Source organism: Erigeron canadensis, chromosome 5 (genome assembly GCF_010389155.1).
Source record: "Erigeron canadensis isolate Cc75 chromosome 5, C_canadensis_v1, whole genome shotgun sequence".
Taxonomy (NCBI): Eukaryota; Viridiplantae; Streptophyta; class Magnoliopsida; order Asterales; family Asteraceae; genus Erigeron; species Erigeron canadensis.
Genome location: NC_057765.1, coordinates 25,510,936 through 25,578,448, shown reverse-complemented (window position 1 = coordinate 25,578,448; position 67,513 = coordinate 25,510,936). Strand labels below are relative to the sequence as shown.

The following is a 67,513-nucleotide window of genomic DNA, read 5'->3' as shown; positions in this document are numbered from 1 at the left end:
AATCAAATCGTTCAATTTTATCAAATTGACATTCGCTTATGTCATCATTAAAAATCTCATATTAGTATTTATATTATTATATTAGTATAAATTAAAAATCATAATAGTCATTATCCAAATATATTATTATATTAGTATTTATATTAATTTGTAGAAAAAGTCTCATTAATTTACATTTTTTTGTTTTCTATCAATAATTTACACTTTAACCTCGAATACTTAACTTATATTTATTTTTAGCCATCAACTTGAGAGAATTTTTTAAAATTTAATTTAAAACAATTTCTACATATGTAATATAGCCTGCAAAAAATTATTTTAAAACATAATGATTCATTAATCAATCAAATCGCACAATTTCACCAATTGACTCCCGCTTATGTATTGTTTTCCATCAATAATTTACACTTTTTAGTTTCAATACTTAATTTATATTTTTTTTAGCCATTAAGAATTATCATAGGATAGGTGATTAAGAATAAACCTATTCGTGTTAAGGGCTCGCATCATTATCAATTACGTCTCAGCTAATAATGACAGTGACGAATCTGTGATTATTGTATTACAACTTGCAAAGTATAACACTTGGAACCATATATTTTCAAATTATAAGATTTTATAACTTAAATATATGAAGATCTAATATTGATAATATCATAAAACCCGTGTCAGTGTTGGATATGAGTCTAAAATCTAGTATTTATCTAAAGACGTAAATGAGCTGAGTCGAGCCTGATCTTGAAACTGCTCAAGCTCGAGATTGTTTTAGAAGCTCGAGATTTAGTTTGAGCTCGTTTGTTAGTGTTTAACTGAGCCCGGCTTGTGATGTAATAAGAAAACTCGAGCTCGACTCGAGATCGGCTCGTTCGTAGAAAAAAAAAACTAAATGAATTCGAGTTTGGCTCGAATTCAATAAGTGATCAAAATAAAGCTCGATTATTTGAAGCTTGTGAAAAAAGTTTGTTTAGGCTCGTCACGATTAGTATTTTAAAACTTGATTAATATAATATGCATGCACAATTATAAATAATTATATTATATATGAAAGTTCGTTTAAACTTGCGAGCTTAATCGAGTTATGTATTTGAAGTTCGAGCTCGAGCTTAATTACTAAACGAGTCAATAGCTAAGTCGAATTCGACTCGAGCTCATTTAGCCTTGGCTCGAAACGAGCTCTTTACGAGTCGAATTCGAATACTTCTCGAATAGGTTTGACTCATTTTCTTATCATTGTAAAAAAGCAATCTAAATAACTCTAGTCCTTTGCCGATCTCTCATATGTATGTCAGTCCAAATATCTCGGTTGGAGTCAGTCATTTCGCTCCTCTTGGTCACCTTGTCAGGTTGTGCCAACATTCAAAACCTCGACAACAACAAATTTACTTCGTCGCTCCATCTTCGTGTCGCTATGATATGAGAGTGAAATGTGTAAATGTTACGGTGAAATGTGTTGTTGTAGTGAAATGTGTATAGCTAAAAGTAAAAAACTAAAAAAAAAAAAAGAAAAAAAGAAAGAATAAGTATTCAATAATTTTGAAAAAAGCTTAAATTTTTGTGTGTGTTCTTTTAGTTCGTTACTCACAGTGAATGACCTGCATTTCTCGTAGACCGGCTTCTTCAATTCCTCGCGACAGGAATCGACGAGGGCGCTACCAATAAAGTCTTGGTCGATGAAGACGAGGAGGAACTTGATGGCAAAGGCCTAACAACAGTAGTTAATAAAATACAATAATCACCTAACATAACACTATATAAATTGAAATTGTGAATAACTTATTATAAAAAATACAACTTATACAACAAGTACATAATTTAAAGATAGAGAGGGTGAAATGTCATTCTATATGAGTTGAAGTGTTATCTAATACATATTTCAGATATTCAGTATACTTATGGTTTTTGGTTTCTAAAGTACTTGAATACTTAATTGCGTTTTTTAAACCTTGAATAAAGAGTTTATAATATTTCCAAGAAAAATTAAAAAAAAAAAAAAACTTTTTATATGTATTTTAACGTTTATAAAAGTCTTTAGTAGTTTCTTATTACACTATTATATATCATAGATAATGCTAAACAAATAATCCTAAATATCTATAAGAAACATTTAAAAGTTTGGTTAGGAAGCGACGATTAAGATAATTGAGATTGAAAATATAAAAAATAATTAGTGCGTGCCGAAGGATAGTTTGGGAGCAGGAAATGGTGGGAGCCATGGAGGAAAGGGACACCACCAGCAAATTAAACAGCCAATATCACTATTGCCAGGTGGAAATTTAGATCCAAAGACTTGGTCCAATAGTGATCCTAGAACTCCACATGGCTGCCTTTTAAATCATAAGTTTTCTAGCAACACTTTTATATATAGTTTGTAAATTTTGTATGTATATTACGAATGAATGTATCCGATTATCTCTTGTCACCTCCACAGCCTCCATCTATTGTTTTCAATTGTTTATTGTGTTGAAAGAGTTTGTTCCTTTCACACTCGATCATGAGAAAACCTTCCTTTTTAAAAAAATAAAGTAAAATTCAGAATTCTAGGTCTAAAAAAAATCATCTAAGTAGGTTTTATGAATGGAAAAAAATTGGAGTCATCGATAGATATGATCGAGTGATCGACTATAAATGTTAACAAATAACGAGCATAGTACCCGCGCAATGCGGCGGCGTTAGCGAGGATGACGGTTTTGTGTTGTCGGTGATGGTGACGGTGTCAAATGGTTTAGGATTGTAGGTTGATGTAAAGGTGATAGTGAAAATATTTTAGAAGATAAGGGTTGAAATGTAAATTAATTCATTAAAAACATAAAATGTCCAAGGGTACTTTCGGTATTTTAAAGGCAGAACTTTCTAAAAATAAAAATAGGCTTTTGCTTTATAAAGTAGTAAAGATAACATAACATCCGGATATTATGCTTATAGGTACTATGTAATTAATATTTAATACATATATTCTAATATCGATACCTTGAACAAGGGCTAAAATAAAAATTTACCAGATCATCAGTAAGATTTAAGATATTATTATGCCCGGAAAGGAGAGATGTCTATGAATAACATGTCTATGAGTAACATTTCGTGAAATTTTCAAAATTTCTAAAATTATACGATATTCATGAGAATAATGAATGTGGTCTAAATATTTTATAAACATGTTAGTATTCGATCATTGTTCAACGAACTCAAAGTCTCAAACTAAAAGTAGAACTGAAACAGTCAAATCATATATAATGTTTTTGACTTCAAATATTATATCTTAATGGGTTGTGTTTGTTGGGCTCTTTAGTTAATTTTATTAGTCAAAAAGTCGTTTAACTGTTTAAGTCGTTTCATAATCCCTACATTATATATATTTCACTTCAAAATTTGTTAGTTATTGCTTATGTGGCATGCTTAAAAATGCAAAAAAGCCCAAAAATCATTACAATATTGCTCCTTGGAAGGTTTACGGATTAGTTACTTTTATAAGAAGTTCAAATTTTCGAAAACAGATTAGTTATGCTTTCAAGAATTTCAAATTTTCGAAAATTTGAATGTGTAACCGTTCGTGTGTTGCTTGTGGCGGTTACTTCCTTGCATGTCTATGTCTATATAAGGCCACTTCCATTCAGTTTTAAGGCATTTCAAAACGTAAACACATAACAGATCAATTTTAGCATAGCTTCACTAAACCATGTTTCAATTAGAAATTTGCGTCCAAATAATAAGCCATGTATGATAACGGTTAGAATTTGCGGCTATGGAAACAACCTCTATATGGAGATGTTAATAACATATGTAGTATTGAGATGATCCTGATGGACGAACATGTAAGTATTCATTGTTTATGAATTTTTCTTTTTTGATTAGATTACTTTTTAACATAACTTTTCTTTCGAATTTATAACTAGCTTTTTAACATTCTAATGTATAAACATTTTCATTTTGACAGTTTGATAAAGTGGTTGTTGTTGCAACAATCAGTTTTATTCCAACCGACCAGTTATGGTATTCAATGGAATGTGTGAACTGTTCTCAAGAAGTTTAGTTGACTGATCTCTACATGGATGCAGTCGACATTATTGATGCTTTAAGGGACAAAAAAATGTGGATTTGTTGTTCATGTAACAAGGAAGGAGTTCTCATCAATCCTAGTTATATATTTATATTTCATATTAAAACTCTATAATCATTAAGTTGTGTGGTAAAATTGTATCTCTGTTTTTTTTCCCGGTAGGTTTAATGTGCAAGTTAGGATTGTAGATGCCACTAGTGCTATTAGAGTTAAAATGAATGATCAACAAATTTCAAATCTTATACAAAGAACAGCCTATCAAATTTGTGATGAAAATTATGAGGTATATTTGGTTTATTTTATTGCTAAATAAGACTTTTTTATGCATTTTAAGTCATTAATTTTTTTTAAAATGGTTATTAGTTGTAATAGGAGTACATTTACTTCGCTATATGACTGGTGTTAAAAAAATTATTTAAGGTTATAGCGCATCCATGTGGGTCTATATATCAAAGTGGGGGAAAATTCATAATTCCTATCACATCCAGGTAACCAACATAATCCTTCTTATATGCGCCTATTATGGGCAATCAATTTTATAATTTCTCTCCGGCGTGCAATGTACGCGTTTTAAGCCCTCGTGTATCATTAATAAATCCCAAGGTATATCTAGCATTCTTCTTCTTTAAATTAATCAACTTTTAAGAATATTTTTATTATGTCCAACTCAGTTATATTTATTCATTGATACAATCTTAAAATAAAGTTTAAGAAAAATTATTTAGAGTTGTCCGTGCATCGCACGGGGTCTAAACACTAGTAATCATCTAAACTACATCATCGCTCAGAATGTTTTTTTCAATGTTCCAATTAATATATCTCTATGCTTCTATTAAAATTAAACACTTTAAATGAGAAGACTTTTCCTAATTTTGCCTTAATATAACTTTAATTTCTGTGTTTCATCTAATAAAGATCCAAACATATTATTATATGTAAATCGAATAGTATAAAACTTGTATAATGACAGATTAAATTAAATTAAAATATGGAGCGAATCCAATAATTAAATTCGGAACTTGAGAGGAAAAGATCTCAGGAGTGTATTGAAAGATAAAATTTGGGGGGAAATAATGACTGACAATAACGTTGTGGGACAAGGATGTTGACAAATTGTCAATCATCGTGCTTTAAAAGTCAAATATCAAAGAGTTTTATAATCTTTAAAACTATATATTGCAATTTCCAAATGGCACTCTCTCCTTCTCATATGCCCATCTACTAAAATTGAATTTTATTCTTTTCTTTTTCTTTGCTTTTTTTTTTTAATATGAATATCGACTTCTTTGGATATTTATCTCCTAGGAGTGTAAATTACCCTACAAAAAATCGTTTATAAATTAAACGGATGATGTTTATAGGTGCTTCAATGAGATAGTTGATTGATTGTATACTTGTTTGTATGTATGAATGTGTGTTGATCGAAACATGTACAAGACACATGATATAAGATATCAAAATGTATAAAAAATGTGGTTGGAGATCTCGTATAACTTGAGGGGTTAAGTTCAAAGATCTCAACCCTTGAATGTAAGTCAAGGTCAAGAGTTAAATTTAATCTTTTAATTTTAACCCTTAATTTTAATTTAAAGGTTAAAATTTCACTAATCAAGTTAAGAAACTTGAGAAAATCCTCACCCGAAAAACGTCCATAAGATGAATTGTATGGATAAATATTTGATCATAGTATACAACGTCGGATGCTAAATTAAATAAAAAAAAAGGTCACATAATTAGTTGAGGTCGTTATAGTCATCCACGCCGTACACCGCTTTAATATGTGTTTGTGTGGAGAAAAACAAATATATCCAAAGGAAAATGATTAACATTATACTCCTATATCCAAATGAAACTCAAGTTTCGGATCCGCCGTTAATCATACCTATGTTCTTATATACATACTCCTACAACTATTTTAACATTATATCCAAATGATATTATTGATCAGTGTGATCAATATATGTTTTAATGTTTGCAAAAAATGAAATGGAAGTGACTATATAAAGATAACAATAAAGTACAATCCAAGACAATATATATGACTTGAAGTTTAATTGTGAAATGCAAACTATTTATTTATAAACAGCCTCTATAATTGAGTATGGACTATCCAAGTCCTTGTGTTCTGTTTGACCTCAGTTTGGTATTGGTCACTTCAGAATAATCATTCATTGTATGTAAGGTCGTTCAACTTGAAACATCCGGTTCGGCCAAAGAGTTCTTCCGGTTTTATTCATTTAAATATTCATTATTTTTTATGTTAACCTCATATTATTATGGATGGAAGGTGCAATTAGAATTATTGTATTCTCACAATGAACTTCACAACATAAGTGAATGAAATTAAAAAAAATATATATAAATAGTTAGCAACACTATACAGCTGTAACACTTATGTTATCGCTTTTTTTTTTTTTTTTAAGAAACAGAATATATTATATATAAGAAAATAAAAATAGCTCATAACAAGAAGCTAGAAACCAAAGTGTATACAGCTAGAAACCAAATCATAGAAGTATTATTTGGGAAAATTGCTGTAAATTTAACTTCATGTAAATATCTTGTATTGGTATATCGCCGGTGTTTTTTCCCGGGTTAAATATAAATATAATAGTTACTTTAAAAAAAACAAAAACAAGTGTAAACTTACAAAGCTAAATATAAATTAAAATGATACACAAAGGATATGTTACCGCTTTTATCATATCATTAATTATGACAACCGTGAACGAAAGTCATTAATGTGAAATACTTCACAAAATATATTTTATTTTCTTTAAAAAACCAATGAGTTGTTTTGATCGGATAGATACATAAAAACCAAACAAAACACCAAACCAATTCAGTCACATCTGCAACATTTTGATCATCATGTAAATAGCTTTCTAGTTGCTTAGTTGGAATTGTTTAAATTTTTGTAATATTTGTTGTGAGTTGTGACAAGTGACACGCACGGAAGTGAAACAAACCCGCAACTAAAATATGAGGAATGACACGGTGATTTAATGTCTAAAACGCCAAAGAGGGTAAAAACCGAGAATGCCGTTTGCTTCCCAAGGTTAAGACCACTAGTCATCTAACATGTTAACTCATGGTAGACGACTCGAAACTTGGAAAAACTGATAGTCCATACGATAAATTGTGAGCCTAGGGACGTATGAAGAACACAACGCATTATGGAAGAAAAGAATGGAATGGTTTAATGCTTCTGTTTTTATACAAATTGTGTAAAGATGTTAACTATATATATGAAGTAGAAGTTTTTTATAGAAAAATGGTGTTTTCAAGTTTTAACTATCAATTTTATTTATTGTGGATAGTGTATTTAATCTAAAATGAATCTTTTGACTTGCCTCTGAAACCCACTTACATCTACCCGTTTTTCAAACGTGCGCGAGGAAAATAATGAAGGAAAATGATTTAGTGGAAAATACCTAGTCAATAACTAAAATTCATTTTTTTTTTTTGGATTATGGTACTGGAGTGTAACCAACTATGACTCAATGGTTATGTAATGTAGTGACCTTTTAAATTGACTATTTGATGTAAGTACCTTATATTTTTGTTCTTTTAATGTACCGGTTGACCTGTAATACCGGTAGCCGGTAACAATGTTAATTTTACTTTCGGATTATGACACTGAAGTGTAACCAACTATGACTAAATGGTTATGTTATGTAGTGATCTTTAAAACTAGCTATCTGATGTAAGAACCTCTCGTTTTTGTTCTTTTCATGTACCTGTTGACCTGTTATACAGTCATGGTTACGGTTGTGGGTTGGGAACTCTGACGAGAGACGAGATGGAAGGTAGATGGTTTTAGATTCCGACGAGGTTGCAGTGGGTAGTCTCGTTATCATTTTTTTTCTTTCATCCTAGAGGTGCGACCATCTTTCCACCGTCTCTACATTCGGGTACGTGCCACCGCTGACTGCCACATATAAGATAAACAGATATCAGCCGCCACCCAGACAACCACCTTCGTTATCCTCTGTCAAATCCCCCCCCCCCCCCCCCTTTTTACCCCATTGTAAACCAACGTTGCTGGATCTTGATGGTGGTGGGGATCGGATGACCAGATCTTTATGGTTAACGATGATGAGGTGATCATATGCATCTATCTCTATCTAGTGTTGAATTGTGTTCGGGATTGAAATTAGCCGGATAAGATGGCCGGAGTATAAAGTCGTCAGAGTAACCCGGTAGCATACATCGAGTGAACAAAACAGAGAGGTTCTTACATCACTTTAACACTTTCGTAGGTCACTACATTATATAACCATTCGCTCATAGTTGGTTGCACTCCGGTGTCTTAATCCCTGTTCATCTTACGTCCAACGTGGCATCACCGGTTACAAATAGGATGTTACCCGATAGGATACATGAAAATAACAAAAATGGTAGGTACTTACATTAGATAACCACTTTGAAAGGTCACTATACATTACATAACCATTGAGTCATAGGTCGTTACACTCTGGTGCCATAATCCCCTTTTTTTTTTTAACATAGCTAAAACTCATTCAAACTTGAAATCGATTTGCCCTCAGTATTCAAAGGTGAAGTCCCAATCATCAAAGACAAGAAAATGATTTCAGATCGAAATGAAAAACATATAATTGATATATTTAGACATGCTTAAATTTAATTTACTTTGATAATTATCATATTTTTTAAAGATTCTTATATTCAATACATAACATTTTTATGCATATCTTAACAAATTAAACAAAACATTGGAGACTAACAGCCACATGTACTTTCAAATATTAACTACTAAATTAACCTCATGAATTGCATGGTAAAATAATTAGTTATGATAAAGTTATGTAAATACATTATATTGTCATACAAATAAAAAACGTATCTACCAAATTTGGCATAGGCGATAACTATATATTATAGCATCAACGACAATGTATACAAAGGTATAATTACTTAGAAAAATCATAATAATTTTATACAAAATGTAGTTACTAATAGATAAAAATAAAAGAGGTTCAATTTAAATGAATAAAGCTTACATAAATTAGTTATCATTATTATTATATCTAAAGGATTGAAAATATAAGATTATATCTTAGAAGTAGATCAGAGAATGCAAATCTATTTTGAATTTATATATTTCATACACCATGTATGCAAAATGATAACAAACCTCACAAATAGAACGTATGAGCCAAACATATTAAACTATAATTTCTATATCTCGATCTTTGGGAGTGAGATTATGTTGTAATCTTTCCTTTTTTCCTCTCTATTGTACGGACTATATCTTCCTTGCTGATCTTTGTTTGGTTGCCATTTTCCCTTTTTATACCTTGTGTTTTCCACATTGCTGGCTCCAATTTCTTTTGTGTCTAGAAATTTGTGGGCTTTTTTCTTTGCTTCATCAAATGTTTCTGCTAGGTCTGTGTTTAAGCATTCAACCAATTATCTGTTCCGACAGTCGTGTATGAGCCCTGAAACCCTTTGTGACTCCGGTAATCCTGTGATTTCTTGTGATTCTACAGTGAACCTTTCTATGAAATCCCTAGAGGTTTCGTTTTCTCTCTGTTTAATGTTATGGGCTGCCATATGTGTCTTCTTATGCTTCTTTTGTTGGCAGGAGTGCGATAAAAACTTTGTTTTGAGTTCATCGAAGCTATTTATCGATCCTTCCGTTAGGCTACCCAACCATTATTATGCATCATTCATTAATCCCATTTTGAATGCCTTGCACGCCACTGGTTCAATCCAATTTTGCATTTCTGCTGTTCCTTCAAACCTTTGCAAGAAATCATCTGGGTCGTCCTTGCCATTGTAAGTTCCTAGGTGGGTTGGGTATTTCATATTTGCTGGTAGTGGGTAATTCCTTATCCATTCTGCGAGAGGTGACTTTGTTGGCATCCCGCTGAGGCTGAATGGTCTGGGTATGTTTAGTTGATACACCGGCAAGGTTTGGTACATATCTGGTCCCCAGGCATTTATCCCTTAGGTGCTTAGATTTGGACCCCCAGCCTGATAATACTGCCCATATCCTTGGTTATTGACCCCTAGGTTATTTAAATAGTATTGGTTGTAACCTTGACCTGGTTGGGCTCCAGTATTCTGATAATGTTGTCTTGGGACTTGTCCCGACATTTGGAATCCTTGCTGGGGTTGGTTCTAAGTAGGTCATGCCTGCGCATGTGGCGTGGCTTGGTTTACTTATGGCACGTAGGCTTGACCACTATCATGCGTGTAGGAACCCTGGGTGTGACTTTGTGCTCCTGGCATATTGGAGGCTTGTGTATTGACTGAGAAACCTTGATTGAATTGTCTTTGAGGATTCTACTGGTATCCCGCCGTGTTCGACCTTTGGCCCCCATTCTGAGTGAATGTTCCCTGACTATGGTATCCTGGGTGCTTATTCCTTGTGCCTGGTACTGCGGTAGTGAACTTGTCGAGTATTGGGGAATATTGGTGTGCTGCGTATAGTGTAAATACCCTGGTGCATTGTATTGCTGTCCTGGATTTAGTATTTCCTGGGGGATGTTTTGGTTACCTTGGTTGTTCGAACCCTGTGTTGGGTTGTCCCTGGGTTGCTTTGTCCCCGGGTGTTTGACCCCTAGGTTGCTTTGTCCCTGGGTGTTTGACCCTAGGTTACCTTGTCCCAGGGTGTTTGACCCTAGGTTGCCTTGTCCCAGGGTGTTTGACCCTAGGTTGCCTTGTCCCTGGGTGTTTGGCCCTAGGTTGTCTGGATTCTAGGTATTTGACCCTGCGGCATTGTTTTGTTGATTGTTGGTTCTTTACACTCTTGATCGAGGATCCATTGGTTGCCTGCGCCTTCCACTTGGTGGTGTGTCACCATCATATTCATCGTATTCTTCATCGAAATTGATTGCCCTTCCTGATAGTGCTCCCGTATCTTGAAGGCGTCGTAGGGTACTCAAAATACTGGAGTAGTTATGCCGTATGTATGCTTCGTCGATCTGAGGTATAGCTGATGTAGAGACGTGTGTTGCCCCTACTGATGAAGGTGTTATTCTTGTGCCTCCCTGATTTCGGTTGAGATCTATGCTTTCTTCACCGAAACCAGGTGGCGGCCTATTTTCCTCGCTCATTTTTCTAGGTTTTTAGGGCTTGGGGAAACAAAATTTTTTGCAGGTTTTGTTGTTCGGAGAGTGTCCCACGGATGGCGCCAATTGTTTGTACAGCCAATCCGGTTACCTTGAAAGGAGGAATGGGGGTGGTTGTGGTTGTTGCTTGGTGATTCCCTTCCGGTAAGGCTGTGCCTTTTGTACGCCAAGAATGTGTGTGTGATTATGATTTGATCTAGCCATCCTTCCCCCTATTTATAGGGGGTTTGTGACTTACTCCACAACTAGGGTTTTATGCGTTATGTATATCACCTCCGGGAATAGGGGATTTGATATGATCTTCTTTTCTAAGATATAGGATTCTTGATAAATACAATTCTTTTCCTTGTTTACCGGAAGTGAAGCGTACCCTTCGAACGTATCCTGCGTGCCTATGGCTGGATGGGTACGTCATCACAAATATAAACTAAATCTTACATAGCATGAAATAAAATTAAAAATTGTTAAAAAATGACAGCTAAGCTAAAAGATTACGTGACAATTAACTAACATAAACAACTAAGCCTTAAATTATCCTCTGTTATCTATACAGAGAGATTAATTTTAGTTGATACAACTTAGGTAGTTAGGTAGCAATCAATTGATAATGAATAATATAAAATTTTTTCGAACAATCCCCACTAATGGCCAGCTACAAACATAAATAACAAACAAAAATGAAGGGACAAAAGAAGAGTTATCTAAAAGTACTGATATCTTTCGATTTTTTTTTTTTGAACATTGATTTCTTTCGATTTGAATTGTTACGTGATGGAAAAACTTGAAAGAATTCGGCTTAAATGAATTTTCCGAATAAAGGGCCCAAATCCAAATCAACCAAGCCTTCTGCCCTTTTCACATATACTTTTCCTTGTCCCTTTCTTATGAATAAGATTGCATTCCCTTTGAACTTTGAAATGTCCACAAAAACATAAATAAATTTATGTGCTTCCTCCGTCCCAATTGTTTGTGTTTATATGCTTCATCCGTCCCTATTTGTTTGTAATTAATGAAGTCTTTAATCCATATAATGTTCACTTATGATAAAAATATTTTTTTCCAAACATTCCTTAGAGATAGAACCTCACCATAAAATGGTGAATTCTTACACGCACCTTAGACAACGAAATATTGACCATTGACCGTTATAAGTATTTGAGGAAAAACCAAAAGTTTGTCATCCCTGAGGATCAGAGGATCAAACTCAAGACCTTAAATATAACTGAGAGTGCCTCATATCAGCTTAGATTGACCATCATTTAATTAAGGACTTTCTATAAGCAAAGAGATGCACAATTAATGTCTTTTGAATAATTTTGGGACAAACAAATATGACATTGTAGACAACTTCATTCATTTTGGGTCATGGCCATTTTTGCTTACTCGTTACATCTGGCTTCAAAAGAGTTGTACAATATTTGATTCATTTTTGAAGTCTGTTATTGTAGTTCTTACTATTTTTTTTCACGGGGCACAGTTAAATTTTATTACAGATTTGATACACATAAACTGGCAACCAAGTAACTTACCTCACCCCTGGGCGCACCAAGTAATCAATGATAGATGTCCAATTTTTTGAGGTAGATAACAATCAATTGAAAGATTTTAATGGACTAATATACAGCTTTTGCTATTGTATCAATTGGTATTATTACACTCTTCCAGCCTCATCAATTGCCTCTGAATTGGGTATCGCTAAGTAACACTCATAATAATCATCACCAAATATAGTGATGGATAAACGAATCAAATAACTTCCGGTTAAAACTGGTTTAGTTATTGTACCTGTGACTTCTCCATCTTGGACCGGATCTTCTCTTCCAATATGGAAATTTCCATCTCCAGTCCAAATATCCGGTTCAACGCATGCATATTTTCAATAATCTCATTCAATGACCGACCTTCGGTTTCATCACATCTCAGGTGCTGCATGGGACCATGAAGTAGCCTGTTTACTATACCCTTACTTAGCTCATGTATAGCTTTCTGGTTTTTCTTGGTTATATCACCACCCATTTTTGCTAAACACTTTTCCATTTCACTCTCTCTAATTCTTTCAGCGTATGCCCTGAGTTTCTTAATTGTTGGAACTGTCTCTAAAGAATCTTTCCAAGCTTCAAATTCTCTTACTTCATCTGATATGATTAATTGAGCTTCTTCTGCCTTGCGTAGCCGGTCTTTTTTGTTAGCTTCAACAACTTCCTTGAGATCATCCACATTATATACACGGGCTGTTGTCAAATCTGAGACACATGATTCCACATTTCTTGGAACCGATATATCTACAAATAACCTTGGTGTCGGAGTTTCAGGCAGTATCTGAACTTGCTCTTTCGTAAACAACAAGGTTTCAGAAGCCGTGCAGGTGAAAACCACATCAGAATCTGCAGCACACGTCATTAAATCTGAGAAAGGTTGATAGACTATTTCAACATCCTGAAACTCCCCACGTATGGCAGCGACTCTATCTTCAGTTCTATTTACAACGACCATCTTTTTACACCCTTTTGCAATTAAATGTTTGATCACAAGTTTCCCCATTTTGCCAGCTCCAACAACCAACACATTTACGGAGTCATAAGAATGGTCGGGGATCTTCATTTGGGCAAGTTCTACAGCAGCTGAACTGACTGAAACCGACCCTGAAGAGATATTAGTCTCCGTTCTGACCCGTTTACCTACTATGATTGCATGCTTGAAAAGCCCGCTGATCTTTCTATCAAACCCAGGAACCCCTTGTCCTACTTTTACAACATGCTTTACTTGAGAAAGGATTTGACCTTCCCCAAGAATTAGGGAATCAAGCCCTGCAGATACTTCAAACAGGTGCTTGGTGGCATCTTTTTCATACAACATGAATTGATGTTGTCGTATATCTGAAATGGAAACACCACTAACCTACATTTGGAAATGTATATAATTTAATTATTTCCAATATTATACATAGAAAGCCATATTTTTGTATAATACTAAACTTGACAGTACCTTTGACATCCATTCAGTGATTTCTTTAACGCCACGATGTTGGGAGAGTGCCACAGCATATATCTCCATCCTGTTACACGTGCTAAGAACAGCGGCTTCTTCTATGTGATTCAACGCACATAGTTCAGTTATTGCTTGAGGCAGTTCTGCCTCCGGAATAGAAAGCTTCTCACGGATTTCAACTGGCGCAGTGTGAAAACTTAGCCCAATCACCATAAGACCACTTTTTTCCTTTGTATATCCTACAGATTGCATACAAAAGACATTATTATGAGACCATAAGAGAATAAACAAGTCTTCTGGTAGCCTACACAATTTGACCAAACGATATAGTTCATTTTCAATAACTTCCGGTCCTTTGTTTTTTTAGAGGTATATGTATTTTTTGACCGAAAGATACTACTAATTCTGGTCATTTTACAACATTAGCATTAAATTGACTATATGCTAATAAATAATTGTATACAGTAGACTATTATTGCGATTAAAATGTTTAGGACAGAGTCGAACACACGCCACTTCCATCCTCAAAATGTTAGAATTCTTACAAAACAGCAAACCGGTCTACGTTTATTTACATTTCAAAAGGGAAAAGACGTTTAATTTTGGTAATTTTATCTTTGCTCAAGAGTTCCATAAATTCGATCCGAATGCACCACACAGTTTAACATTTACTTACTTTTTCTATGATTTACGAAAGCTTGACAAGTCCTATGTAGCAAAAATCGAACGAATTTACCGCAGTTTTAAGGAAATAATACCTAGAAGACTATACTCTATTTCATACAAATAGTAATAACATATTAATTCATGAAACAATAACCTACAATACAATTTAAAAGTTCAAAAAAAAAAGGAAAAACTACAAAACTTACTTTCAGCAGAAGAGGTTTTAAGAAGCTCAAGTGCAGAAATACTCGATGAATTCGACGAAATCGAATCGGGTTGAACCTGGCATCTGATGTTCCGAATTCTAGATCCTTGATGATGATCACAACCAATTCTCAATGATTTAATATTAACAGCTACAGACGGATTAATAATATTCACATGATTCCGTGATCCAACAAAAGATAAACAAGAATTAGAAGATGAATTGAGATTCATCATCATAATATTATTACAGCTGGATTTAGGAACAATAATACCAACCATTTAATTTCAATTAAAATTACACAAAATGAAGAAGACTTTGTAATGATTTAAGAAAATTTGTAAATAATAATGATAATAATAATAATAAGGGAGGAGTCAAAAGCCCTATAAAATGATTTATAAAAAAAAAATGTGCTAGTTGAGTAGTTGGACGGAAATGGCCACCGCGTTAGGGTTTGGTAGTATATATTTTGTTTAGTGATGCGGCATCTTTGACTAAAACAAAAAATTGGATCTTTTTTAGTTAAAAAAGATAGATAGATAGAAGAAGAATGAGAATGGGGAAGGAATGGGTCGTTTGGCCCACACACGCCTGTTTTGTAAGAAAAACATGAGTTTAGACTTTGACTTTTTCCATCGCTATTGGACCATTTTCATTCATTCATATGAACGAATCAACCCGTATCCTGTTACATTTTTGTTCGAATTAGTCACAAGGTATCTTGCTAAAATGCTAAGTAAAATTATTACTCGTATTTTTCTTTTATACTACAAGAGAAAATTGAGTATGATATTATCTTACATTCCATATTTTCTGTGTTAAAAATTAGTATGCGAAAGACTTTTTATTTAAGTTAAGGGTGTGATAACACCCATATTTTCTGTGTTAAAAATTAGTATGCGAAAGACTTTTTATTTAAGTTAAGGGTGTGATAACACCATATTCACTTTCCGATATTATTATAGTCACTTATATAATAAAAAAGTAAAGTAACATAATTATATGATATATTAGAGATGTCAAAAGCTCGGTTAGCTAGGTCTTATGTTAACCCAATCCATATTCTCGGTCTTGTGTTTTCTGGCAAGTGTTGAATTTGAAATTTTTTGGTTAGGATTCGTGCGAAAATTAATTTTGAGAAGTTTGGTGGTGGTTTCGTGGTCTAATTCGAAGAAATGAGTGAGATATCAAAATTTTAAGTTTTCCAGCTAATTTTCCGACGAAAGTTAGCCGGAGAAGATGAAGATGATGACAACAGAAAAGTAAATTTCAGTTTTCGTTCCTGAACTTGTCAATTTTTGCACTTTTAGTCCCTCGCGTGTTTTGCACGTGTCCGACTTAACGGTTGAAACTTAACGGCGTTTGGCGAAGGACGATGATTGAAAAAATATGCCAACTTTAAGGTCAAAATTGTAATTTTTTCACTTAAGAGACGAAAAGTACAAAACGTGCCAACTTTAGGGACGAAAAGTGTAATTTACTATAAAAAAAAAAAAAAGAGACTGGTTCATTTAAAACGGAAATTTTTGTCTAGTTGTTCGATCTTGGCATGACATGCTATAAACAAGTTGAGCTCGTGCCATGGATTGGCATTGTTTTGAAAACTCAAACATTTATGCCGTTTCAACCAAAAATCGATGGGGTGGTCGATTTTATAAACAAGTTATCTTTTTAAGAAAAAAAGGTAATTATAATCATTTTGAGAGTAAGATTCAACCGCTCGACCTTCTTCATACCAGCTCTTTTACACAATAGTTATTGGCTAAGTTTGCAAACATAATCACTATCTATATAGTTTTCTATATATTTAAATTTTTAGGGGCAAACATATACCTAAATAATTTAGAAAGATACAAGTTCAAATGTAGAAAACACAAATAGGTGGATTACATTCTAACAAGTGTATTGGCACAAACACGGTGCCGTAGGTAGCATTGGTTCCATACATTTTCCTGTGCCATTTTTGAACTGTTTCGAACACCTTTTGCCACAACATCCAGTGAGACAATCGCGGTTGCAAAACCCGAGAGTAACCTTGCAAGTCTTAAAACTTGATGAGGACATTGGCTCCAACCGGACGGAACTCTCAGATCCCCACACTTGTAAAACAATAAAGAAAACAAATAGAATGTGTAAACTTTATATATCAAGTTGTGAAATTTGTATCAACTGAAACAAAGTGAGATTTACCAAGTGAACATGCAATCAGGGTGAGGACGACCATCAGTTTAATATATGTTGATGTGGTCGACATTGCAATTTGCTATATTATAAATGATTATTGAAGGGCTAAGAGGTTTTTATATGTAGTTAGCAAATGAAATTGTTAGTGATGTGAAATGGTTTCATAATTAACATGGCCTACAATTTATCTTTTATAAAAAGCAGTAAGATTCGAAATCTGATATTATTTGCTTTTCGGTGCAAAAAAGTATCCACCGTTTACGATTTACATATTTGTATTTAATTATTTATATAATAAATTTAAAATATCGGTTAAGTAACTTTTACACTTTTCGTGTGAATGTAACTTTCATTTAGTTCATTGTATGTAACTAACCCGCTAAATTGAGCGATTAATATAAAAGTGTATACGTGGCACACCATATGAGCTGCCACGTAGAAGTTTTTGATTGGTCAACGTAAAAAGTTTACGTTAATCGTTCAAATTTAACGGGTTAGTTTTTTACAATGAACCAAATGAAAGTTACATTCATACATAGGAAAAGTATAAAAGTTACTTACACTTCAAGATACTTAACCCAATAATTAACCCATTTAGTATAATTTTTGAATTTTTTTATATGAAAACCGAAAATATTTTTTATGAAGAACAAATAGGCCTTTTGTATTTTTAAAACACATAAAAAAAATATGTTTTACTCTCGTCGCATTGCATAGATGGTATGCTAATTTTGGTTAAATCATCTCCATGTAAATTTAAATTTTGTAAAATTGAAGCTTTCTCATATTATAATTAGACTTCACCTTAGCCATAGCAAGCATGAAAAACTGTATTTGGACTTAACAATATGGACTGCACTCCGATTGTCACAAAGAAGGTTCCGATCGGGAGGAAAATCATGAACTTCTCGGAGAATATCACGATCCACACAATTTGGTCCGAATTTAGAATTTGCGATTAACAGTTACCCAATATCAACAAAGAGATGACAAAATTATAACAAATTCAGTTTATAAACCTTTAGAAAGATATGACAGTCAGTTAGGAAAAGAATACTTCAAATATATGTTCAATTACTACAAAATATATAGGGACTAATCTTGTAAAACACATAACTTAGAGTACTTAAATGCAACTTATATGTTGGTTGCAACAAACTTTCCCACCTTCTTCACTTTTGGACTTAATTGATTTAAGTCTTGTTAACCCAAAGTTAAAGGGAAGTTAAAGGGTTTGTTTGTCACTAATTAAAGATGAAAAGACATGACTTTCAGAAGAGGTATACAAAGAAAAAGTGTGACTACTGGAATAAGAGACAAAACCAATTAACACAACCATTGGAAGCATCATACCGTTCGAAGAGTCACGATTCAGAATTGTTATTGTGATGAAGTGTCCTTGCCATTCTATATGCCATCTCTCTCGGATTATGAGAGTAACTGTTTTTATTCTTATGGCGATATAAAGTTATCTCAGATTCCCATGGCTCTGCAACTCTGTAATGGTTGGATGTCAATGCAACACGGGCTAGAAAGAATTTGATAAAAGATGAAGTTAAGGCAGCTCTGTCTATTATAACATGTCAATGCAACAGACTACTGGAATTTGATAAGCTGTTCAAATAGAAAAATATGCCAAGGCGAAAATTGAAGATCCAACTCAACTCTTGCCTAAATCCTTACTGAAACTCTGAAAGTGAATATGGATCAGACTACTGGAGAACTCTAGTACTGGAAATTTTTTGGTAAGAAGTTATATCTTGAAGACATGTCACATTACCGTTGTTTCTTATATTTTTGTTTAAAAATCTTTGCAGAGGATGATTACAAAAAAACCAAGCGCCTAGCCGAGGCAGTTGCTGCAGGGAGAAAACAGAAAGAAAAGTACATCGGATCCGTGATAAGGAAGTAAGTGACATCTCACATTTATTTGTTTCCAAATACTTAACTCAATAATCATTGTACTGATAATAACCTGTAATATTTATAGCTTACCAAAGCTCTTGGAGAAAACTACGCACATTTTGATCATATTCACAAAGTCTCAAAATGCACAATTGGGTTGTTATCTGATACTCAATCTAATGAGTGTGGTCAATCATTAATTCACTTGATGGGTACGGTTAATCAAGTTAGAACTGCTGAACATCTCATCCTAGATAAAATTCTAGAGGTTAGTCGTCATCTCCTATTTCTACCCCATTGATATTTGATCATACTTGCACCTTTGAGAAGCTATAATGATTTTTTTTGTACTGAAGAGGTAGTACTTTAAGTAGGTTCATTGTGTACTTACATATCCCAAATTGTATGCAGACATATGACCGGACATTCCCAGTAATTCTGATGCCACCAAATATTGGCGAGTACCAAAAGAAGTTCCCCGGATGAAAGGTGATAAATCTACATACAAGTGCACTAAATACCAGAGTAATTATTTTCTTGTTCTGAATCCGTATTGTATGTACAGATTAGGCGTCTCTTTGGTGATAGCTATGATGATATCTTGCCAATGGAAATATTATCTGGTGCATGGATTCAGGTTTCTTAATTATTTTATATCCCTATCTTTTAAAAAATAATCTTGGTTTGATATTGGTTACTAAATTTGTGAATATTCAATTTGATACAGGCCCTGATTGTTCAAAGACGGAGAGAATACTCCACATTTATGGTCCTCGGCCACAAGTTGTCAAAGCCTTGAACTCAGTCAACTCAGTAATCTATGAAGTAATCAAATTGATTCCAATTTCTCAAAAACTCAGTCTCTTAAACGACATTTCTATGGGATGCTACTTACATTTTATCTTTTATTTTGTTACAGCCTTGGGAAGCTCTTGAAGCACAACGTGAATTGGACATATTGTTTAATGAACTTACTTTTGAGGAGAAGGAGAGCTGTAAAAATCTCGCTTTGGTGAAGAACTTGAAGAACTAGAACAAGAAGCTAAGCAGAAGGGAGCTATTATTGAAGCTTCTTCTGGTTCTAGTTCCGGTCAAACAGAAGAAGAAATGCAGAAACATGCTGAAGAAAAACAAGATGTTCAAGAGGGTGATTGTGGCCGAGTATCTGCTGAATTGGCTGAAGCTAAGCATAAAGGGTGACCAAAGGTAGCAGCATGAGGATGTTTAAGACTGGTGAAGTATCTCAGTAAAATGCTGAAGAGGGTGATTAAGCAGTGGTGCGTAGTAGATAGTTTCTCACGTTTGATCGACTGAGTTTTGAGAAAACGTATGATGTTGCATAGAATTAGAACCTCATATGATTCAAAGTTTCAAACTCTTACTCTACCTTAATATGCATATTCATATCTTCTCTTTTGATAGTAATTAGTGTTGTGATATTTTCCTTTGAAGTGTCTATCTGGTGATTCATTAACACAACTAGTTATGATTGACTTTTTATTTTTATAATTGGTTTTTTGGTAAAAACAAGTAAATTAGTTAGCCCAATTGGCAGTAACTATAAATTCGTAACAACTCAGCTTAGTTAAGAACTTACATATTAACAGAGTTGTATAACGGGGGTCAAATTGTAGATAACTTTCGTTTTGGGTTTTGTAACATCAGCCCGTTTGACTAAATACGTAATTTTACTACTCGTATAATTTTAATACATGAGGTGATTACGTGCATTTTATGACTTGATGACTAGGTTTATACTTGACGAGTTAATTTATTTGACGTGTTATATGAAACGACACGAGTCGGTACGTGAATTATTTAGTAAATGATATCGGGTCAACGAACTAGAACCATGGCCCATGACCCAACCAAGTCAACCCAACCCTATCCAACCCTCCCCACCTTATCCATTCATTCACCAATCATTCTCCATCTCCTTCTCTCTCACTAGTAAATGCATATACTAATTTCTCTCATTAAATTTCATTATTAATTGATGTTGCTTATGTAAAATTCATGCAAGAATCATCATCTTTTTTATCCTTAGTTCCTCATATCTCAAATTTGGGTTTTTAAGTCCATGAAATCATTGTTTAAAGCTCAAGATCGGATCTAGCATTTGGAAGAAATTTTGGTAAGTTAAACTTGTATAATATGGATCATTTCATGTTTGAAAAATCTAATTCTTAGTCCAACAAAAGAAACCTGAGTCAAACTTGCATTAAAAAGTCAAAGAAACTCATTAGGTTTTGGTAGGTTACGTATGAACCCAAAACCAATTTTTGATTTTTGAAAGTAGTATTATGAATCATATTTGTGGCAAGGGTTACGTCTGTTTAAGCTCCCTCCTACCCCGAAACTATTTTGAAGCAGCTCAAATCGTTTTAATAGTTAAAATTGAAGATTTAAAGTGTTTGCGGGTCGGAAACCGGGTTTGGCAAAATTTGGAGTTTTGAAATGAAATTGTTATGTGGGTCAAGCTTGGTTACGTCCATCCATGACCCACCGTTTTTGAAGCCTAGCAAGTCGATTTATAAGTCCAATTTTCGAGTAAAATGAGTTTGGTTCTTGTTTTTTGCAACAAAAACTGCTGCTGCTCGTTCAGGGTGGTTTAGGCGTAGGTTATGCTGGCATGGAGTTGGTTGGACGTCCCTTACACCTGTAATGGCGTAGCTTACGCTAAAATCTTGCTTGGGGGCGTATGGTACGCCATGAGAGCCGTAGCTTACGGTGTCCTCAAATGTTCAAATGGACCTTACGCCATAATACTTCTGTTTACGCTGAGTGGGACGCCAAAAACATACTTTCCTGGCCACCGTAAGTTACGGTTGCCACCACCGTCGGTTACGCCTGATGTAAATTGCCCACCGTAAATTACGGTGGCAATGGCCGTAATTTACGGTCTTCTCTATTTGTTGATTTTTCATATTTTCTAGTTTAGGGCCCATTAGTCTTGGATCATTTTGGGCTTTTCTTTGGGTTGTGTCTCGACTTATTTAGCAGCCCTTGGTGACCATATTGGTCATTCAAAATTGCTTAGCCAAATGAAAGTCTATTTTTGAATATGAATTAATAATTAAGTATTTAGGATTAAAATGTGCATTTTTAATTAATAAATGCTTTTAGAAAAAGAAACGACTTTAAATTGTAATTGATTACTTTTTGGTTCTTAAACGACTTAGAGTCACCGCTAAACACGATGCAGGATTTTGACACGAGTCAATAACGTGTATAATATATGTGTTGTGGGGCATGTTTTAATTATAACCGGTTGGGGCATTTGTTTAAAGAATGTAGGGCGCCAAGGGAGGGCCCACTCAATGTAGCTCCTCTTCAAGCTGTTCCTCCTCATGGCAATCAATGAAAAGGTGAATGTTTTGAATGTGGTGGCCCTCATCACTACCGCAACAATTGTCCTCGTTGGGTGGGACAACAAGTTCAAGTAGCCGTCTACCCCAACCAACTACAAATTGTCAGGCCTAATCAAAACCGGGGACAACAAGGCCACCAAGTGCAACCTTGTGGCCGAGCCTTTGCGGTCAATGCAACTGAGGCCCGTAATGATCCCAATGTTGTTGCAGGTACCTTTCTTCTTAATGGTCACTATGCAACGATTTTATTTGATTCCAGAGCCGATTATAGTTTTGTGTCCTCTAGCCTTGTTCCTTTGATTGATGTGTATCCGTGTGCTCTAAATTATGTGCTTGATATAGAAATGGTAAACGGATCACTAACCAAACTTAACCAAATAATACGTGATTGTATCTTGAACCTAGACGGTGTCGAATTCTTCATAGACCTTATGCCCTTTAATATTGAGAGTTTTGATGTTATTGTGGGTATGGATTGGTTGACGGTGGTAAATGCAACGATTGATTGTGGTGAGAGAGTTGTTAAAATACCGTTGTCTAACGGTAAAATTCTTAGAGTTCAAGGTGAAACCTCCGATCCCTCAACTTCTAAAGTCTTTAGTGCTACCTTCTCAAAGGTAGAATTGAAGACCGTTCCTATTGCTTGTGATTTTCCCGATGTTTTCCCGGATGACTTACCGAGATTACCTCCCTCTCGTGAACTTGACTTCCATATCAATCTTATTCCCGGAGTAGCACCCGTGACAAAAGCTCCTTATAGACTTGCCTTAAATGAAATGCAAGAACTTGAATCTCAACTTAAGGAACTCTAAGAGAAGGCTTCATTCGTCCAAGCCAATCTCCTTGGGGTGCTCTCGTCCTCTTTGTCAAGAAGAAAGACGGATCATTTAGAATGTGTATTGACTACCGGGAGTTGAATAAGCTCACGGTGAAGACTCGGTATCCCCTCCCTCGAATAGATGATCTCTTTGATCGACTTCAAGGTGCCAAGCACTTTTCCAATATTGATCTTCGCTCGGGTTATCATCAACTTCGAGTACATGAAGATGACATCCATAAAACAACTTTTCGTACTAGGTATGGCCATTTTGAATTCACCGTTATGCCTTTTGGGTTGACCAATGCACCGGCGGTGTTCATGGATTTGATGAACCGGGTGTGTTGACCTTTCTTGGACCAATTTGTCATTGTCTTTATTGATGACATACTTGTTTATTCTAAAACAAAAGAAGAGCATTTCGAACACTTGCGTGAAGTGGTTAAATTGTTAAGAAAGGAGAAGTTGTATGCAAAATTTCCAAGTGTGAGTTTTGGTTAGAAAAGGTCCACTTCCTTGGTCACATCGTGAGTAAGGATGGCATTCATGTGGACCCTAGTAAAATTGAAACGGTCAAAGATTGGAGAAGACTCGAAACGCCATCTGAGATCCGTCAATTCCTTGGATTGGCGGGGTATTATAGAAGATTCATTGAAAATTTCTCCCGGATTGCACAACCTCTTACTCTCTTGACTCAAAAAGAACAAAAATTTGAATGGGGCGATAGACAAGAACAAGCTTTCCAAACTCTTAAAGATAGGTTGTGTGAAGCACCTATTTTAACCCTCCCGGATGGAGTTGAAGACTTTGTCATTTATTGTGATGCTTCGGGGCAAGGTTTGGGTTGTGTTCTTATGCAAAACGGCAAAGTCATTGCTTATGCCTCTCGTCAATTGAAAGTACATGAGAAAAACTACCCGACACATGATTTGGAATTGGGAGCGGTTGTGTTTGCTTTGAAGTGTTGGAGACATTACCTCTATGGCACCAAATGTGTGATTTATACCGATCACAAAAGTCTCCAACACATCTTTAATCAAAGTGAATTGAACATGAGACAAAGACGTTGGCTTGAACTCCTTAGCGACTATGATTGTGATATCCGTTATCATCCGGGCAAGGCTAATGTTGTGGCCGATGCCTTGAGTCGGAAGGAAAGAGTTAAGCCTAGGCGGGCTAGAGTCATGAGTCTCACGGTAGGGCCAAACATTCGTGACCGAATTATTAAAGCCCAAATTCAAGCTAACTGTTTGATCAAATAATCCCACTATGGCTCAACCGGAGGTATGAGTGTAAGGGATGGAGATGTTGACGATGGTTTGGAGGTGATTCTCTAAAGGTAAGAGGGCTACGGCTGCTTTACGCCTCTGGTGTATTACGAGTCACCGGATGAATAAAGTCAATCCGGTGTTTGCACGAGAATGATATGTTTTAGAGATTTTTAGAGGTGATACGTATTGTGTGTATATGGTATGTGCCGTATGGCTCTTCCTCTATTTATATAGAGGGTAAATAACTTGGAGAGGAGGGTAAGAGAATTAGGGTAAATCTCTTCCTCTTTTGTGAATATCTTGTTTCCTTCATAAGGAGATTTGATTTGATCTTTTGATGAACCGTGTCCGGTATTATCGGACCTTGATATGTGCTTTAATCGGATAATCATGGAGAGGATCTATATCCGATCTTTCTTATATATTTCCTCGGAGCTGGGTATACGATACCTCAGGAACTCCGGGATGACCATGTTAAATGGAGGTTAAGCTCCGTTATGGGTATAAGTGATTTTACCTGTACGAAGGTGACTTCGTACTCTACTTCTGCTTCGGATACGGAGCTAGGGCTCTATATGGGGTATATCATCAAGCCCCCCAGTCTGATGGGAGATTCTATCTGGAAAATATCGCATTAGACTTAAAGAAAAATAAAAATGAAGTCTTTATACCTGCCGAAGCCGAAAAGAGTATTCTTCGTTGCTCCTTATATGAAAGCCGCATAAATTAAGGTCATAATGACTTTTTATCCCTTAGTGGCAACTTGTTGCCACGTCTCTCGGGGTAACTTATCACTAAGTAATTACCCGTGATTATTACCCATATAAGTACCACTTTATTGCCAAAAAGAAAAGGGTTTTCCTCCTTTGTGTCTCTACTTTGACTCTGCTCTTTACACACTATTCTCGTGTTTCGCCAGGCTTCACACAGGTATATTTTCTTTACCCATCTTCTTTTTATTCCTTATAAACTAGTGTCGAAAAGAGGAATAGGAAATATCACCAGTGTATTAAATTGCTCTGCCTATCAGAGCTTTGTAGCTGCGTATTTTTCTCAAAACCCTAATTTAGTTCGTTATTCGGAAGGAGGGCAATCCATATGCGATTCCCCGGTGGGTTTTGTGGGTATGTATGTGAAGGCTTTTACCCTTGGTTACCTTAGGATTCCCTTCTCATCTTTCTTTCTTGCCGTCGTAGACTACTACCAATGCCATATCTCTGCTGTTCATCCGACTGGTATTGCAAAAATCATTGCTTTCCAAGTCCTATGTTATGCAACCATATAGAACCATCTGTTTCCTTATTCAACTTCTTTTATAAGTTGAAGGAGTCTGGTGATTGGGTTACTGTTTCGAAGAATGGTGATTATGAGCTCTTTATTGCTGGTGGTACTGAGGTTAAGGATTGGAAGAACTTATTTGTTTTTGTGGATCAATCATTGATTCCTCCTGGTCATAGCGGTTTGTTAGATAGGAGTAGGTTGAAGTATGAATCAATAGGTATTCCCAGTGTTTTTGGTGTGAGGCAGGTGGATGTAGATTGCTTGTCTTCTTATGGTGTAAAGTTGTGTGTATATCCGGAAGTTGTTTTATTTAAGTCTGGTGTTGCAAGGTGTTGGGAATTTGGCATTCTGGATGTTGCAATTGAGTTTGATGGTCAGGGTAGGTTAAATCCTTAGTACATTCTGCTTTGTTTGTTATGCTTTGACAAATGGTATAAGTATTAATCAAAGTTGTTTTTATTGGCAGAGATGTCTTTTAACCAAATAATTGACAGGCAACATTATCTGGCATCGTCTTTAAGCCAGTAGCTCTGGCTCTGCCACCTGCCCCATCTTCTTTGGTGCAAGAGGGGTCTGCTGCCGAGATGTTGCCTGAGACACCGATCCCTGTAGCTCGGCAGCCAGTAGGAGAACAAGACATTGTTGACGTTTCTGATGGTGCTGGTGAAGATATTGGGGAAGGAGAGAAAGCCCAAGAGAATACTATTGGAGGTCGTTTGAAAAAGAGAAAGAATTCGTCCAAGAGTGCTGGTGGCTCTCGATCAAAGAAGTGGAGAACCAAGGCTAGTAGGGTGCCACTGCAGCCTTCGTGTAAGTCTTCCTAGCTTTTGTTTTCAAGTGGTTCTTCTGTTGTGAATATAACCTTCGTTATTTTGTCTTTTATAGCCTTTGACCCTCTTGAGGAGGCCCTTGATGCTTCCTCCTGCCATCGTGATTTGCAAAGCATTGCTCCTTTTGGGTGGGTCAATGGTTTGATGAACATGGAGGTCCCGGAGCTGTCTGCTTTTTTCAACCGCTCTATCTTCTGTAGTTCTATTATTGGGAGTGCCCTGGATTCAAGATTGTGGGGGTTTTCTGAAGAATCCAGACCATTGAAGGAGCAGTATGAAGAATTGATGGTGGAGAAGCTTGCTCTGGGAGCCAAGGTAGCTGACTTGGAGTTGGACTGTGGGGCCTAACAATCTGAATTGAGCACTGCGAGGACTGATGCACAAAGGATCATTTCGGAGAAGGAGGTGGAGGCCTTGAGCAACCAGGTTCGGGAGAAGGATAGCGTAGTGAAGGAGGCACAAGATGCCCTTGCAGAGAGGTCGGGGAAGTATGGAAGGTTGATTGTTGAAGTCCTTCCCCGTATATGCAGATCCTTCCTTAAAGGTCTGTAATTTGAACAGGATTGATGCAGAGGCAAGATTAATGTGTGCTCTAGCTGCAGAAGGTATTGTAAATCTAGAGGACCGCTTTATCCCGGAAGACACAGCTGCTTGCCTTGATTCTGCACTGGATGACCTGGCCAATATTGACTCTGCATACATTCGCAATATCACCTCCGATCCTGAAGCCTCTCCATCCGATCTCCTTCAGGTTGCTCCCTAACTTCCTTCATGATGTTGATGAACTTGTGTTTGAACAATCTTTTTGTACTTTAAACGATTCTTTTGGTGGGCTGCGCGCCCATGGACAACTTTGAATATTTGAATGGATGTTAAGATGTTCCTTTGTGTTGGGAAAGGTCATTGTATAGCGTCTTTTGATACCTGCAATGAAATCAGCCTACCCTTAACTTTGGTAATGTTGCAATGAGCCCGTCTTTGAGTGGTTTTTTGGCCGTATCCTTTTTATTGCTTCATGAATGTCTTTTAGCGCGTCCCTTTTAACATTTTCATGACGTCTCTTTTTTATTTATTTGTTTACGCGTGTTTTTATTTTATTTTGATCGATCTTAAAATTTCGTTGAAAGCTTTATTTTATTGTAAAATAATTGGCAGGAGGACATTACATAGTAAGGTTCCTAGCTGCTAGCTTTCTTTATTGGGACTTGATGTGACTAATTTATACCCATTACCTACATCATTAATGGCCATTTATTTGAGTATTTTAAGTTGATTTTATGTGCATTTGGCGCGTTTATGGTGTTTGTTAGTGTTTTCAGGCGCTTAACAGGTTACGCGTTCATTTGGCACATTTTCGGATGATCTTTGGCCAAGATAAAGATTCTTGATGATGAGAGTTGCTTGAAGTGGTAGAGAGAATGTAATTTGGAGTTAAAAGCTGGAAAAAGATGAATTCGGCTAAGATATTCTCGACTGCGACGCAGTGGAGGGGTACACATACCCACTGCGCCGCAGTGGTAATCGTTGCAAGAGAAGAATTTGATCAGAAGATATAGGTTGCGCCGCAGCGGGTGATATCACGTGCTACTGCGCCGCAGTGGTACGGAAGTCAACGATCACCCAAGTCAAAGGCCTGATTGCGCCGCAGTCAGGGGAACACAAGTCCACTGCGCCGCAGTCAGAGGTATGGAAAACGTGTACCTAGGTCAGAGGAAATAGGCTGCGACGCAGTGGGAGGCCACATAGCCACTGCGCCGCAGTGGAAGGTCGAATCTGAAAAAGATTTTAGCCGACTTAAGTATCAGTTTTGAGGGGGTATAAATATAAACCAAAACCTAATTTTTCCAGTTATCAAAAATCTTTCTAGGAGCTGTTTTATAAGGGTTCTTCATCCTCCAATCAAGATTATTTTTTAGGCGGATTCGTTGAAGATTCACGGGCACCCATCTAGATCCGTATCTACTTATTGTCTTGCATTTTTACTTTCTTCAAACGATTGGTACATCATGTTTCTCTTCTATTTTATTTATTATTATGAATTGATCATGAGTGGCTAAACGTTCAATCATCCACCTTGATGAAACTAGACGGATAATGTGATTGCAATATTTTTAATTCAAAGGGTTTATTTATTTATCGTTGTTCTGTGATCTTGATGATATTAATTCTTTTCATTAATTAATTTCGATGTTGGTTGCATATGATTCTTCGTTGGTGGTACCAATTGAATGTGTCTGTGATTTTAAAACGGTTACTTGTCTATAAGTAATTATCACTAGTTCATGGTATGATAGTGAATATCATTTTAAGAAAAGATTAATTTTGTCAACGTGATTGATATCGGTTGGTGGTACCACGCTATTGTCACATAGGTACAATTGATAATTTGAAAGTCAACGAAACTGATTAATAGAAGAATTGTCTTAGTTGTGGTGGTACCGGCTTGGGTAATTCGACTAGTAGTTAGGTGATTCGATAATTTGTTCATGGTTGGTGGTACCACGTGAGAATCTTAATCTTGTCACGATTATCTTTAAACTCTAGAGAATTTGTTCTTCATTAAATGCAATCACATTTGAAGTCGGGGGAAGTCAAGGTGGATGACTTTTAATTATATTGTCTGAAGTGTTCTTTTAAATTTATGCAATCATTTTGCAAACCAATTTACTTTATCTGTCAAAAGGATTTTCGAAGCAACACCCGTTTTCCAAACCATTTTACAAGCAACTAATCATTTTCCCAATCCCTGAGAACGAACTCAGACTTACCTCTTAACTATATTACAAACGAACGGGTTCATTGCCCGTGAGTGTGTAGTAGAGAGTTTTTGGGTAGTTTTAGTTTTATAAATTTAAAGCTCGATTTTGCACATCAGGACTTATCCGGTTAGCTAATCCGGGCTTATCCCTTTTGTCTTTTTAGGGAGTTCACTTTCTGACGGAAGTCTCTATGGGCCTCCGTCCTTCTCCCTGAGCCTCTGAATTTATTGCTCTTCTTGGCTCCTCGATTCCTTTTGCATGCCCTCCATTTGACGGTGTCTCCGGGGACTGAATTTCCATCTCTAGGTGAGTGGAGGGCTCTCTGTCTTTGTTGTCTGAAGAGCTTCGTCTGTTCCCATGCACCCCTCGTTCGTTTAGTAAGTTGGATGACAATGTTGTTATCCTAACTTCCCTCTGGAATTTTATCTGCGAATGGATCGTTGATGCTATGATCCCAAACTTTCGCATTGCTTCTCGCCCGTGGATTACATTATTCCCAGAGTCTGCTGTGATGACCAAAAACGTAATTTTTTCAGTTTTCCAGTTCGGGTATTTTCCAATTGTTACTTCTGTCCGAAGTTCCCCAATGGGCCATGTTCGCTCTCCTGCGAATCCTACGAGTGGTCTGTCAACTTTTCGCAGCTTTTCTCTGACGTTCCTCGGTAGTTTGGAGAAGTATTTTTCATAGAGCATATCGCATTCACTACCACCCTCTATCTGGACATTCCTCAGCTTCAATCCCGCGATGTCGGCTTCTATCACGATTGGTTCGCTAGAAGGGATTATGTCCCTTATCGGCGGGAATTGATAGTGCTGCTCCTGAGGGGGATCTTTGTGTACCTTGAAGCGTATCATGAGGATTTGTGCTGGCGGTGTTTTCTCAGGTTTGTCTGGTTTGCTCTTTACTCTTGTCGCCTGGCGGATTCCTTTAACAAGGTGGTCCAATTTTCCCGATTCTACGGCCTCTTCTATAGCCCTTCTTAAGTTTCTGCAGCTGTTTGTATCATGCCTGATGATATACCCTATACGGAGCTCTAGCTCCGTATCCGAAGCAGAATACGAAGTCATCTTCGTAGACAGGTAAAATTACTTATCTATATGCCCAGAGCGGAGCTCGATCTCCGCCCAAAATAATCATTCCGGAGTAAGTACCCAGCTCCAAGGAAATATATATAACAAAGATCGGATATAGATCTTCTTCATGACCATCCGACTAAAGATATATCTAGCTCTGGTTCACTCGGACACGGCTTGGTAACAAGATTACCACAAATCTCCTCAAGAAGGAAATAAGATATTCTCAAAGGAGGAAGAAATTTACCCTAATTCTCTTACCCCCCTCTCCAAGTTATTTACCCTCTATAAATAGAGGAAGAAGCCATACGACACATTATTATCATCATACGCACAATACGTACAATCATAAACCCCCATCCATATTTCATTCGACATCCGAATAAACCCTAAATAATTCCTCAAACCCTAAGTCGAACGAATCGACTTAGATCACCAACAATAAGGCGTAAAGCGGTCTTTGACCCTCTGACTGTAAGGGAATCGCCGATAAAACACCGCCAACTACACTCACACCCCCGTTTGAGTCATAGTGCGATTATTTGATAAAACAAATTGGCGCCTTCCGTGGGACACTCTGTTCTCAAACCCAAACCTAGCCACGGTCAAAAGAAAAGCATTATGTCGAACACAGATTCCCTACCAGAGCAGTATGGGCCAAAAATCGCTTACAGCCAAGATGAACGTAGCGATAAAATCTTCGCTGAAACAACCAGCCCCCCTGATATACGGAGGGTGACGATCACCTATCTTCTCCCAATAATTGGGCGTCGGACCGGTTAACGCGTCAGAAGTCGGTAGTAAAAGATATAACTAACATCGACTACCAAGGGGGAAGAGGCGGCGATAAAAGAAGCGTGACCCTAGTTACGGTAAAGCATGTCATGCAGAGTCCTGAGGGCATGAATCAGAATTTCCCCCTATGGCTAGAGTCGCAAAAGACAAAACCAATCAGGAGGGATCAGAGTCTAAGTATAAAGGGTCATGTGTACAGTTCGCAAAGGAATTGCGCCAACACGTATCGCCGGTAAGACTGTTAGATACACAAGAGCTCCCCTGGTATGACAAAAGTTGACAGTGTAGCCCAGATCGAAGGGTGGAGCGATCCGGTAGTATGTCATGTTATCCTCTACCTCCTACAGGGAAAGGTCAGGGACTGGCTGGAAAGCCTACCAGAGGAAAGCATACATGACATTGAAGGCTTCAAAGCAAAACTGATAAGGGAGTTCGGTTCCCACCTTCGGGCACACGAGATAAAACAGGAGGAGGATAAAGAAATAGAAGATTTTCTGAAACGATATGGAGACAACACGCAAAACCTGGTGCGTCTATCTGAACAAGGAAGAATATCTGGAGCTATACATGGGCTCCGTTCAAAAAAACTGATACGACACCTATGCCTCAGCAAACCGGCCAGCTACTCAGACTTGGTCAGCAAGTTTCATGACTGGAAAAGTGCAGAAGAGATAGCAGAAAAGGCCATGGTTAAATGGAGGACCAAGGTAAAAAAAGAATGGGAAAGGATAGAAACAGAAGAGAACAATCGCTAACCTCCGAAAGACTCCGTCAGAACTCTTGTCGTCGGTAGAGATAACAAAGACGTTCGTAAGGCCAATACCGTTTATCCTGAAGAGGAACAAAAAATCTCGACAAGTTCTGTTGTTTCCATAACAGATATGGCCATAGCACAAACTATTGCAGATCTTTGCTGAAACAGATAGACAATGCAGTAAGAGAAAACAAGCTGATACATCTGGTGAAAAGGAGCAGACCAAGCTTCGAAGAAGCAAAACCGGATGAACACCGGAGCAGAATACTATCAAATACCTTGATCCGAAAAGGACCGCAAAATTATCACTTCGGTGAGTTGGATGACAAGGTATCGACAGACCCGGTGCTAATAGAAGTTAACATAGGCAGCGTATGCCTAAAAAACACACAATTGGATACAGGAAGTGGACGAGATATAACATACGAAAAAAGTTTCCTCCGGCTACCAAAGAAATTGCGAGAGACAATTACCCCACTGGATACAGAGGTGGTAGGATTCGCCAGTGAGCGGAGCCATCCTTTAAGAGAAGTATGGCTGGACGCCACCATTGGAGGATTCCCCTGGCGAAGAACCGCAAGAATTTTGGCAGTCGTAATAAGAGCAAACTCGCCCTATGACATGCTCCTGGGTAGAGAAGGAATAAGGAAATTCCACATAATAGCGTCCACGATACATGGTTGCGTACAGTACAAATCCCATGGAGGGATCCAAACGATGCTCTTCCCGATCACTACAAACACAAAGGGTGAGACCTCCGTGCCATTGTATAAACGCAACCAAAGAATTATCCAGAAGGGCCCCAGGGGACGACTGGGGCCCACTGCAGAGGAAGGATCCTTCGAAGCAGAAAGTGCAGAAAGCTCCGGAGAAACGGAGAATGAAGAGGACGTCAGAAAAAAGACTTTAGAAGGCATTAAGACTGGTTGGAGCATGATCTCCTCCCGGGACAAGCCAAATTAACGAAGCAGATAGGGCACCATAAAAGTAGCAGGTAGGAAAAGTACAAAAAAAATGTTTGTGAAATCCTCCTGCCATGTACTTACAAGCTCCCAAATAAATAAAACGATCGTAATAATATTATAAATGCGCATAAAAATCTTTAATCTTTGAATTGTTAAGGGGACGCTACTTTTCAAATAAACATGAGGTAATCACCCATGAGCCCAATGCACAAGTCACTCCCTCCTTATGATTGTAGTGCATAAGCATTGGTATGTGAGACATTCCCTTAAACAAGGAATGCAAAGGGATATCATTCTCCCATATGAATGAAAAGGCGAATCAATGACACAGAAAGAAGAAAATTCATTCAAAATATAATGGAGCATAATAAGTCTACATCCCTTGAGGCCTAATATCATACAAGTCAGAAACAGAGGCATCGGGATTAGAGGCTATACGCTGAATATAAGGATAAGAAATATTCCTTAGGGCATCTTCAGCAGCATCAATTCTTAATCCCCTATCCAGAAATCTCCCCCTATTTTCTCCAAGAGTAATTAACCCATCACGCTCCAGACGCAAAGCAAATGAGGATCGTGCATTAAGCCGATTAGCTTCCACCAATTCATCAAGGCTTCGATCAAATTCAGGGCTTGCCATCAATGTACGGAAGACATGAGGAATAACACCGGAGATGATTTGGCGCCTGGCATTTCTCTCATCCTCCCATTCCAACTCCAACCTGTTGCTCAAAGCAGCAGATCCTTCAGAAACAAGAGAAGCATTGCGCATATGTGCGGCATCCAAAGTTTGCATAGCCAGAGCTAAGGCCTCCTGAGACTCAACCAGTTCCCTCCTCAGAGACTCAACTGAAGACGGAGCAGCTCTAAGGGAAGCCAATTCCGCCTTATGTCTCTGTAGATTTTCCTCTAGATAGTGCACTCTAGCACTGCTGGCCGAACCAATCATACCAGCAGCAAAAAGAATTTGGTTCATCATCTCAGCAAGCCTCTGTGAAGGCAGGGTATCCAGCGCGACCCTAAGATGCTCGGGAACCATCATATCCAGGCTCATACGGTAAAGCTGAGGATCGGGCAAATCGCCCTGAAGAAATCCCTGCAAAATCATAAACAGACGCAATGAGCAATATTAAGAGGAGAGGGACAATGGTCAAAAAAAAATCTATGCAGCATCCAATATCATACCCATGGAAGCACCAGCTTCGGCTGTAGAGGCTCTACCAACAGTTGTAGTAGTCCCAGCTGTATGAGCTCCGACAACAGTTATATTAGTTCCCGTTTCATCAACTGGCTCCTTCCCAGGCCTCCGTCCGGGTTCAGAAGTCCCAGCTACAAACAGAGAAAACATATCATTTAGGCTTATAGCGACACGAAAATACAAAGTCAGGAAAAGGTGCATACCTTGACCAACATCAAAAGTTGGAGCAGTATTAGTAACAGCAATTTCATCCCTTGTTAGGGAATCTAGAATAATAACGGAGGGACCTGCAGCATTAGAGTCTGTTGAAGCAGAAGTGCCACCACTCACCCTTTGTCTCTTCGGGGGAGGCTCAGGAACGTCAACACCAGCAAACAAAGGACCCTCCCCGTCCGAAGGAGACAGTGGCCTTCTACCCACAACCATACCTCGATGATTCATGGTCACGGCCTCCCTAAGTGTCAGCTCTACAAATACAATATGAAGTGCATCAATATATATATATATATATATATATATATAAAGAGAAAAGAAGAAACATACAGACAAACAAGCCCAACTATCAAAACAAAGAGAGGGATAGTACCTTCACAACACCAGATCAACACAAGCATATCAAGAGAACCTTCCCATGATAAAGTGATCCCAGCAAGATATAAGATCACATTGGGACATGCAATCAGCGAAAAGGAAGAGGCACGGACTTGGCGGATGAACTCATTATCAAGAAAGCGACAAGCCAAGCCATTATCCTCAAACGCCACCCTTGGCACCAACCTACTCCTACTCAACACACCCCTGAACATCGGATGAATATAGTCTTGACTTAAGAACAAAAAACCCGACCTCCAGTTTAACATATCAGTTGCCCCTATATTGAAAAATAACCTATCGGGCCTCTCCTCAACCATCACCCAACCATCCCGTACACCAAACCTGAAAAAATACCCAAACAAACTAATCCGGGGCTCTATCTCAAATGCCCAACAAACAACAAGAAACGACATTATTATGGTGATCGCTTATGGATGAAGCATGGATAAATGCAGTTCATGGTAATCAAGTAACCCTTACAACCAAGGAGACAAGGGAAACCTAAGATTACCATCGGAAAAAGGAGCAGTGTACATACCTACGAAGCCAAACAGTACATCAAGAATCGAATCTGCCCGACCCGGAACCCTAATTTTAGGATCATTAGGGCGGCAGAAACAACGACGGAACCACGCGACATCACCATCAGTCATCCCCGAATAAGTGGTACTAATAATATGAAAATGATTGCGATCCATAATGACGGTGGCAACCGATCAAGGAGAATAATGATTGATGATAAAAAGGGAGAATAAAAGGATAGGGGAACGATATGCAACAAGGAAGAAGTAAAAAGAAAATCTACGGATCTGTCAAAAAATAAATAGGGGACAACACGGTTTAAAAAACCGGCGCATGACCCACCTAAACCGTCGATCGGTTTTCCCGGGATAAGCGCACACGCATTAATCCCTTGATGGGAAATATACGTGGCACGGTAAAATTACAATTTTACCCCCACAGACGAGCTCTGAAGCCGAACTGAAGCACCCAGAACCATAAGCTTTCTCAAAGCCTAGGTAATGCAGGTATGCTTTTATTTTTTTATTTTGAAGTTTAATGCGATATTCTATAGATAGAACCTCCCATCAGATTGAGGGGCTTGATGATATACCTTATACGGAGCTCTAGCTCCGTATCTGAAGCAGAATACGAGGTCACCTTCGTAGACAGGTAAAATTACTTATCTATATGCCCAGAACGGAGCTCGATCTCCGCCCAAAATAATCATTCTGGAGCAAGTACCCAGCTCCAAGGAAATATATATAACAATGATCGGATATAGATCTTCTTCATGACCATCCGACTAAAGATATATCTAGCTCCGGTTCACTCGGGCACGGCTTGGTAACAAGATTACCACAAATCTCCTCAAGAAGGAAATAAGATATTCTCAAAGGAGGAAGAAATTTACCCTAATTCTCTTACCCTCATCTCTAAGTTATTTACCCTCTATGGATAGAGGAAGAAGCCATACGACACATTATTATCATCATACGCACAATACGTACAATCACAAAACCCTCATCCATAGTTCATTCGACCTCTGAATAAACCCTAAATAATTCCTCAAACCCTAAGTCGAACGAATCGACTTAAATCACCAACAATAAGGCGTAAAGCGGTCTTTGACCCTCTGGCCGTAAGGGAATCGCCGATAAAATACCGCCAACCACACTCACACCTCCGGTTGGGTCATAGTATGATTATTTGATCAAACAATGCCCATGGTCCCTGTGATACTCACAGTATTTTTCCATGTTTTTCTTTTTCGTTATAAGCTTGGTTGGGGTCAGGAAAGTCAAAGCGATCCGCTCTATGAGTAAAATTTGCTTTAGGGTTTTGGTGACATTGGACATGATATCAATCTCACTATCTTTTTCTCTCCCTCCCCATTGATTGTCTTCTCTTCCGTACCGGGGGAACCTTTCGTTCCCTCCGTATTCTTTCCGCTTCCTTCCGGAGGAGAAGTCAGCGTTTGTAGTTTCTCTGGCATCTAACCAGATGTGAGCTTTGATTGTCAGCCCGTCATAAGTCTGGAGTAAGTTAGTGCTCAGGTGTTCAATGAGATCTATTGTGCGCAGCGCATGGATGAGTCCCGAAATTCTCTGGCTCTCCGGTAGCCCTCGCGCTTGTTGCGTTTTGTTGGTGTACCTGACAAAAAAAATCTCTCGTCTTTTCACCTTTTTTCTGTTTGATGTTGTGCACGGTGATGTGCGTCTTCCTGTGCTTTTTCATCATGCTGAATTGAGACTTAAACTTATTCTTGAGTGTCTTGAAGCTGTCGATGCTATTCTTAGGTAAACCATCTATCCACTCCTATGCATCATCAGTTAATGAATAGGAGAATGCATGGCACGTAGTTGGCATGTCCTATCTTTGGATTAGAGTCGCTCCGATGAACTTTTTTAGTTAATCATCCGGATTACTCTTTCCGTCATAGTAGCCCAAGTGCTGTGGGTACTTCATTTTTGCTGGTAAAGGGTGACTCTGTATAGTCATGGAGAATGGGCTCTCTACGTTAACTAAATCAAAGAGATCTAATGGACCCGGATCTTCCCATCCATAAGGGTCATATGCCGGATGGGCCGCACTCCTTCTGGTCCGGGGGAATCCTTGCTGGTTCCCTCTTGCTCCTTCTTCATTTTGTCTTGGTTCCCGTGGGACCTCCGGACCTCTATTGGTCCTGGGAGCACATCTCCGGGGTGGTTCTTGGAGCACTTCTTCTCCTTGAGTAATTGGGTTCGGCCTTTCTCCTATCCGTATCCCCGTTGTCCTTGGTGGGGTTATTATTGTTTGTGTTCGTCTTTCCTGATGTGCGGGTGTTCCCCTATTTGTTCTCCTCGGGGGAAGTTCTGCCTCGATGTATTCATCCACCGAGTCAGAATCGTACTCGTTTTCCAGATTCCTGGTGACATTGCGGATCTGACCTGTTTCTCTTAAGCGATTCATGATTGTGCTTAAGCTCTCGTAATTAGCTTGCACGTATGCACCATTTATTTTGTGCTCACTTAACGTTGATGTCCTGTTATTACCCTCTAAGGGTATCTGTGTTCTTTGACTTATAGATGTAAAGCCTAGCCTACCCTGCTCTGGGCTTTGTCTCTGGAGTAGGGATGTGCAAATGGCCCGACCCGCGAAAACCCGGCCCGGCCCGCGACCTGCAAATACAAGAAAATTGGAACCGTGACCCGGCCCGTGATGGGTCAGTTCGGGTTGGTTCGAGCGGGTCGCGGGCGGGTAACGGGTTTCCTTCATATTTTTTCGGTTTTTGGCTTGACCCGGCTCGGCCCGGCCTAACCCGCGCAACCCGTGACCCGAAAATGCAACAAAAGCTTGACCCGTGACCCAACCCATTAGCCCTTCGGGCAGGTCGGTTCCGGGCCAGGTCACGGGTTTTGGTTTTTTTCTCATCCCTACTCTGGAGGGGCGTTAATACAAACCCGCTGTTGCTTTGGGGAGCTCATTATCGGGCCTACAGAACTCTGGCTTTGGTTAGGTGTCAGAATTCTGAACGGGTTTGGGCTCGATGATACCGACCTTTCAATCCTTTGGCTTCGTGGCATCACAGTCGGTCCGCTTGACTCCGAGGCAGACCTATCTGGTCTACGTTCTTCTGGAGCGAATCGTTCCGCGGCATGCCCTTGTGACGCAGATCCTTTTGAGGGACGTTCCTCCGTGGGGAGTCGCTCCGTAGCACGTTCTAATATTGGAGATCTGCTTGGGTATCGCTCTGGGGGGGTGGGTCACCGCGGGTCTGTCCTGATTCGAAGTTTGTGTCTCAGACCTTTCGGGGGCACTCTGAGTGTTCGACGTTTCACCCAGATTTGAGCTATGGCCACCTGTTGTAATGATGGGTGTACGATAGCTTTGGCCAGGCGTGTCGAAAGAAAACCCGTCTTGGAAGTTCGATCCTCCTGGGGTGTTCGGGGTCCCCCTTAACCAGGTGTTCTTGGAGAATAATCTCTGTCAGCCATGGATTATAATGATCATGAGTGGGGTTCTCTGTCTATTTTTTGCTGTGTGTTGTTTTTTTTGGGTCCCACGGATGGCGCCAATTTGTTTGATCAAATAATCGCACTGTGGCTCAACCAGAGGTATGAGTGTAAGGGATGGAGATGTTGATGATGGTTAGGCGATTCCCTAAAGGTAAGAGGGCTACAGCCGCTTTAAGCCTCTGGTGTATTACGAGTCACCGGATGAATAAAGTCAATCCGGTGTTGCACGAGAATGATATGTTTTAGAGTTTTTTAGAGGTCGTATGTATTGTGTGTATATGGTATGTGTCGTATGGCTCTTCCTCTATTTATATAGAGGGTAAATAACTTGGAGAGGAGGGTAAGAGAATTAGGGTAAATCTCTTCCTCTTTTGTGAATATCTTGTTTCTTTCATAAGGAGATTTGATTTGATCTTTTGATGAACCGTGTCCGGTATTATCGGACCTTGATATGTGCTTTAATCGGATAATCATGGAGAGGATCTATATCCAATCTTTCTTATATATTTCCTCGGAGCTGGGTATACGATACCTCGGGAACTCCGGGATGACCATGTTAAACGGAGGTTAAGCTCCCTTATGGGTATAAGTGATTTTACCTGTACGAAGGTGACTTTCGTATTCTGCTTCTGCTTCGGATACGGAGCTAGGGCTCCTTGTGGGGTATATCATCACTACCCTACCGGAGAACTTTGGTAATGAAAATTTGGATGGTATGGAGCAACAATTTGATAGAAAAAGCGATAATGGGCTATATTTAGTTGAAAGGCTTTGGGTTCCCATTTTCGGTAATCTAAGAACACTTCTCATGAATGAAGCTCATCGATCGCCTTATTCGGTCCATCCTGGATCGGATAAGATTTTTTTGATTTGAGGGATTTCTATTGGTGGCCGAGTATGAAGCGCGATGTGTTTAAATATGTGAGTGAGTGCCTTACTTGCTTACAAGTGAAAGTCGATCATAAGAAGCCACCCGGATTGTGGTGCAACTGGTAGCACCCGAATGGAAATGGGAACACATTGCAATGGACTTCATCACGAAGTTACCGAAGACAAGTGGTCGTGATACGATTTGGGTGATAGTGGATCGGTTAACGAAGTCGGCTCATTTTTTAGCCATTCGTGAAACCGATAAGTTTGACACCATGGCTCGTTTGTACATCAAGGAAGTGGTGTCTAAACATGGAGTTCCGGTTTCTATCAGCTCCGATAGAGATACCTGGTATAACTCGAATTTATGGTGAGCTTTTCAACGTGCAATGGGTACACAACTCAATATGAGCACGGCGTTTCATCCTCAAACGGATGGACAAACTGAAAGAATAATACAAACTCTTGAAGACATGTTGAGGGCGTGTGCCATTGACTTTGGTGGAAGTTGGGAAGATCACTTGCCTTTGGTAGAATTCTCCTACAACAATAGCTATCATGCTACCATCCAAATGGCACCTTTTAGAGCTTTATATGGTAGGGTTTGCCGATCTCCCCTAGCTTGGGCGGAGATCGGTGAAAGCCAACTCCTTGGGCCGGAAATCGTAGTTGAAACAACGAAAGTGATCTCTCAAATCAAGGAGAGATTGCAATTGGGCCGTGAAAGACAAAAGAAGTATGCCGATGTGAGACGAGACCGTTAGAGTTTGAAGTGGGTGATTATGTACTTTTGAAGGTGTCTCCATGGATGGGTGTTATACGTTTTATGAAGAGAGGCAAACTCGGGCCAAGATATATTGGTCCTTTCAAAATTAACGAACGAGTTGGCAAGGTTTCTTATCGATTAGAATTACCACAAGAACTTGGTGGTGTACACGATGTTTTCCACATTTGCAACTTACGTAAATGTTTGGCGGACCCTACACAACACGTTCCTATGAACGAGATACGAGTTGATAAGAAGCTTAACTATGTTGAAGAGCCGACGGAGATCCTAGACCGTCAAACCAAGAAGCTCAAGAACAAACGTTACACAATTGTTAAGGTTAGATGGAATGCTAGACGTGGAGCCGAGTTCACTTGGGAGCGTGAAGACCATATGAGGTCTAAGTACCCAAATTTGTTTAGTGATTAGTGTTTTGTTGAATTTTGGGACGAAATCCATTTAACGGGGGAATGATCTAACATCCGCCCTTTTGACCCGTTTGACTAAATACGTAATTTTACTATATTTTTAATACATAAGGTGATTACGTGCATTTTAAGACTTGATGACTAGGTTTATACTTGACGAGTTAATTTATTTGACGTGTTATATGAAATGACACGAGTCGGTACGTGAATTATTTAGTAAATGATATCGGGTCAACCCATAAACTAGAACCCGTGAATTATTTAGTAAATGATATCGGGTCAACCATGACCCGTGTATATAAACGTATTTGAAGCCTGGCAAGTCCATTTATAAGTCCAATTTTCGAGTAAAATGAGTTTGGTTCTTGTTTTCTGGCATGGAGTTGGCTGGACGTCCTTTACGCCTGTAATGGTGTAGCTTACGCTAAAATCTTGCTTGGGGGCGTATGGTACGCAATGAGAGCCGTAGCTTACGGTGTCCTCAAATGTTCAAATGGACCTTACGCCATAATACTTCTGTTTACGCTGAGTGGGACGCCAAAAACATACTTTCCTGGCCACCGTAAGTTACGGTTGCCACCACCATCGGTTACGCCTGATGTAAATTGCCCACCGTAAATTACGGTGGCAATGGCCGTAATTTACGGTCTTCTCTATTTGTTGATTTTTCATATTTTCTAGTTTAGGTCCCATTAGTCTTGGATCATTTTGGGCTTTTCTTTGGGTTGTGTCTCGACTTATTTAGCAGCCCTTGGTGACCATATTGGTCATTCAAAATTGCCTAGCCAAATGAAAGTCTATTTTTGAATATGAATTAATAATTAAATATTTAGGATTAAAATGTGCATTTTAATTAATAAATGCTTTTAGAGAAAGAAACGACTTTAAATTGTAATTGATTACTTTTTGGTTCTTAAACGACTTAGAGTCACCGCTAAACACGATGCAGGATTTTGACACGAGTCAATAACGTGTATAATATATGTGTGTGCATTAATAAATGTGTATATTATAATTATTAGGTGGTGGATGCGAAGTGAACGTTGAATGCTTGTAACTCCTTTCTATAACAACTTTAACCTTTAATTGCCGATCAAGGTGAGTTCCGTACCTCTCTACTCAATTGAGATTCGGGCTAAAAAGTGTATATTACGTGTTTACTTGTTGATTGATTGATTGGTTGATTGAATGATGATTTGAATGACACGTTTTGGTTGATTATGTGCATGATTTTGTTGAGAATTGTTATATTTAGGATAGATGTACATACATGGAAGTCAGTTGAGCCTTCAAGGGGTTTGAGATGTGGTGGGAAGGTTGTGGGTGACCCTATATATAAGCATCAAGAACCCATTGAAAGTAAAATCCTCCTAAGTGTATGTATGTATTGTTTTGGTTGGATTGGTGATTTGACGGTTGATGGACTTGTGATTGAGACGAACACACATATGAAATGTTATGGTTATTGATGAGACGGACTAGTACATCCGAGTGTATATACACTTGAGTTAATTTGATGAGACGTACATGGACACCTTGGTATATAGACATATATACACCGATGATTTTGAGATGCCACATTGATCATTGTGATGACCTTGTGAGTATCGTTGCATAGATGACATGATGGTCATACATATCTCACGCATTATGACATTGACACGCATACGACACATATCTTAATATTGACATCACTTGTGTTCTCTTACTTTATGCAATACTTTTATGTTGTGAACCTTTGATGTGATTGATGTTGTGACACGTATAGGCTACTTGTATGAGACATATTGCCTTTACTTATACATATTGTGATGACTGACGGTGGTTCCTTGTGAACCATCACTACAAACTCACCAACCTCGTGTTGACTTGTATAGTACACTTTTCAGGTAATCAGGCGAATCAAGGACGTGATGCATGATTTCTACTTGCTTTTGACTCGGGCTTGGACTTACATGGATCAAGGATTCATTCGCCACTTTTGCATTATCCTTAGGATCGATAGCCATCGTTAGACTATTATTTTGTAAAATTTGATGGTCACTTGCTCTTTGTGCATTTTGTATGTATATTTGACTTGTTTGTTGGATTCACCGAATTCACTTAATTCATTTAGTTTGCCTACGATAATTCCTCAATTTGCTATATAATTTCCGTAATATTTCGAGCCTTAGCTCGAGGTGTTACAGGTTTGGTCTAATATAAAGTACAATTAATGGTTTTTCTCTTTTCAGTGATGGATCCACATTTTGACGAAACATACGCTAAAAAGGTTGTTAAAAAAATCTGATTAACCAAGTCTAATAGTAATCTTTTTATCTACAGATGCAAGAACGCTTTTTGATTTTTCAAGTGATTTTTGTCTTGATGGAGGTCTTGATCAAATTACCAAATGGTATCAATCTCATCTAATAGGGCTTTTTTTTTTAATATTGAATTTGGCAAAAATGAAAGTATTACAAAATGTTGTGTTTGGTTTATGATGAAGTCTCAAGGTTTTGTTAGAGATTTATTTTTGGCTGAGCAATCTAAACTCGCATGTTTGGCTCAAAAGTTTTTATTTTCAAATCTATGAGACTGAATTTTAAAAACCCAATCTAACAACACTATTTATTAAAAAAATTGAATTATTTCTTTATATCTATTTAACAGGTCAATTATTCATTAAAACTTTTTTTTTGCTACAGATAATAATGCTTTATAATTTATAACAAAAATATTTTTATTCAAAATTAATTTTTAAAAAATATCAGAAATTTATTATTTATCATTGAAAAATAAATAAGGTAGTTATATTAAAGTAGTCACATTCATCGATACAAATTTAATAAACATGAAATTAAAAGAATTGCAATACTAGAACATAAAGATTACATAATCATCCGTTAGTTCCAAATTTTTGCATATGTACTCAATTAAGTTGTTTTTTTGAGTGTTGTAAGCTTCTCTATTCAGAAATAGTTATTAGTCATGTAACTTGAGAAATCTGTACATCGTTGAGTTGAGTATTGAAGAAGTTGATCATCATCTTCGCTAAATCTTCTTCGTTGTTGGTTTATAGGTTGCTCATTTAGGCCAGAGGGTATGTACAGAAAATTATCTGTTACCATGTGGTACCACATAACACAACCCGTCCCCCCTACTGGTACCAAGTTGGAAGACTCCGTTTGGGAGATGGTCGTCCTTCCAATCTTCTAAAGATATCCATTTCAAGCTTTATTTTGTATTAAAATTGTTATTATTTAGTGATAAATTGAAATTTAAAAACCAAAAAATTAAAAAATAAGATGAGAGAATATGAGATATGAGGGGAGATGCATTTCAATAGTGAAGAAAGGAGATAGATGAAAAATGGCTAATGTGGAAGAAAGAATGGAAGATGGATGGGGATGCATACACTTCCTTTAGAAATTCAAGCAATGACGATACATGCAATCATAATGTTAAACTTTACATGAATAAAATACATATATTCTTAGATAAGGTCAGTTACGAAAATTGATGTTCAAATGCGAGAAGCTTTTATCAGTGGCGAAGCCAAGAAATTAATTTAAGAAGAGCCACAAATTCTTTTAACCAAAACACTAGTCGAACAATGACTATAACACAACATCAATTTAGTTATTATATACCAGAAATATAGCCGACAAATATCAACATTATAAGACATATGTAAAACAATATCATGACAACAACATTACTATTATCCATAACCTCTGAAAATAATGAACCAGTTATTAAGTCAACCCTATTATTAAAAATTAACACAACATATGTAATTAGAATCGAAAAACAAATAAAAGCAGCCTAAAAATATGCTTTTAATATAAATTAATAGTAATATAATGCAATAATAATTATAGTAAATAATTATAGTACAACTAAATATGTTTTTATGTTTTATTTTTTGGAAAGACAATCTACCTTCTATTCAAATATTATCTAAACATCTATGAGTTGCTAGCTTTTTCAACATTCTTAAATGGGGTAAGTCAAAAATCTAATGGATCAACAATATAACAAACTATCGGTAATAAATTATTTATGGGATCTTTAGGATGGGTCTTGGCCCATTCTGTGGCTAAAGTGGCGCCATCAACTTTTATTCTATCACTAACTTTGGTAGCGTTTTACTGTAGAGTTTTTTTTTTAAATTTGAGAACTTGAAATTTTTTTAAACAAAGAAGCTTTTTATTAAGTGAAAACTTTTATCTTAAAAGTTTGAATTTATGAATTTAGCACCAGAGTTTTTGACATAGAATAGTTTTTTCCGATCTTAATAAAAACTCAATATGCAAATCTCATTTTAATTAACCCCAAAGAAAAAATAAAATAAAATACATACATAATAGATACGCAACGGTTGGTGGCTGGTGTACCCGCGAAGACCGGTCTTCATCTTACACACACACACGCTAGATATAGATTCAACATTTGATAATCATCCTCTGACTTATACAATACAAAATAATAAATAAAATCGTCATCCGCCGTCGATCACCGTCTCTATCGGCCATTACTCACCTTCCTCCCCAATGGTAACCTCTCCCCTTTTTCTGGTCAACTTTGTTTACTACTTGTGTCGTTTTGCCCCCACTTCTAATTTCATCAATAACATACAAACTCATCATAATTAATTATTAATATTTCTATTAATTAGGTCAATTATTCACACTCAAACACAGAAATTGACTTATATATTGCACTATCTGTTGTAATTAGGGCTCCAAATACATTATTTGTGTTGGATTTTTTATATACAAAAGTAGAGACGATGAATATTAATAAAAATAGGGGGGTTTGGTTGGTGTTTGCTTGCGTGGTTTCAAAATACGGTTAATCGATAACGTAAATGCCGAATTATGTCGGTAAGAGTATTTTGAAAGAAGAATAAGTACTTTAAAATGATTATTTTCTGTAACGTGAAATTTTATTGTATATTTGTATCTATCCGACTTTCAAATATTGCTATTTAAGTATCATTATGTATTTTTTGCTTATGTGACAATGTATATGGATGCCACGTCATAGCGTATATCGACACCTTGTCGGACAAAGTACTACAGGATGCATGCGGTTCTAAATTGGATATATACAATAATACGTCTTTGCACTAGAGTTGAATACTTGAATAGATTTCCAAACGGTTATCACTACCTAGAATGCATTAGTGTCTGAAAAGGAGTGTAAGGTGCATTTATGATATTTAGGGGAACTTGAAAACGGAAAATGGCTAGCGAAATTGAACATAAAAATGGAAAGTATGATGAAAGGTGACACGATATTGCAATGGGTGATGGTCCGTACACCACCTAATTTTAACCATACACCACAGAATGTGCTTTAGAATGTTGTACTGTACAATACTGTGAAACATATTTGGTGGTGTAAATCGCCACCCTGCTAAAACATATGTTGGCTTTTTTTCCTTTAAATTAGAGAAATTGAACTTTAGACTTTTTATTGGTACCTCTACATTCTAGGTGCCTCTTGTTGACGACTGATAATGATATATATTTTATTTTGTTTGGCAATTTGTCTTAAAAACTATGCAAATACAACAATGTCTATGAGATGGTCCATGAACCTAAGTTGGGTGTATATATATATATATATATATCCGTGTGTTGGCAGAGAAAGGTTTGTAACAAAGTACTTGAAGAAGTTTAAGAAATCAGAAAAGCCTATAGAGATAGAGATAGAGATGGCTATAGGTACAGCTGCTTTATCTGATGAGCCTCCAGCTCCTTCTTGGTTCACTCCTAAAAGGTAGACACTTCTTATCCTTTCTTTCATTTTTTTCTTTCCTTTTTTTTTTTTTTGGGACCCACTGAAAAAAGATGTCCTGTTGTAGTACTGCGGCAATTCCCATATTTGTCAAATTCTCATTATATCGTAAATTTAAAGATTGAGAATCTGTTTTTGGATTCTCTGTTTGTTGTTCATTGTTTAGGCCTAATTAGGGTTATTGGATTCGATAAGTTAATAGTCTGACATTATTTTTAGGTTGATCTCTTTGATTGCATCTTTTTGGTGAATGACTTAAGATTGTGTTTGGTTTGCTGGAATAGAGGTTGGAACAAAAGTTTTCATTTGAATGGAAAAAAGATGATTTCGTTTAAATCGAATGAATCAATTTACCTGGAATCATGTTCAAGTCAAGACTGTATCTTCCATTTATTAGCCTCCCCGATGTTTTTCATCCATTTCATTTTGTTTATAATATAATTGACCAAATAACCCCTTTACAATCATGAATCTGTTGCACATTAAAAACTAAATAGAGAGAACATTAATGATGGTGTGTTAAATTTGTATCTAATTCACTAGCTATTTTGTCAAGAAAATATCTCATTCCTGGAGACTTGTCGATCTTAAAAGCTTCCATGGCAGAAAATTCCGTATGTTCATTTAAAGATTTTCCAGTGGCTTAAAAATAGCATCATGATTGTGTATTAGCTGAAAAGAACAAAGACTATATGGAGATTATATCATATAGGGTATCGATAGTGGCTTATGGTTTTCTTGTAGAGATATATGTTAGTAATAGGGTTATAAGTCAAGAGGATGAATGGCGTTGCAAGTTTTCTCGGAACTCATAGAGAATGTGATAAGTGCTGCTGGTTAGTCTATTGTTAACTTGTTTATTAATCGGGTATCTTGTTTATATACTTATTTATTCAGTACAAATGTACAATATCTTTAGAGCAATCAAACAGGACATTAGAATTGTAGTGGCTCATTCAACTATCATGTTTATTTCGTTACCTCATCCATTCCATTACCAAACACAACCCAACTCTGAAACGAGATGAATGTGAAACAGTACTTTCTGTCATATCTACGTGCATCAGTGGGCTGACTGTTCTTTACATCATTAGTTAATTTTGAGTGTAAAATGATTTCGTGGGACTCATAGATTCTATATGCACAGGTTGCTTGTAGTATTTTGTGTCATCAACATGGTGAATTATGTGGACCGAGGAGCCATTGCAAGTAATGGTGTAAATGGGAGTCCCAGAAGTTGCACGGAAAGTGGTGTTTGCTCCGATGGTAGTGGAATTCAGTAAGTTTTATTTCTTAATGTGTTCTGTTTCTGTATAACATCACGGGTCAAATGATTTTTGTATGTTCACTTTTCTACAGGGGTGATTTTGATCTGACCAATTTTAGAGATGGTGTTATTTCATCCGCCTTCATGGTTGGACTTCTTGTTGCCTCTCCAATATTTGCATCATTGGCCAAGAGGTAGTTAGTCTCTAATAAATCTTTACCCTACCTTTTTTAACAGATACCAAAATGTTGGGTTTACGGCGTTACGCTAATTTGCTAACAAGTATATATGTATATCTGTCACACTAATTTTTTAAGAAAAGTATGATATATGGGGAATGGCTGGTGGACATCTTTGTCAAGTGTAATCTAATCTAAGCTAGAGTGTATGAGCTTGCTCCATATACTAGGGTAGTCAGGTGATAATAAAGTTCAAGTATTAAATCCTTATCCTTTGGCACTGGTAAGAAAAAAGAAATATGAAGCAAGCATAATGAAGAGAAAGCATATTTATAATTTTTTTTTGTTAAATCCAGGTCTCCATTTTCATAGGTCTGTTAGCAAACTATTTATGGAACCACAAAAGCCAGATAGGGGGAATTGTAATTTTGTTCTGGACAATAAAGAAACTGCCTCTGTGTCATGAAAAATTCTATTTGGTTCTATAAATGTTGTAGTGATTTTTGATCCAGATACGTGGATATTGGATCCTTTTTTATGTGTTTTCTGGACAATCCAATAAAACATCTGCTTTCAACGAATAAAGTTGTTTATTGGTGTACTTAATTTTTTTTAGGTCGCACTCGGTAGTGGTCTTGCATCTATCCCGTTTTGCTCAAAAGTTGAATTCCTTGAGTTAGGATATAATCGTGAAGATGGAACCGAGACTACCATTACATAGCAATCATCCTTTTTCTAACAAAGAATGATGATTTTCACTCATTTCAAAAACCATGTTCATATTAGGAGTAGACCTGCATAACTGAGTGTATATATATATATATATACTGAAGTAAGCACCTTTTTATAGACATTAATCAGGGTGTTTCCTAGAACCTGAATAGAACAGGGAAGAGTTTGATGAAACGTTTATCTTTAATGAATTCATTTTTATGTATTAGTCTTATACCAGGTGGTAAATCTTTAATGATGTAACTATCTTGCGGGTCAGCATATAATGTGTCCCTACTTCAGGTTTTCATAAACGATTGTTCTTGTAGTGGTACTACCTGATGGTTGAGTTCAGAGCACCTAAACATTCGTAATTTAAAATGATATGTTTTATAGGTTTCATTGAAGTTACTCCTTTCCGTAAGGACATCAAATATATAAGGTTTCTATTTAAAAGATCAACCAAAATATGTAAATAATAAAGGTTCAGTCTGCTTTTGATAGAAATTGTCTCATACAATAACGCTCCATAAACTCTATTCCAATAGTGATCTAGCATTTTTACTAATACCCTAAACATAACAGCTATATCAAACTAAGTATATAGCACAATAGCCATATTAGCTAAGGCATAACCTAAATTCCATATTTTAGGGCTAACATATATTCCAATGAAACCTATTAGAATGGGTCATAATGTGTATTAGGCTGCATGAGCAATTGAGCAGCTTGTAAAATGGTTATTTTTTCTAAAATGGGTCATCAAATTCAGCAGGTTGATATTTGATAGACGGATATAAACCTCCATTTTACTTTTCCCTTCCCTATCACTAGTGGCACGTAAACAACCGTTTGTGCAATTGCACTACATAAAATGATGATGTGCTGATATAGATGTATGTTGAAAGTTTTTGTTCACACAAATAATATGATATTTACTGGAATTTCTTTGACTTAATGATAGATAAATTTCTTAAACCTCGAGGTTGTTAGAAGTTACTTTTTTTCTTCACGATTTCAGTTTGTTTGATATCTATTGTTCTTCCCTTATCATATCATTTTGTGATTTTGAATTATCACATACCATTGTCAAATACCACTTATCTTATTATAATAGTATCTTGTTTGTATACTTTGAGATTATTTAGTACCATTTTGTGTTGTGTAATACCATTTTTGTACATGTATGTCACTTATTATATGCTGTACTTTATCAAAATGTTTTATACTACGTTATTTGGTAATGTTTTAGGATTTCAATCATGGTACATTTTGGGTCAAGATAGCTTAATTGTGCGTTTATACCTGCAGCATCAATCCTTTTAGGCTTATTGGAGTTGGTTTGTCTGTATGGACTTTTGCTGCAGCTGGTTGTGGGTTTTCAGTTGACTTTTGGTCTATCACAATATGCCGAATGTGAGCTGACTACTTCAAACATCATAGACTTTTGTAGCATGTGACTTCTGGTTGTAGCTTTTGGCGACACTGAAGTATTGCTGTTTTCAGGTTAGTTGGTGTTGGTGAAGCTTCTTTCATAAGTCTTGCAGCTCCATTCATTGATGACAATGCTCCAGTAGATCAGGTTCTCTTTCTCACTTGGTAATTACCCCACATCTGTATACGTTTTGAAAAATCTATCTTTTGGTTTTTGAAATTTGTGAACACAAATTTAAAGCTTAAACATGGTTTGGATGTTTTTATGGTTCACTAAAAGAATGCAAGTTGAGTAGTTGACTAGTACCTTTAATGTGGTGTATCCTTATGTGTTGCAGCAGGATTTAGTTCAAAGTACCATATCAATAAACATGAAAAAAAAAACACTTGTAAGGCCATTTCTTGTAGTTTGCGAAATAAGTCATAGATATGGCACCTTGTGTATATTAGGTGGTAAAGCAAGATAAAGATAAATTGCTGTCCCATTTAACATAGTTTGTGAGAATATGAAGTTGTAAGTTAAACCTATTAGATTTTAAAAGCTTCTATTCATTTCTTCCATAGAGAACAGCATGGCTAGGAATATTCTACATGTGCATACCGACTGGAATTGCCGTTGGTTATGTTTATGGAGGACTGGTACGTACTTGATCTTTTTTCTTGTCGGCTTTGATAATTACTCAAATAATCTATGTTGACCTCACTAGGTCAAATTAATGCCTGTTCTATGTTTCATAGGTTGGAGCTAGTTTAGGTTGGCGTTATGCATTTTTTGGCGAGGCAATTTTAATGCTGCCATTTGCTATCTTGGGTTTTACTATGAAACCTTTACATATGAAAGGTACATTTGGTATTAGTTTTTCATCTATAATACTAACCGAATATCGGTTTTCTTCATTTTTTGATGAGTTTTTAGCTATATAGGCATGTCAACTGATAAGAAGTTCCCAACGCCTTTGAATGATGATCTTCCTGACCATAGCCATAAGGAACATTCCAGGTGTTTCTTTAAAGCAATAGCATCATATACAACTCTCTTCTATAAAATCATTGATATGTGGATTAAAGGATTAAACCTGTTTTAAGTTACATAAATTTGATTTTTTTTTTTTTTTGCAGCTACCTTTCATTTACATTCAACCAGTTATCCAGATTCTGGCTAGATATACAAGCTCTTTTGCACGAGAAGATATATGTGATAAATGTTCTAGGTTATATTGCTTATAACTTTGTCATTGGTGCATATTCATACTGGGGACCAAAGGCTGGTTATAGCATATATCAAATGGTAAGCACATATGGTTTTCACATTGGTTTTTGGGTTGTGTTACAAACGGTACACTTTAATGTGATTTAACGAATTAGAAGAAGGCTGCCAAGTTTTTCTCTGAATGTTTCAACTTCCACAGAATAATGCTGATATCTTATTTGGAGGAATCACAATAATTGGTGGAATTGTAGGCACATTGGGGGGAAGTATCATCTTGGATCGCATGAATTCCACTATCCCTAATGCTTTTAAGGTAGAGATTTCTATTATCTATTCTGGAGATATTGCAGTCTTCAAGTTGGAGGTGGCAATCTATATTTTAATAGGCTGATGCCTCAAATTTATCTCTATTGGTTCAAGCCGGTAAAATAACAAAAGGCTTTAGAGAATGGGCCAAATGGCTCCGATAGGGGACACGAATTTAAAGTATATATACTTACCTAATAACTTATTTTGACTACTTACCCAAACCACCTAACCTGGTCATTTTTGCTATCTCTATGTCAAACTTGTACATTGAGGATTTGAATATCGTGTAACTTTGCTGACTTACCCAATTTCTTAAAAATGAGCCATAAATTTGTGTTTGTATGTTCTTACAATTTGCAGCTGCTTTCTGCAACGACGTTCTTTGGAGCAATATTTTGCTTTAGTGCCTTTTGTTTTAGTAACTTGTACGTTTACATGGCTCTCTTTCTTATTGGGGAGATTCTCGTTTTTGCCACTCAGGTAACTCCTTTTGTTAAGGATGTAAATTTTAAACTTTGATGTCATTTTTTATAGTATTTGTTATTCTGATTTGAGAAGTACATTGTATACGCTGCAGGGTCCTGTGAATTTTGTTTGTCTCCATACTGTTAAACCAAGTCTACGACCATTATCTATGGCTATGTCAACTGTATCTATTCACATTTTTGGTGATGTGCCATCCTCTCCACTTGTTGGGATACTCCAGGTTTGTCTTTTAGTTCCTTCTACATGGCTAGAAGGTGACAAAATGGGTGGGTTGAGCAACTGGTCAAACTGGGTCATGTAATAAAGGTTCATATCAGAAAGGGTTGAAATGGACAAGGCTGGACAGACCCAAAGCAGATCTCCGATATTGATTATTTATTGATCAAGTATATTGCAAATAATTACTGTGTATATAGTTTCATTTTTCTCAGGAACATGATTTAGGAAGATTTATGTAACCTTAAGAGACTTAGGATCTGTTTTTATCTGTTTCCAATATAGCTATTTTTACTTGGCATGTTCAAACTGAAATTGATCTATTTATCAGGGTAAACTGGTCAAGTTTGGCACCTCTAGTTCTTAGGCTGAACTGATACGATAACATTTGCCTCCCTTCTACATGTTTTAGTTTGCGAACCCACATTAAGTTAATGAGGACCCATATGATAGAACAAAACCCAAAACTGAGAAATTCCAAACAACAGGAATTCAGGGGTTGCTTTCATTGGCTTCACTAGTTTTATTTGAATATATTCTTATCTAAATGACTAGATGGTATATTGATGTTTGACCTAGCTCTACCTCAAGTTATATATTCACTATCATTTCGCGACTTTTTTCCGATGTGATGAATTTTCAATGTAAAAGCAAATTTCTGGCGTTTCCTTACACAGGATAAAGTTGACAACTGGAGGACATCAGCTCTGATCTTAACTTCAGTATTCTTTTTGGCTGCTGGAATATGGTTTATAGGTATGGTGTTACAAGAACATAGTCATTCAACTGTTTTTGTATTTTTGGTAAAATTGCACCAACATTTTTATCTATCTTTCTATCCCATATCTTTACAAATTATCAATCATATTGATCATTAAGCTTTTCTTTACGTTATAATCCCCAAAGAGCATGATAGGTATTTGACTTGGTCAATACACCTGTATCGAACAATGAATGGACTCTTAATGAGGATGAAGCAATTGAAAGTTGCCTAGTAGTAGATAAGATGCGGTCAAGTGGCATTTTAAAGCTCTGAACATTTTCATGTTTCTTTGGCATGTTGATTTTGCAGGCATTTTTCTTCACAGTGCAGACAGATACAATGAAGACAATGAGAATCTAGTGACCACTACCAAGCAGTCAGATATAATACCGTTGCTTGAAAATAAGCCGGATGATGCGCTTCCTACTTCCACTTCACTTTAAGCATGAATAGATGGATGATAGATTCAAGATGAAGCAAATGTACAGCATCCCCTCTCATTGTTGTTTTCAAGAAGTTTTCCTATTTGTGTTGTAACATTCTACTGGCAGACTATGTATAAACTTCTATTAGCAGGTATATGACCTTTCATTTATCTTGGGTTGGACAGAGTCAGATCCAGTATGCAAACAACCCGACTCGAGTTCTTATCATGTTTTCAGTCCGTTAAATGTTAATACTCGTATATGTGTAATTAGTGTTGGAAGCCCGGTTGAACTTCAGTCAAGTATTTCTTGTTTCAACTCAACTTGACCTTACATTCAGGGCAAACTTTAGCAGGTTCTTGGATTGAGCCAAGTAGAACTTGTTTAGCATGTTTCTATTCTAATAGTTATTTTCAACGTTTTATATTTTGAAGTATGCAATCGTCCATTTTAGCACCTAATTTAGGAGGATCGTTCTTGGTCAAAAGACATCACCTCATAATGATCCAAGATAACCCCTAATGATGGTCAAGCCAAATCTGATCCACACAAGAATGTAAGCAAGTTCACTAATTTATGCAAAAGTTTCAAATATGGAGGAGACGTCACCGATAACAATGTGAAACTCAGCTTATTCATGTGCAAAAGATGATTTACGATTATTGATATTAGCTAAATTATACATATTTTAGATGATTATTTGTTAGCTATTACTCGTATCATTTACTTGTTAGTATTTTAAGTCAAAATTTGTATTAAAATAGCTACTTAGTATTTGTATAAGCGTTTATATAGGTAGGTACATTGAGCATCATGATAATTCGAAGCTTAAACGGATAAAAATGACTTAAAATGGTAATTAAGTTCATTGCTATTCTAGGCAAGAAACAAGAAAAAGAATCTGTACTACCCCACAAGCAATTTCTATTTATGGTTCGGCTGGGAGGACGTCATTACACGCACTGGAGCCATACAATTTTTGTCAACTGCATTTAACTTCAAGTGGGAGCGCAGCTCCGATTTGCTATTTATTTTGTGAAAGAAGATGTTGACTCACGAATCACAGCCCACCACAAATGTATTTCCTTTTATTATTTTCGGTGGATGGGAGTATGGGAGTACAGAGTATGGGAGTATGGGACCAGACAAAAGGAGAAATAATATTTGCTTGTTTTGGTGGCTGGACTGATGACAACAACAATTTTTATCCTTCTTGAATTTGAGGACAGGGAGAGGAAACGAATCCTTTATTTGGTATGAGATGAGAATTCATTTTGGAGGGGCATATAAAATAACCGAGATTAGGGGTGAGGATCGGATATTTTGAGATAGACGCTTAATATTTTTCACAAACTATCCTCTTATATAAGGGTGTTCATCGGTTCGGTTTTCGATTATTCGGTATATTTAATCCAGGTTTTTCCGGGTTTTTATTTTTATTTTTCAAAACCAAAACCGAGCCAAAACCTAATTCAAAATAGAAAAAACAAAACAAAAACCAAATTAGAATTCGGTTTGGTTTCGGTTTAAAACCGAATAAACCATATATAAAAAACACAAATTCACCATTTTTTTGTTGTTTAAGTTGTGTTTAACCAAAATAGGTTAATAATTTCAATTTTCACCAAAGTTCTATTTAGACTTCAAACACAAAAAAGATAAAAAAAAAAAAAAAAATTAATAGAAACTAGTCTAAGAAAATACCGAAACAACTAAACTCTTGCTTGTCACCATTATTAAAAATTCTTCATCAAGTTTTTTATTGTTTGTCACTTGAATTTTTCTAATTTAAAGAAAATATAAATATAATAAATAAATAGACATCAAAAGTATAAAATACATTAATAATTATCCATACAAATAATGATATCTATTAATATTTTTAAAAATACATAATAATAATATAAGTTGTTTGATTTTTTCGGTTTAACCTAATTCATTATCTTATACCCATAACCAAACCAAATATATAATTCGGTTTTGGTTACAAACCAAACTCCAAACCAAATTCAAAACGGTTTGTTATTTTTTTTCCTGTTTTTTAAACGGTTCGATTACAGTTTAACTGGTTAAAAATCAAACCACAAACACCCCTACTCTCATCTCACCTTTCACACACACTCCATCATTCAACCTTCATCCACAATAAAATCCATTTTTTATCACAAAACAAAACCCTTTTTTATCTATTTCATCTTTATTTTCAAAAAATTTGCTTATGAAGATCGAAGGAGATTAAATAAGTGGACTCTATTTTCATCATTCATTCTACAAAATTTTGGGTTGTATTTCTATTACTCTTTTCATTTATGGTAAACAAACATGGTTTTTATGACGGGAGAATGAAATATGCAGTCAACTACAGCTGCAGTTGAAGGAAATTTTTTAAAAAATTTATACTTTTAACCCTTTAAGTTTATGAATGATACAAGTCTGCCCCTGATTTTCACATGACTGCAACCAACATCCCTATAGTCAACAGCAGGGATGTTTAACCCTTTTATGATTTATGTTATGATTATTTGTGTTTGTCTTATGATGATTATTTTGTGAGTAGTTGGATTAGTGTTTGGCTAGACATTATGATGAATCCCATTTAGTGGTGACAATGTTTAATTGATGGTTAAAAAGTTGGTTACTTGTGATTTGGATTGCTGTTGACTTTTTGGGTCAAACTTTGATTAGTTGATCAATTTGGTTAACTTGACTTGTATTAGTGTTTTGCAAACGAACGTTTGATTGATCTTGTATATGTATGTGATTTTTCACTATGGTGTTTATGAACGTAAAAGCATATGTTGCCTTTGGAGTCCATTGGTCAAATAAGATCTATATATTAATAAGTTGTAATTGCATTAAAAGATGACCGTCTAAATGTTTTATAACTTGTTAGCTTGGATTTGATACATAAAGGGACACCAACTTGCATTTTTGGTCCAAGCCTCTTGAGTCATTTTTCAGGCCAAACAATGGAAATGAGGAATACTTGTGACCAAAATACTTATTTCCATCGTTTTCAGTGATTCTAATGTCTAAGTCGTTTATCTATTGACAATATGAGAATATTCTAATATATTTAAATGGCGTCATATCTATGAACCTTTAGGGTCGCACGCGAATTTGTAACAAATATCCATTGTAAAAGGTAATAACTAGAAGTTTCTAAAATTGGTTTTTAGAAACTTTCCAAAAATAGATTTGAAAATGACGAGCGGGTCGGAGATGCGAGTCGGGTTGAAAGCAGGATCGGACATCAAGCACCATGAGTAGAAACAAGGTGGATTCCTTAAGTTCGTGGCTGCATTTGAGGGTGTTCAACATGCGCAAAAGAACAGGTCCTCGTTTTGTTTAAGGGCCCAAAAGTTCAATTATCTATTTGCTAATATTAAATATTCATATTATAATACTCAATGATTACAATGTAATATTGTGTTTTTGTTGTTGCTCACTATAAAAGATATTTTGTTATTCAATAAAACGAGAGAATACGTAAATAATATGGATAACCTTTTGAATTTGCGTTGGTAATGTTTTTTGTTATTCTAATAATAGAACTTCTTCCTATAAAATTTGGTTATTTTGTTTGCATACGCTGTCATTACGACGAGCTAAACAAATAAATGAAATAAAATTTTTCCCCAAATATCTTTCACTTAGTATAATTTTTTTATATAACTAAAGGTCCATATAAATTAATGCAGCGCAATGCCTTTAAGATCCATGGGACGTCCCTACTTAAGTTTACCAACTGTATTTGATTAATTAGCCTTATGCTTTTTGTCCGTCACTTGACAAGAATTTATATACTAGTATATTATTTATTATTATGTGGTCATATAACCTAGGGAAATGATAACGTATCATTGTGTTTTTATTAATTTATCACAATATAAATGTTTTATAACTGATTCTACAAATCAGTATTAATTGCATGTTTGTGGTAGATGTGTAAAAAATAGTGGTACTAATGTCCCCTCTCATAACCAGTCCTGTGAAACTCTGCCGACACGGCCGAGTCGGATCATGTCTCGGCCGATTGACGATACGAGTTTGTCATATTCGGTCTGAAAATCGGTCAGGGTTTCAGACGCAGGTCAACTTGATCAAGACACGGCTATATCGGTCAAGACTTGGTTGTATCGGATCGGATCAACCAAAGTCAAATCTTATTTTTTTTTTAAAGCTTTTATTAATTACTCGTATATTATTGTTATGTTTAAGTTGAAAAATCATGTTATGTTTCAGTTTAAAGTTTTATATATATTTTTAATATTTTCCTACATATAATTTCAAAAACTATTATTTTATACATAAAAAACCCACTATTCACCGATCCAATTTCTATCCGATTTTAAAAAATCTTGTCTCCCTATCGCTGGTACGTTCCTGATTTTTGAGTTTCGTAACCTTGCCCATAACCTTATGCCTTGTGTACCTACCATGCTATGCATGTAATTTTGAGAAATAATACAAATTTTGTTTGACTTTAGTCGTTGATCGATGGACATCATAATATATTACTCGTATCTATGATAGTATTAGTTTATCATAATATATTACTCGTATCTATTATAGTATTAGTTTATGGGTGGTGATGATTTGAAAACTAAAATTTTCATAAAAATTAAAAAATTGACTAAAACACATTGTGATCAGAATTTAACACAATGTGTTTATAACTTTTTTTTTTTTAAGAAAACACATTGTTTTTTAAGTTTCATAAAATTATTAGTTTTAAATGAACATTTTACACTAATTTATATTATATTGTTCATATGCATATATATAATATAGTATATATGAAATGATTAGATCTACAAATGGTGTCAGGCAATTAAAAAAAAAATGACTTAGTACGTTTTCACGTGAACTTCCTATATATACTCCATAATGTAATATAATGTATATGTATGTACATACAGTTGAATGGTGGTGGTGTCCCCTGCAAAAGAGCACTCTCCATCTTCCCTCCCCCGGTAAACTCTCCCCTTCTGTATATTGATGATCCATCTTAACCACTCTTAATTTCAAGTTCCGTTTATAGACAGTAAACTTTTGTCATTTTCGTCTTTTGCCACATTACTTTGAGTCTTTTGACTTTTGACACTATAAAGGCATATTTGTGAGAGATAGCTTGGAAAATCAGCCCACCGTTTCTTATTGTCTTTTGCCATAAAGGCATCATATACCTTCTACGTGGAGGTGTTTAATTTTAGAGCACAACTTTTGTACTATCATCATATCATTTTTCATAGAATATATGCATATGTATATAATATATATACAACTTTTTTATATACAAATTTAAAATGACAAGGCATATAAAATTTAATATGTAGTTAAAAGCTTATGTTTTTACACATATAACTTACGAGTGTTAATTATATGATATAAACTAGAATACAATTAGTCAAAATATATATTAATAATTTGTTTTCGTTAAAGTTACAACGCGAAATTCTTCGTGTTGCTGTTTCTTTTAGTTTTAGGATCGTGCTTTATAAGTTATATATAATGTATGTGTAGTATTTACGTATCACCGACTTTATTCACGTTGTCAATGATATATCGTTACATCATTCGGGGCAATGTCCGAATAAAAAACTAGTTTGATATAGGTACGTTTTTTTCTCTGCATGATTTAACCAAATATAATGTTGACTTTATGATATTAGATACAATAGTTTACTCAGTTTTCTATTATAACCCTTGTACTTTGTTCAAATGGTATTTTAAACCATTTACTATTTCAACCATATAAGATGTAAGCTTTATAAACTTTCTTTTTTAAAATATTTGTTAACGTTGTTTTTAAAAAACCAAATTCACATTTTGATTTTTTGAGGATTAAACATTTTCTGAAAATTGTGATTGAAATCAACATACCGCCATCACATTCTATTCAATACCTATCACACTCTATGACTTATCACTCCATCATCTTACCACCACAACACACGGATGCTTATATACATAATAATCAGTCCTAAGATTTTAATTCCTTGAAGTTGAACTATTCGGTCAAACAAATTATTATCATCTAACTTATTTTCCTGGAAACTAAATTAAGAACAGCTGCATTCATTCATTCATTTTCCTTTTCAATTTTATATTCATTGCACTAAAGTATCATCAAGTTCAGTTACTACTTCACAATTCATCCATTGAATTCAAATTTGACATCATCAATTTAAAATTAATCAATAAGAAGTCTGAAAAAATAAAATAAATTTAACTTTTTTTTTTATCAACAAATATATATATATATACCAATAAACTAAAACAAGATTGAAATGTTCTTCAAACGATACGTGGAGTAATCCTTGACATGCGTCCTTTTAATTTAGTTATTTTATTAAATTAGTTTTTTCTAATTGTATATGGATTCAATTTTCTTATTAGACATAGAAATAATGTGTAACTCTTGGCTAGGATTGAGATGTTCTTGAAACGACATGTGGCGTAATCCTTGATTGACATGTGTACTTTTAATGTTATTTATTTCATTAAATTATGTTTTAAGTTCTATATGGCTTCAATTTTCTTATTAGATTTAGAACTGAAATCTAACGCCTGACCTATAGATACAAAACTCATTATAACCTTATTTGATTGATCGGTTACTCATTAATAAAATCAGTGGGAGGCATGTCCAAGATGTATGTATTTTTATTTTTTAGTAAAACATGCACGTAAGCAAATTTTGATGATATGGTACGATAAATGTGGCACTTATCTTTATTAGAAATGCAACTTTTTAATAATCGAAAACTAAATAGGTTCATTTTGAAAAAAAAGTTGTTTTTTTTATGGATTTTTCCCTACATTATAAATAGTTGTAATTTGGCAATTCGTCCTAAAAACTATGCAAATCCAAGAATGTCCATGATCTTGAGCTTTATGTATATATATATGTGTGTGTTTTTTTTCAGGCAGAGGAAGATTTATAATAAGGGACTTGAAAAAGTTTAAGAAATCACAAAAGCCTACATAGATAGAGATAGAGATAGAGAAATGGTTATAGATACAGCAGCTTTATCTGATGAGGCTCAAGCTCCTTCTTGGTTCACTCCTAAAAGGTAGACACTGCTTTAACTTTTCTTTCTTTCGTTCTTCTTTTTATGGTTTTTGATCCTACTGAAAAAATAAGACCTGATATAGTACTATGGCAATTCACAGTTACTTTCTCATTATGTCGTAAATTTGGTACATGGGATTAAGGGGTGCCCGCCGATTTACCCTTTACTTATTCCGTTTAGTACCAACTTTTTTGAGCAATCAACAATGGACATTAGAATTGTAGTGGCTCAGTCAACTATCATTATCGTTCCATTACGTTGTCCATTCCATTACTAAACACAACTTAAGTCTGAAATGAGATGAATGCGAAACGGTACTTTCTATCATGCCTACTTGCAAAGTGGGCTAACTGGTCTTTACATTATTAGTTAGTTTTGAGTGTAATATGATCTCGTGGGACTTATAGATCCTATATGCACAGGTTAATTGTAGCGTTCTGTGTCATCAACGTGGTGAATTCTGTGGATCGAGGAGCAATTGCAAGTAATGGGGTAAATGGGAGTCCCAGAATTTGCACGGAAAGTGGTATGTGCTCTGATGGTAGTGGAATTCAGTAAGTATTATTTCTACGATTCATTTCGTTTTTGTATAACATCATGGGTCAGATGATTTCTATATGTTCACATTTTTACAGGGGTGATTTGAATCTGAACAATTTTAGAGATGGTGTTATTTCATCAGCTTTCATGGTTGGGCTTCTTGTCGCTTCTCCCATATTTGCATCATTGGCCAAGAGGTATTTAGTCTCCAATGTGTCTTTAGAGTACCATTTTTAACAGATACCAAAATGTTAGGTTTACTCTAAGTTGTTAACATCCACTTAATATGTATATCTGTTATACTAAATTCTGTAAGAAAAGTATGGTATACGCGGTGGCCATCTTTGTCATATACTCAAATGCAATCTAATCCAACTGTAGTGCATGAACTTGCTCTATATACAAGAAAGTTTGATAAACACATATCTTTAGTGAATTCAATTTCGTACGAATTAAGTCTTATATGGTGTGGTGAATCGTTAACGACATAATTATCTTATGTGTAAGCATAAAATGTTTCTACGAACATCTGTTCTGGTAATGGTTTTACCTGATGGTTTGGTGGACCAAAGTCAGGTGTCATTATCTGGTAGTTCAAATCTATTATCTAATTTATGCTTTAGATTTGATCATTGTTTAACAAACATTTTAGGGATCCGATTTAGGATTTGGTATCTTTTTTGCTGCCTACACCTAAGCACTGTTTAATTTTAAAAGTTTTATCTTATACAATTCATTGAAGTTTATGTTTAACAGATCAACCGAAATATGAATATAATAAAGGTTCAATCTACTTCTGAAAGAAATCGTCTTGTCCAATGACGATTAATAAACTATAATCCAATGGTGATCTAATATTGCTAACTAATACCCTAAACATAGCAGCTATATCAAACTAAGGATTAACATAAATACCATAACTGGGGTCTGACATATCTTCCAATAAAACATGTTGGTGACAAAATGGGTGGGTTTTGCAGATTAAGTTATGGGTCAAATTGACAAAATAGGTATTAGGCTGCATGAACAATTAAGCAGTATGTAAAAGGGTATTGTTTCTAAAATGGGTCATGGTCAAAGTAAGCAGTATTAGAATATATATTAGTTTCCATATCTTAGATAAATATAGTTTCCTAATATCATTGTAATACTTGGTAAACAAGTTTAGATTAGCCTATAAATATGGCCTTTTCTAATCTCATTATTCATACAATCAAATACAATAACCTACAAGGTTTTATAAGCAGGTTGACATTTGACACGACAGATTTGAACCTCCTTTTGCCTTTTCCATTCTCTATCATATTGAAACGATCATGTGCTGATATAGATGTCTGTTGAAAGTTTTTGCTTACATAAGTAATATGATATCTGAAGGAATTTGTTTGACCTAATGATAGATAAAATTTATAAACATCGAGCTTGTCAGAAAACGTTTTTTCCATGTTTTCAAATATCATTCATCCCTAATTGTATCAATTTTGTACTATCTCATACCATTGTCAAACATCACATATTACTATGTTAGTATCTTATTGGTATAACTTGAGATCATTTAGTACCATCTTGTGTTATGTAATACCATTCCTGTACATTTACATACTGTACTTTATTAGAATGTTTTGTAGTATGCTGTATGCTTTGGTATTACTAATATATCTTGGAATTTCTATCATGATACATTTTTGGGTCAAAATAGTTTAATAGTGGGTTTATTTGGTGCAGCATTGACCCTTTTAGGCTTATTGGAGTTGGATTGTCGGTATGGACTCTTGCTGCAGCTGGTTGTGGGTTTTCAGTTGACTTTTGGTCTCTCACAATATGCCGAATGTGAGTCGAATACTTCAAAACCATAGACTTTTGTAACATGTGGCTTCTGGTTGTAGCTTTTGGCGTCACTTAAATATTGTTGTTGTTAGGCTAATTGGTGTTGGTGAAGCTTCTTTCTTAAGTCTTGCACCTCCATTCATTGATGAAAATGCTCCAGTAGATCAGGTTTTCTTTCTCACTTGGTAATAACACCACATTTGTATACGTCTTGTCGTTCTAAAGTCTGTTCTAGTTTTATGTGGTATGTTTCTAAAAACCATCTTTTGAGCATAATTATAACAAGCACGTAAATGCTGTTGAAAATATCCAACTTTTGGTTTTTCTAAATTAAGCGAACAGAAGTTTTAAAGCGTAAATATGACCTCACTAACAGAAGTAGTTGCCTTTTAACTTTTTACAAGGTGTCTATTCTTCATACCAGGATTGAGTTCAAAGTACCATATCCATCACATCTAGCTTTATTAAATACACATTCCAAACCTAGTAAATTTATCCATTTGTTCCTCAGAGAGCAGCATGTCTGGGAATATTCTTTGTGTCCACTTCGGTTGGAAATGCCGTCGGTTATGTTTATGGAGGACTGGTATGTACCTAATCCTTATTTTTTTGAGCTTTAATGATTACTCAAATAATCTATTTCAACCTTATTAAGTCAAAATTAATGCCTCCTGTTCTGTGTTTCATAGGTTGGAGCTAGTTTAGGTTGGCGTTGTGCATTTTTTGGTGAGGCAATTATAATGCTGCCATTTGCTTTTTTGGGTTTTACAATGAAACCTTTGCATATGAAAGGTACATTTTCTATCAGTTTTTTATTTATAATACAAGCAGAATATTGGTTTGCACCATTGTTTGACGAGTTCTTATCCATATAGGTATGTCAACCGATAGGAGGTTCCCCACGTCATTGAATGAGGATCTTCCTGAACATAGCTCCAAGAAACATTCGAGGTATTTCTCAAAGCAATAACATTATATAGAACTCTCATTCTATAAAATCATTGATAGGTGGTTTAAAATAAATTTGAATTTTTTTGGTTGCACTCTAATTCTATAAAATCATTGATAGGTGGTTTAAAAATAAATTTGAATTCTTTTGGTTGCAGCTACCTTTCATTTACATCGAGCCAGTTATCCACATTTTGGCTAGATATACAAGCTCTTTTACACGAGAAGAAATACGTGATCAATATGTTAGGTTTTATTGCTTACACGTTTGTCTTTGGTGCATATTCCTACTGGGCACCAAAGGCTGGTTATAGTATATATCAAATGGTAAGCCAATATGACTTTTACCTTGACTTTTGGTTTGTGTTAGAAATGATACAATTCAATGTGATATAGAAAAGAAAAAAAGAAAAGTGAATTAGAAGAAAGCTGCCAAGTTATCATCTGAATGTTTCATTTTCCACAGAATAATGCAGATTTCGTATTTGGAGGAATGACATTAAGTGGTGGAACACTGGGAACATTGGGGGGAAGTATTATCTTGGATCGCATGAATTCCACAGTATCTAATGCTTTTAAGGTAGAGATTCATATTATCTATCGTGGCGACTTTGGACATTCATGAAATCTTCAAGTTGGAGGTGGCAACTTTGACCATATATATCTTGATGGGTTGATTGGGGTTAAGTTTTATCTCTAATTGTTCAAACTGGTAATATAACATAAATTCTAAGAGAAAATGGGCCAAGGTTTAAAGAGGTCACATGGATTGAAAATTTATATGGTTAAATAAATTAAAAAATAATAATATAAACATTGGGCAAAAAGTGTTTCATAAAATTATATATAAAAAATGAAAGTGATTTGTGTTGACATTTGGCGCAACCTGTTTCAACGCATACTTATAATTATCTGTTTTGATTCCCTAACCATACCACCTGACCTGGACATTTTTGCCACTCTACTTCAAAGTGTACATTGAGAATCTGAATATCGTGTAACTTTGACTACTTATCCAATTTCTTGAATAATTGAGCCAAAAATTTGCGTTTTGTATTTGCTTACAATTTGCAGCTACTTTCTGCAACGACGTTCTTTGGGGCAATATTTTGCACTAGTGCCTTTTGTTTCAGTAACTTGTACGTTTTCATGGTTCTCTATGTTATTGGGGAGATTTTCGGTCTTGCCGCTACGGTAAACTTTTTTGTTAAGGATGTTGTATCTGTGGTGTGCATTATTTAGTATTTGTTATTCTGATTTGAGAAGTACGTTGTATCCACTGCAGGTTCCTGTGAATTTTGTTAATCTCCATACTGTTAAACCAAGTTTACGACCATTAGCTATGGCTATGTTAACAGTGTCTGTTCGCATCTTTGGTGCTGTGCCATCCACTCCACTTGTTGGGATACTCCAGGTTTGTCTTTTGGTTCCTGCCATATGGCTAGAGGTGACATAATGCGTGGGTTGATTAACTGGTCAAAATGGGTCATGTAACAAAAGTTCATATCAGAAAGAGTAATCCGTAAGGGTTGAATTGCACAAGGCTGGATAGACCCAAAGCTTATTCCAGATATTGATAATTTTATTTTTTTGACAAAATATTTGTGGATACAATAACATTTGTAAATAAATATATAATCTGATACAATATCATTTGACTCCCTTCTACATCCTTTTGTTTGTTAATCAGTAGAGAAAACACACCTTGAACCTAGTTCTACCTCAAGTTAAATCTTCAATATCATTTTGGGACTTGTTTCAGATGTAATATATTTCCAACATAAATGCAAATTTCTGTATTTCTTATGCAGGACAAAGTTGACAACTGGAGGACATCCTTTCTGATCCTAAATTCATTATTGTTTCTGGCATCTGGAATATGGTTCATAGGTATGGTGTTACAAGAATATAGTCATTCAAATGTTTTCTTACTTTTGGTAAAACTGCGCTAACATTTTATGTATCTTTCTATCCTTATCTTTGCAAGTTATAAATGATATTTGATCATTAGGCTTTCATTATTTTATAATCAAAAGGGCCTCATAGATATTTGACTCGTTAAACATTAAAGACATTTAACGAGGATGAAGTCGTTGAAATCGCCAAGTAGCATTTAATGTTTCATGTTTCTTTGGTGCATTTTGATTCTGCAGGCATTTTTCTTCATAATGCAGACGGATACAGTGAAGACAACAAGAATCTAGTGACTTCTACCAAGCACTCAGACGTAATACCGTTGCTTTTAAACAAGCCAGATGATGCGATTTATACCTCCACTTCACTTTAAGCATGAATTGATGGATGATAGATTCAAGATGAAGCAAATGTACAGCATACCCTGTCATTGTTCTCAACTCAATAGAAGTTTTCCTTCTCTGTGTTGTAAGATTCTACTCAGTATGTGTAAACCTCAATTAGGTATATCCGTATATGGCCTTTCATTTATCATGGGTTGTGCAGAGTCAGATACAATATGCAAGCGTCCCGACTCAAGCTCTTAACAAGCTTTTAGTCCATTATATGTAAATTCTCAAATATGTGTGATTAGTGTGATAAGCCAGTTGAACTTAAGTTGAAAAGTTCTTGCTTCAGCTCTACTTGAGCGCACTTACAGCAAACATTAGTAGGTTCATGGATTGAGCCAAGTAGAACTTTCTGAGCATGCTTGGTTTCTAACAAATATTTTCAACTTTATTTGAAGTCTACAATCGTGTATGCTAAAAATTTTTATTACCAAAATTAAGAAAGAGAGGGACTCGTTGAAGCTTTAATGAGGTTAGCCCACATTTTTAAAATTGTATGTCAAGAAAGTTTTTAACAAAACATAAAAGCTTTAATGCGTAAGTTTCTTTGGAATCATAGTTTGGACGGAAAAACAAAAGCAAATGTTGCTTGGAAATATGTCTGTCAACCTAAATATGAGGGTGGTCTTGGAATTAGAAAGATTAATGACATTAATATTTCGCTTATGGCTAATCACATCTGGTGTATCTTGAATAAGCGAAATACCCTTTGGGTGGACTGGATATACTCCTATAAGTTAAAGGAGCGTAATTTTTGGGATGTCCTATTACAAGCTAATATGAGCTGGGGATGGAGGAAATTGTTACAAATCAGAAGTATTATTCGTCCCCATATAAGGTCACGTCTTGGCAATGGGAATAATACTTCCATGTGGTTTGATAACTGGCATACTTCTTGTCCAATGAGTCAATGCATCTCCCCTAGAGCTATTAATGGATGTGGTTTCAGAATACACTCTACGATTAGTGATATGATTAACAATGGTATTTGGAAATGGCCAATTGCTTGGTATGACCTTTTTCCCGTCCTAATCAATATCCAGCCCCCATCACTGACTTGTGACAAAAAGGATGAATTGATTTGGGTAGATTCAAATGGGAAGGAAAGGAAGTTCTCTACTACTGTGGTTTGGGATACGATCCGTGTTCGTGG

At 36.1% G+C, this 67,513-nt stretch overlaps 3 protein-coding genes and 2 long non-coding RNA genes across 5 annotated transcripts; 3 read left to right on the top strand and 2 right to left on the bottom strand.

Annotated features, from left to right (window-relative positions):
- Positions 1-12,749: 12,749 nt before the first annotated feature.
- Positions 12,750-15,511, bottom strand: LOC122601928 (glutamyl-tRNA reductase 2-like). Its single transcript, XM_043774658.1, has 3 exons — positions 15,015-15,511; positions 14,140-14,381; positions 12,750-14,052 (listed from the first exon to the last, which is right to left on the bottom strand). The coding sequence occupies exons 1-3, from the start codon at positions 15,292-15,294 to the stop codon at positions 12,931-12,933; spliced, it is 1,644 nt and encodes a 547-aa protein (XP_043630593.1). The 5' UTR covers positions 15,295-15,511; the 3' UTR covers positions 12,750-12,930.
- A 1,368-nt stretch (positions 15,512-16,879) lies between these two features.
- LOC122598937 lies at positions 16,880-17,277 on the bottom strand. The gene is made up of 2 exons (XR_006323794.1): positions 17,207-17,277; positions 16,880-17,115 (listed from the first exon to the last, which is right to left on the bottom strand). It is a non-coding gene; the product is annotated as an uncharacterized LOC122598937 (long non-coding RNA).
- A 3,787-nt stretch (positions 17,278-21,064) lies between these two features.
- LOC122602168 lies at positions 21,065-43,000 on the top strand. Its single transcript, XR_006324168.1, has 2 exons — positions 21,065-21,239; positions 42,766-43,000. It is a non-coding gene; the product is annotated as an uncharacterized LOC122602168 (long non-coding RNA).
- A 2,276-nt stretch (positions 43,001-45,276) lies between these two features.
- Positions 45,277-53,968, top strand: LOC122599807 (probable sphingolipid transporter spinster homolog 2). The gene is made up of 15 exons (XM_043772392.1): positions 45,277-45,414; positions 46,511-46,645; positions 47,811-47,942; positions 48,023-48,124; positions 50,132-50,236; positions 50,327-50,402; positions 50,819-50,893; positions 50,993-51,095; positions 51,179-51,254; positions 51,374-51,542; positions 51,664-51,777; positions 52,134-52,253; positions 52,351-52,479; positions 53,153-53,231; positions 53,548-53,968. Exons 2-15 carry the CDS (start codon positions 46,581-46,583, stop codon positions 53,679-53,681), a joined length of 1,479 nt encoding a protein of 492 aa, XP_043628327.1. The 5' UTR covers positions 45,277-45,414; positions 46,511-46,580; the 3' UTR covers positions 53,682-53,968.
- Positions 53,969-60,552: 6,584 nt separating this feature from the next.
- LOC122599808 (probable sphingolipid transporter spinster homolog 2) lies at positions 60,553-66,502 on the top strand. Its single transcript, XM_043772394.1, has 14 exons — positions 60,553-60,742; positions 61,165-61,296; positions 61,378-61,479; positions 63,008-63,112; positions 63,202-63,277; positions 63,621-63,695; positions 63,799-63,901; positions 63,985-64,060; positions 64,216-64,384; positions 64,524-64,637; positions 65,132-65,251; positions 65,343-65,471; positions 65,869-65,947; positions 66,211-66,502. Exons 1-14 carry the CDS (start codon positions 60,678-60,680, stop codon positions 66,342-66,344), a joined length of 1,479 nt encoding a protein of 492 aa, XP_043628329.1. The 5' UTR covers positions 60,553-60,677; the 3' UTR covers positions 66,345-66,502.
- The last annotated feature ends 1,011 nt before the right edge of the window (positions 66,503-67,513 follow it).

What these genes read in the sequence shown, in the direction of transcription:
- LOC122601928 (XM_043774658.1), bottom strand. Translation starts at nt 15,294, where the DNA reads ATGGTTGGTATTATTGTTCCTAAATCCAGCTGTAATAATATTATGATG. An exon ending in TAAAACCTCTTCTGCTGAAA is followed by an intron (nt 14,382 to 15,014) that starts GTAAGTTTTGTA and finishes TGCAATCTGTAG; the next exon opens with GATATACAAAGGAAAAAAGT. An exon ending in TCACTGAATGGATGTCAAAG is followed by an intron (nt 14,053 to 14,139) that starts GTACTGTCAAGT and finishes TTCCAAATGTAG; the next exon opens with GTTAGTGGTGTTTCCATTTC.
- LOC122599808 (XM_043772394.1), top strand. Translation starts at nt 60,678, where the DNA reads ATGGTTATAGATACAGCAGCTTTATCTGATGAGGCTCAAGCTCCTTCT. An exon ending in TCTCTCACAATATGCCGAAT is followed by an intron (nt 63,113 to 63,201) that starts GTGAGTCGAATA and finishes TGTTGTTGTTAG; the next exon opens with GCTAATTGGTGTTGGTGAAG. An exon ending in AAAATGCTCCAGTAGATCAG is followed by an intron (nt 63,278 to 63,620) that starts GTTTTCTTTCTC and finishes TTTGTTCCTCAG; the next exon opens with AGAGCAGCATGTCTGGGAAT.
- LOC122599807 (XM_043772392.1), top strand. Translation starts at nt 46,581, where the DNA reads ATGGCTATAGGTACAGCTGCTTTATCTGATGAGCCTCCAGCTCCTTCT. An exon ending in TTTGCATCATTGGCCAAGAG is followed by an intron (nt 48,125 to 50,131) that starts GTAGTTAGTCTC and finishes TTATACCTGCAG; the next exon opens with CATCAATCCTTTTAGGCTTA. An exon ending in AGCCATAAGGAACATTCCAG is followed by an intron (nt 51,255 to 51,373) that starts GTGTTTCTTTAA and finishes TTTTTTTTGCAG; the next exon opens with CTACCTTTCATTTACATTCA.